Source organism: Felis catus, chromosome C1, assembly GCF_018350175.1.
Source record: "Felis catus isolate Fca126 chromosome C1, F.catus_Fca126_mat1.0, whole genome shotgun sequence".
NCBI lineage: Eukaryota > Metazoa > Chordata > Mammalia > Carnivora > Felidae > Felis > Felis catus.
Window position 1 is genome coordinate 27,250,318 of NC_058375.1, and position 69,683 is coordinate 27,320,000.

Below are 69,683 nucleotides of genomic sequence, written 5' to 3' on the forward strand. Positions count from 1 at the left end.
GCTCCCCGCGCCTCTTACCGCAGCGCTCGCCGTCGGGCGAGGGCTCCGCCGCCGCCACGCCTCGTGTCCCGCGCTGCCCACCCCATGCTGGTGCACACTTACCCCGCCATGGTGAGTAGTCTCGGGGCCCGGGATCCGAGACCCCGAGTGCTGGACCTGCCGGACCTCCACCTCCAACGAAACCTCGGAGGGAGGGGGCCACAGGGACTCGGCCAGCGGCGGACCGTGCGGGTGCGCGCGCGAGAGACCGCTGTCCCAGCCCGAGGCTCCGGCGGCCGCGGGCCACCCTGGGACAGACCTCAGGCCCCCGGACGCGGGCAGGACGGCAGCCGGATCCCCGCGAGCTGAGGAGGGTCCTCTAGGGCCGAGGTCCTTTCAGCTGCCAGCGGGCCGCCTAACGCGCCCCTCTCCTTCCCCAGGAGCGCCCCGACGGGCTGGGCGCAGCGACTGGCGGGGCCCGCCTGTCGTCCCTGCCCCAGGCGGCCTACGGGCCGGCGCCGCCACTCTGCCACACGCCGGCCGCCGCCGCCGTTGACTTCCAGCCGCCCTACTTCCCGCCGCCCTACCCGCAGCCGCCACTGCCCTACGGCCAGGCGCCCGACGCCGCTGCCGCCTTTCCCCACCTGGCCGGGGACCCGTACGGCGGCCTGGCACCCCTGGCACAGCCGCAGCCTCCCCAGGCCGCCTGGGCCGCGCCCCGCGCCGCCGCCCGCGCCCACGAGGAGCCGCCCGGCCTGCTGGCGCCGCCCGCCCGCGCTCTGGGCCTCGACCCGCGCCGCGACTACGCCACCGCCGTGCCCCGGCTCCTGCAAGGCCTGGCCGACGGGGCGCACGGCCTGGCCGACGCGCCCCTCGGCCTCCCAGGGCTGGCGGCGCCGCCCGGCCTAGAGGACCTGCAGGTGAGGCCCGAACGGTCCGGGATGGGCCAGGACCGGCCGCGGTGATTTAGGACTTTGGCTGGAGGCACGGTGATGAAGGCGGGCGCCCGACTTTTCTCTCAGCCTGCGACTTCTCACTCCGAGGATGAGTCCCACGTCTGGGTTAGATGCTGCCTGGCCATTAAGGCGTCCTGGCACCGACTCACTGCACGGTGCTGGGATGGCGGCAACTCTCGGTGGAGTAAATGGGCAGGGGTTTCGACCACTCCTCTCGTCCTCCGCTGGGCGGCGTGGGGCATCTGAGCCCCCGCTGGGGCAGCCTGTGCCCCCGGAGAGAAGCAGAGGATTTGCCTGTCCAAGGTTCAAAATTCCCCTTTCACATGGCATGGCGGGCGAGGTATCCAGGGCTCCAGCTGCACGGCAGTCCCGGTCCTGCGGGTCACCCCAAGCGTAGGTGGTGAGCAGAGGGCAGAGCAGACAGGACCAGGACCAGGGACTGCAGGAGCTTGGGAAGTGACAGGGGACTAGGTCCACAAGCACCCTTACCACTGCCTCTCCTATTTGCAGGCCATGGATGAGCCGGGAATGAGCCTTCTGGACCAGTCTGTGATCAAGAAAGGTAAGGAACAGCGTGCATCTGCCAGGGCAGAACTGGGCCCCCCACCCCATTCCGTGGGGTGGAGTTTGCCTCCTATGTGTCGCTGGGTTCAATGGCCAGCGGGACCCTCTTACTAGTCCATTAGGGGGGCAGCAAAGGCTGGGGTTCTGGCCAGAGCCTGGGCAGCTGGGCAGGTTGGCATGTTGGCCCCGGAGCCTGCAGCCTGGGGTGGGCTGGGCCTATCTTGCTCACTCAGCTCCCCGGGCCACCCATGCCCCACAAAGGGGCTTGGCCTCTTCCTATGAAGGGGAGGGCACTTTGGATCTGGAGTTAATTTGCAGAACAAGTTAAACTACTTTCCTGTTTCCTAAGAGGTGGGAATGGGAATGCCATTCCCATGGATTTCATCAAATTATTTCCTCATTACAGAGCCTTACCATTTCCCAGCCTGGCAAGCTTTCCTGTCCAGCAGGGCCTTGGGGTCGATTAGGGGGTGGGAGAAACTCGAGTTTCCCTGAAGAGTCTTCTCTTCTTTCAGGAGCCTCTTTACACATTTAGAGTTCCATGAGTTGGTGTGTGAATATCGTCAGTTAGTCTGAGTGCAGGAGGGCCAAGGCCTGCCTGCTCCTGGATGTGAGTTCAGGGTCCTGTACATGTCTATATGTTTCTTTCCTAGGTGTCTTTCTGGTATTTCTTGGTGTGTAAGTGTGTCTGTTGCTAAGTGTGTGATGTGTGCCTACTAGGTTAGTGTATATTTCTGAGTGTTTGGGGGGTCTCTATGTGTGTATCAAGGTCTTTGTTGTGTCCTGGAATTTGTTTGTTTGTTTGTTTGTTTGTCTGTTTTTGGAGCTGAGGATCTCTAAGCGTGTGAGGATCACTCCCTGTGTGTTTTGGTGGGTGTTTGTGTCTCTGCACTGGTAAAAGTCAGGGGGTTGAGACATGCCCTCCAGTGGATTTTCCGGCTTGGGGGACCGGGTTCTGGACGTGCCAGGAAAAGGTGAGAAAGAGAGAGAAAGAGACAGAGAGTCAGAGGGGTACAGGCTTTGGGTGGGCTCCTTAGATTTGGGGCGGGTGTCCTGGGAGGAATTCTATGAAGCCTGCAGAGCCTGGGGCAGGTGCTGCTCCTGTGGGATTTGGCTCCAGTTGTTTTTCAAAAGAAAGAATTCAAGCCCAGGCTTTGTTTGCCCTCCCGTGTTGGGGGCTGGAGTGGGATTGGGGGCTGGGGGCTGGACTTCCAGGAGTTGGGGCTGGGTTACCAGGGGCTGGGAGTTAGTTGGACAACCTAGAGTATGGAGGGGGGGGGGTGGGGGAGGGAAGATGAAGGGACAGGCTTCCTGGAACTTAGGTGGAGAGGACGCCAGGAACCCCTGCTTCCTGGAGCAGGAGATGAGGTCGCAGGCGCTGCGTTGGTTTAGTGGACTTTTTGGAACCCGTCGGAAGTAAGAGCTCGGTCTGCAGTTGGCAAGAAGAGCCTGTCGCTGGGCCCCCGGTTCCCGACTTCTGCCCAGGCTGGAGAGCCTGGGGGGATGGGGCTAGGCACACTGACTCCCTCGGGGAGGCCAGCCCCCCGCGTTTTGGGAAGGAACTCGGGATCCTCTGCCCTGGGGAAGGGTAGAAGGATCAGCTGGGGCTCTGAGTACCTTAAACCCCAATCCACAAGCAGGTCAAAGAAACTGGCTGCAAGGAGAAACTGGAATTGCCCCGAGTTGGTTTCTCTCAAAGGACATCAGCTGCCATAAATCGCGGGTCGTTGGAGTGCGCCGGAATCCCCGACGGCGGTCCTAAGACCGCAGTGAGTGCGCCGGATTGTCCAGAGGGGCTGCCCGCTGGGCCTCGCGGGGAAGATGTGGGCGCTGGTGCCGCGTCAGACGTCGGGGCCGGGGGCGCGCACACCCGCCGCACCGCAGTGCCAGCCTGTCGGTGGGAGAGCGCAGCGAGGTGGAGCGCGGCGACCTGAGCGCCCCACCCCGGACGACGGGTCACACGGCCGGGAGCGCTGCAGCATAGGGAGAGGGGTGAGAGCCGGGGACCCTGCGGAGGGGAGGGCCGGGTTCCGTAGCCTCGAGCTTGGCCCGCGCGCCGCGCCTTTGGGGAGGAGAGAAGGTCAGTGCCGGCGCTTTCGAGCTTTGCAAAAGCCGAGGCAGAGCTGGTCCCGGAGGTCCTGACCTAAGCGGCTGCCTAGGCAGGTGACGGCGCGGAGCCCCTGTGGCTAAGCAGGCGGCCGGGCTTAGAGCCCTGCGCGCAGCGGGCACTTTTCGCCAGGGACTTCCGCTGTCGCTGCGGGACTCCGGGGGGGGGGGGGCGTGGATTTGCGCCCTTCTTCGCCCTGAGGCCCTACCGATGACATCGGGAGCCCTTGTAATATCTTGAAGACCTCTGACACCCGCCGCGGGTGGTGGGGGCCCCACTGGCCTGCCTGGGCTCTGGAATTACAGAAAGTCATTCTTGGCTGGCTGACGCATCAGATTCCTCCAGCTCCTCCCGGCCCTGGAGGGAGCGGCAGCTGTGTCGCGGGGCAGTTGAGATCCTGGGTGCGAAACGGAGGCAACCCCAGCCCTACCCCAGAAGCAGCCTTCCAACCACAGGGTATCGCCGTGGAGGGGAGCCTGGAAGCTCTCGAGAGCCCAGACCCTGGTTGTAAAACTTTTCGCTACTCTAGGCACTTGTCCTGGAGGGGAGGGAAGCGAAGCCTCCGCCCCCATCACACACTTCCCGGTCTGCTGCCCCTTGCAGCCAGGGTGTGGGTCCGGGGGTGGCAGACGGAGCCGAGGCCGACCCAAGGAGAAGAGAAGAGCCCTCCATTTTCTGCCCACGTTTGTCACCTACAGTTTTGCAATCTTTCCTAGGGGCACAGAAAGCAGGCGGGACTGGTGGGGGAGACAGATCTGGATGGGAACATTCTCTAGCGGAGAAAGGTAGTGAGGGGGATCTCTACTGGTGGCTTGGGAGCTTAGAGGAGGAGCACTGAGTGTCTGAGGCTGGGGGGCTTCCTACAGGAGAGGTTAGGATGGGTCTCCCTAGGCGCATGCGTGTTTGTTGAATGAATGAGCGATGGGTTTTGAAGTCTGAGTGCACTGGGAGAGAGGGTGTACAAAGGGCTACGATATTTTCACCACACTAGGCACAGCATGTGCAAATGCCCTCCACTGTGGAAAAAGCCAGACAGGTTAAAAAGGTTGAAATCTGCGGGGTTTCTACAGCCACAGCTGGAGGGGAGTGGTTAAAATGAGAATTAAGATAAATACCTCCTCCCCACCAGGAGAGTGGGTGGTTGCCTAGTTGAGGGTGGGCTCTGTGGTCCAATCTCTCTCAGGGTCTCCAGGGCAGGGGCTGAGGTAAATAGCCACCCTCTCCTCTGCTCTCCTTGGCTCTTGGGAAGGAAAGGGAGGGGGAGGGCCTGGACTTCCAAGTGCATCTCTACAGGGCCAGGCCTAGGGTGAGGTAAGTGAACTACTCACCTCTGAGGCAAGGTTTAGATAAATAATATATCTCAATGCAATAATTTAAAATAAGAGGTATTGCCAAAAATCCATGATAAACAAAAATCCGAGTTTTGCATAAAGACAGGATCTGATCTGGCACTTCTGCATTCCTGCCTCACTCGCCTTCCAGGCCTCTGCCCCAGAAAGACACTGAAAAACCAGTGCCCATGCAGACAGAGTTTGGATGGTAGCTGAGGGCCACATGGGACAGGGGAGTGAAGGTTAGCCTGAAGGAAACAGCCACCCAGGGGAGATGAGGAGGCTCCGGTGGGCTGGCAGGGGTGTCGATACCCCTCCTGTCTACCTTTCTCCAGCTGCACCCCACTGCCATGGGGACCAGTGTACCCTAAGTGTGGGCTAAGGAGCCACATACATCAGAATCTCTTGGAGATGCTTATTTAAAAATGCAGATTTCCGGGGCGGCTGGGTGGCTCCGTGGGTTAAGCAGTTAAGCATCCATCTTTGGCTCAGGTCATGATCTCACAGTTTGTGAGTTCAAGCCCCCGCATCGGGCTCTGTGCCGACAGCTCGGAGCCTGGAGCCTGCTTCAGATTCTGTGTCTCCCTCTCTCCCTGCCCCTCCCCCGCTTGCAGTCTGTCTCTCTCAAAAATAAACAAACATTAAAAAAAATTTTTAAATGCAGATTTCCTGGGCGCCACTCCACACCTATTGAGTGAGAGTCTGTGGAAGTGTGGCCCTGGAACTTGCATTTTTTAACAGATTTGTTGAAGTAAAACTTACATACCTAAAATTCACCCATTTAAGAGTAAAATTTGATGATTTTTAGTAAATTTATGGACTTGTGTAGCCATTATCACAATCTGCCTTTTTTTTTAAGTTCATTTATTTTTGAGAGAGAGAGAGAGAGAGAGAGAGAGAGAGAATGCTAGTGGGGAAGGGGCAGAGAGAGGGGGACAGAGAAGATCTGAAGTGGACTCTGCACTGACAGCAAGCAGCCTGATGTGGGGCTTGAACTCACCATCCAAACTGTAAGATCATCTTGACTTGAGTCCAAGTCAAGAGTCAGAGGCTCAACAAACTTAGCTACCCAGGTGGCCCCACAATCCATCTTAAGACATTTCCATCACCCTCCCCCAAATTCCCTCATTCCCGTTTGTAGTTAATTCTTATTCTCACCTCAAGCCTTAGGCAACCACTAATCTTTCTTTCTATAAATTTGCCTATCCTGGACATGTTATATCAAAGGAATATATAAATATGCAAACGGTGCATCAAGCTTCTTTTACTAAACATAATGTTTTTGAGGTTCATCCGTGTCATAGCAGGTGAGAGTAGTTGAGAGTAGTTGGTTTCTTCTCGCGTTGCTGAGCTGTACTCCATTGCACGGAGGAAACACATTTCATGTATCCATTCATCAGTTGACACTTGGATTGTTTCCACTTTTTGGCTACTATGAATAATGCTGCTGTGATCATTCATATGCATGTCTTTGTGTGGACATATGTTTTCATCCCTCTTAGGTAAATTCCTAGGAATGAAATTGCTGGATGTTATGGTAAGTTTGTATTTCATTTTCTAAGAGACTGGCATGCCATTTTCTAAGGGGGCTCTTCTGTTCTACATTTCCACTAGCAGCGTGGGAGGGTTTCAGTTTCTCCACATCTTCACCTACACCTGATTGATTTATAATAGCCATCCTAGTGTACTTCAGTATAGTTTTAATTTGCATTTCCCTAATGACTAACGATGTTGAGCACTTTTTCACGTGCTTACTAGCCATTCATGTATCATTTTTAGTGATATCTATTCACATATTGTGACCATTTTCCAGTTGGGTTGTTTATCTTATTGTGGAGTTACAAGGCTTCTTTACATATTTTGGATTGTCATCCTTGATCAGATATGTGATTTGCAAATATTTTCTTCAAGTTTATGGCTTGTCTTTTAATTTTCCTAATAGTGTCTTTTTTTTAATTTTTAAAAAATGTTTTATTAATTTTTGAGCGAGAGAAACAGAGTCCAAGTTGGGGGTGGGCAGAGAGAGAGACACACACACAGAATCCAAAGCAGGCTCCAGGCTCTGAGCTGTCAGCACAGAGCCTGACATGGGGCTTGAACCCACGAGCTGCGAGATCATGACCTGTGCTGAAGTTGGACACTTAACCAACTGAGCCACCCAGGTGCTCCCTTAATAATGTCTTTTTTTTTTTTAATTTTTTTTTCAACGTTTATTTATTTTTGGGACAGAGAGAGACAGAGCATGAACGGGGGAGGGGCAGAGAGAGAGGGAGACACAGAATCGGAAACAGGCTCCAGGCTCTGAGCCATCAGCCCAGAGCCTGACGCGGGGCTCGAACTCATGGACCGCGAGATCGTGACCTGGCTGAAGTCGGACGCTTAACCGACTGCGCCACCCAGGCGCCCCAATAATGTCTTTTGAGGTGCAAAAATTTTTAATTTTACTGAGTCCACTTTATTTTCTTTTATGGATCATGCTTTTTAGGGTTGTATCCAGGAACTCGTCTCCCAGCAAAAAGATTTTTCTCCTATGTTTTCTTCTAGACGGAATTGAAATTTTAACCAGCCTTCTGGGAGAATCTGTTGCACACTCCCCACATTCAGTGGTCAGACAGTATCTACCACCTGTGGATGGAGTGTGTAGACAGGTGTGAGTCTTGTCTGACACGTTGAACAACTAGGTGCTCTTGTGTCTGTAGTAGGAGTGTGTGTGTGTAAATGGCTTCTGCTTGTGTGATGGGGGTGGGTGTGGGGTGGGACACCATGAATATACCACTTCAGCCTCAGGAGTCACTGCGGTGCGGGAGGCAAACACCCGTGTCCCTGCTTTGCAGTCTGTGCTAGTTTAATTCTTACCTCCATGACTGTCCCTTTCTCATGCCACCCCCTTCCTAACCTTGGGTTCCGTCCTTCTTGCCATTTTTGAGGGAAGAAGCTCTGAGGACAAGTGGGGGGAAGCAGCAAAGTCTGTCATTCGCATACACAAACACACGTCCACCGGTCATGCACCTACACTTAGCAGCACCGGTATTTGCATAAATCCAGCATACACTCTGTTTAACTGTATCGACAGGAGCAAAAGCACTCGCAGATATCCATATGCATGCTGCCACATTCCTACAACACTCAGGAGGGCAGAAACTACGTCTGTGTGTACAGCTGGGGATCAGCGCTCCTTCAGTGAGTAGGTGCACACATGCACAATCTTGCTCCTTGCTCTGTCCGTGACAGGCATCATGGTTTGTGTAGAGTCACTTGTGACACACACACATGGTTTGTGTAGAGTCACATGCTCACATATGTCCCTGTTTGCACATGCACAAACAGCCCCACACAGCCTCGGTCTCCCTCCTGTCTTATGGGGCCTGGCCTCAGGGAGCCCCTCGTTTGAATAGAAGTTGGGATGGAGGAGGTTGCTGGAGGAGAGAATTTTCTGTTCCTTCTGACTACACCCTCTGGCTAGGGGTCATGGGAGGGAGGATAGTCATTCTGTCCTTCTTTTTATTTTTAACTTATTAATTTGTAGGGGTTTTTTTTTAAGTCAAGCTTGAGGTATAAGTAACCTTATGTGTACATTTCTCTGAATTTCAACAAATATAAACATATACTCATATAACTACCACAATATGATATAGAATAGTTCCATCACCCCCAAAAAAGTCCCCTCAAGGCAGAGGGACAGAGGTGAAGAGGGAGCCTGTGCACAGGCCTGGGAGACACTGGGGCGGGAGGTGGGGATGGCTGTGGTTGCCTGTCCCGTGTCCATGTGTCTGTTGAGTTAGGACATCTTTGCTCCGCACTCTGGGAGGGGACTCGGCTTAGGAAAAGGTCAGCGAGGCAGGATCAGAGGCTGTTTCTAATTAAAATGTTGATATTTTGTCACCAGGGCTTTTTTACATTAATTCACATTTTTTAAAAGATTGGATTAAAGTACCGTTTATCACGCTTGCTGAGTTTTTGGTGCCCCCTTAAATTTTGCTCCCAAGGCGAGTGCCTTACTTGCCTCACCCTAGTTGGTCCTGCTCTGGGGACAGGGAACTTGCCTGGGGTAGAGTGTGTGCTGTTCATTCTCCCTACATTCCACCACCACCACCACCCCAACCCCCGCCCTTTTCCACCTCTCCCTCATCTCTTGGCCCCTCCTTGGTGCCTGAGTGGGGACCCCAGGAGGAAGGGCACTTTTACTACCAATCACTAACAAAGAGATAAGGCTCTCCCAGCGCCCACCCTCTCCCCCAATCTGGGCTGTGGGCCATCACTCTTTTTCCCATTTCAGGTTTCAAGGGCCCTTGCTCCACTCATTTATCCCACATTCACTGATGCCCATTTATGCCAAGACCCTGCCCTCAAGGCACTGCTGGCTGGGAGGGAAGACAGCTGTGGAAGCAGACACGAAGGTTCAGTGTGGTAAGGTCAGGGCTGGAGGGAGACAGGGGGCTGGGGTCGTGGGGCCAGGAAGCTATGCCCTGGGGATGGTGCCCACACTGACACTTGGGAAGGAGGAGGCCTGCTGGGGGTGGGGGTGGGGATGGACAGGGAGCAGTTCTGTGGGGCTCAAAGAGCTCACACGCTGATGGTCCCCCATCCCAGGTGGCACTTCACTGTGTTCCATGCAGCTTGTGCTGGGTTTTTACATTTTTGAATTGGTCATCAGGGTCCAAAGGCCCAGAGATTCCACATAGAAATCCAGAATCCTGGTTTCATCAGCAAACCAACCAACCCGGAGTTCTGGCACTGTTGGTGTGTCCTGAGGGGTAACCCTCAGCCAAGTAGCGGCTTTCCACAGGGCGCCCCGGTCCCCCACACCTTGCTTCCTTGTTACCTGTTGTGCTCCCTCTCTGAAGTCTAGAGCTGCGCTGTCCACTGTGGGAGCCACCAGGCACATGTGGCTATTGGGCACCTGAAATGTGGCTAGTCCATATTAAGATGGTCTATAAATGCAAAACACGCATTGAATTTTGAAGACTAAGTACAAGGAAAGAAGGTAAAATGGCTCATTAATAATTTTCAAATAGTGATTACGTGTTTCCGTGCTAGTATTTTTGACACATGGGGGAAAATAAAATATATTAAAATTGACCTCACATGTTTTCTTTTTACTTAAAAACATTTTTTTAGAGATAAGAGTGTGAGCGGGGGAGGGGCAAAGAGAGAGGGAGACACAGAATCCAAAGCAGCTCCAGGCTCTGAGCTGTCAGCACAGAGCCCACACGGGGCTCCAACCCACGAACTGTGAGATCATGACCTGAGCTGAAGTCAGAGCCTAACTGACTGAGCCACCCAGGCACCTCTCTTTTCACTTTTTTAAAAATGAGTACTAGGAAACTTGAATTTATATATGTGGCTCACAGTATATTTCTGTTGATCAGTGTGGGTTAAGAGCCTAGAGCACAACTGTGGAACCAGGCAAGAGAGGCAGGCAGCAGCCAGAACACAAAGAGGGTGTTATATGGAAGGCACCATGATTAAGGATGTGAACTTTGGAGTCTGTGATCAGAGTTCAAGACCCATTTCTGCTCCCTACTTGCTGTACCATCCATTCGAACCTCCTGAACTCTTAGTTTCTTCAGTTTGGAATGGGGATGGGTAATAGTATCTACCTCACAGAGCTGTCCACTTGGTATACAGTTGGCACTCATGATAGGCGACATCATTCTGCCTGCTATGACGCTGGCATTTGATTCACAGGGAAGTGATGGGCACTGATGGGTTTTAGTCTGGAGGTCAATGTGTTTCGGAAAGATCCCTCTGAAGCAGGGCAGGGAGACCAGAACAGAGCTGTGCCAAATTTGGGGCAGGAAGTGAGTGAGCGTCTGTGCACCTGTGGAGAAGTGACTGCATCCAGGGCCCAGTGGGAAAATGAGAGCCTCAGGGCAAAGTGACGGACAGAATGTGGTGGGAGAGGGCAGTGTGGAGGGCACCACTGAGGCTTCTGGCTGGGGGGTCTGGTGGAAGGTGGGAATGCACATCCAGAGACAGAAAGGCTGGAGGGGCTCTGCCAGGCCAGGAACCGGTCAGCCTTGCTTACCTCTGGGTTCCCTGGCACACAGTGCTCGGCAAATATTTGGTGAATGGCTGAGGGCTAAGAGTGCTGCCTTTGAGACCACAGTCCAGGGCTTGCTACTGGTTCTCAGTCTAGCAGCTGTGTGATCTCAGGCACACTGCTTCACCTCTCTGGGCTCCAGTCTCCTCATCTATAAAATGGGAATAGTAAACATAGCCCCCCTCATGGATTGTTCTGAGGATTCAGTGAAGTTATCCATGTGAGCACATAGCATAGTGAGTGTTCAGTTAACTGTTGGCCCCAGGCTTCCCACTAATCCACACACACCCCAAACCCACACACAAGGACCACCATCTCTCCCAAGGTTCTCACTTCCTTGGAGGAAGAGAAGCCCAAGTGGAAGCAAGTACTTCGATTATTTTCTCTTCCACTTGAGGCTAAGCAAGAGCATGGAGGAAGAACTTTCTTTCTGAGCCAAGAGCATCTAAGTGGGTTTGAGAAAAGAGTCCCTTCTCTGTCCTACATAGATTAGTAGATAGTTTTTGGGAAAGGGGCTGTGGAGTGTATCTCTTTATTCTTGTCTCCTTGAGCATCCCATAGTGACTTGGTAGGTAGGGGGGCAGCGTCAGAGGCCTAATGGGGGCATAACCTTCCTGCCCCTGGCATGTGGGAGTCCAAAGTCTCCAGGCCTTCACTGGTCTGAGGGTGGAATGTGGGGATCACAAGCAGGCCGGGGAAGCTGGGGACTCCTTTCGTTTGTGCAGACCTAGCTGGGCCCTGCTGCAGTGACTCAGGGAGACTGTCTCTGTATTTCCAACCTTCTCTTTGGTTGCACCTGCCCAGACTCCAGGACGCTGCAGAAGCTTTTTGAGTTTTAATAAGGAACCAGCCTCGCTCAGCAAAGGAACACAGGTCCAGGACCCAGGCAATTCCAGGTTCAATTTCCACCACCCACTAGCTGAGTGGACTCGAGTGAATCACGTTAACCTCAGTGTGCCCCAGTCTCTTCTTTTGGGAAGCAGGGACAGTAGGATAGCCCTCAAGCGCTGCGATGTTTAGACTCAGCTGTGTGCCTGCATGTGGCATGGTGCCCAGCACACAGTCAGTGCTTCCTCGACTCTCCCACTGCACAGCTGGCTAGAGCCGGTGCCCTGTGGTCCCTGGCTCAGTGTTTCTCTCTCCCTTGCTCTTGCTTCTGTTCTGCAGTTCCCATCCCCTCCAAAGCCAGCAGCCTCTCGGCCCTCTCACTGGCCAAAGACAGCCTGGTTGGTGGCATCACGAACCCCAGTGAGGTCTTCTGCTCCGTGCCAGGCCGGCTCTCTCTGCTCAGCTCGACGTCCAAGTACAAGGTGACGGTGGGGGAGGTCCAGCGGCGACTCTCACCTCCCGAGTGCCTCAATGCCTCCCTCCTGGGTGGTGTCCTTCGCAGGTAGGACAGTCAGCCCACAGTTGCCTGCCCAAATCCGAGGTCATTTCACACCTCCTTAGGGGAGCAGAGAGGGGCCAGTCTCACCCCAGGCCACAGCCTCATCTCCATTTCTGCCTCCTTGGGGGAATTGTGCCTGTTCTGGGGGGCAGGCCCAGGTCCCCAGCAGCTCCTACAGGTCTGTGGGCTTGGGGGTGGAGGTGGGGAAAGATGCCTGGTCACAGAGAAGGGATGGAGAGCTTAACCATTTGGGGCAGAACAGACAAGGCTGGGTCTGGAGAAGAGAAAATGCTGTCTTCATCCCCTGCCCCAAGGAAGGGACGCCCCATTCCCTGTGGAGCATGGACCTCTCTGGTGTGTTTGTGTTTTGAAGTCCATGGTCTGTCTTCATAGTTTGGTGTCTGTCCCTCTCTGTGCACATCCTTGTGCCTGGGTAGAGTATCTGTGCTTCAGGGCTGGGAGTTTTGATGTGTCTGAGGACAGTGTGTGTGTGTGTGTGTGTGTGTGTGTGTGTGTGTGTGTGTGTATATGGGGGACAGCCAGAAGTATATGTTCTCATGAGTGTGGGTTTCCTGTGTTACTTCTAGTGGGGTGTGTTGGCTGGAGTGTGTCCTGCTCTGTGTGTGATTGCACGTGTTTCTGGAGGTAGACATATGTGTGTTTACAGGTCTGTAGCTCTGCGTGGAGGCTGCATTTGTGCACATGTGGGCGTATCTCTATTCTTGGTCTCTTTGAGCACCCCAGAGAGGCTTGTATGAGTCCATGACTGTCAGTACATATGTCCCTGGGATCCTGGCTTGGTGTGAACATGTGTTTCTGTGTCCCTGAGTGTCTAAGTCTGCGTGTGTCTGCATATGCCTGACTCTGTGGGTATGTGTGTGTGTCGTTATTGCCCTGGGTGTGTGTTCATTTGTGTGTGTTTATATATGTGTCCCTGGGTGACTGTGTGTCCCTATGTCTGTGTGTACTGCACATGGGTCTGTGTGTCCCTGGGTATCTGTGTATGGCTCAGCTTGTATGCTAAAGTGGGGAAAAAGGACCCCAAGATTCTGGCCTACCCTTCCCTGCCCCAGGCCATCCCTGCTGTTGACAGGATTGGAGAGATATGAGTGGCTCTTACATCAGGGTGCTAGACCCCCCCACCCCCATCTTGGCTGCAAAGCCAGTGAGGTTAGGAAGATATTGGGAAGAGGCTGAGAGAGGCCCCTGAACATCCCCAGGGCCAGACCCAAGCCTTGGCACAGGCTGTTGGAGGCAGAAAGGGCCTGTTGGGATCACTTAGACATACGCTTCTTTCTTGTCTTCATAGTGTCTGTTTGTCTCTCTCCCCTGTGCATGTCAAGGGCCAAGTCCAAGAATGGGGGCCGCTGCCTGCGCGAACGGCTAGAGAAGATTGGGCTCAATTTGCCAGCTGGCCGTCGCAAGGCCGCCAATGTGACACTTCTGACTTCACTGGTGGAGGGTGAGTGAGGCCTGAGGATGGGTGTCAGTGTGAGCATGAGGGGAAATATGTCACCCAGTGTGACAGCGTGTAGCTGTCCCTGAGACAAGAGGGTGTGTCATGTATGAGTAAGGGGTGTGTGTGATACATGTGTATAGTCTTTATGTGCATGGGCATGCATACACATGCAGGTGCATGGGGGTGAGGTGGGGGTAGGGGAGGCGTGGCCAGTGTTTGGAGGTGGTAAAGGGATGAGGGGATAAGAGTCCCTTCCCTGGACGTTGACAACTCTGGGCTCGATCATCTCGAGCCCAGGCTCTGGGATACATGGTGGCCTCAGCTGCCACCCCTGAGCTCAGAGCCCATCCTCCGCGGCCCCAAGAGCAACGGGATTAGGTCTGAGGCTGCTCTGGGAGGGAAACCATAGGAAGTATCTATAGAAGCAGGATGGGGCAGAATAGCCCCTGGCCAGGGGGTCTGAGGTCCAAGGCTGTGCTCCAGGCTCAGAGGTACACCTGGCTGTAGTGACAGCTCATTGCTCTGCCTCTCCTCCCCGCAGGAGAGGCCGTGCACCTGGCCCGAGACTTTGGCTACGTCTGTGAGACTGAGTTCCCAGCCAAGGCAGCTGCCGAGTACCTGTGCCGACAGCACGCTGACCCCGGGGAACTGCACAGCCGCAAGAGCATGCTGCTGGCCGCCAAGTGAGTGAGGGCGCCACGCATGGGTGCTTTGGGGCACCATGCACAGGCTGTCATGGGCGCCATGCATAGGCACGTGTAGGTGCAATGCAGACACAAACACCAAGCATGGGTGCACTGGACACCACTCACATGTACACATGATGTGCAAGTGGCCCCACAGGGACACACATGGACACGTGAACATTTCTGGGTTCTATGCATCAGCAAAAATGGTGTCACAGACAGGCTTACATAGGCCCATGTGTGCGTCCCACACGTCCATACACTGTCCCATGGCATCACCAGCCCCAGTCCCAACATGGTGGTCTTGCTTCCCCTGCCTGAGCCTTGCCCATAGGCCCTTTTGTTCCAGTGACTTCCCTCAGGGCACCAAGACATACCGAGCTGCAAGTTGACCCTCTCTTGTCCTTGCTTCACACCTGGCCCCTCTGCAAATCCCCTTGGTGGCTCCCTCACCACCACTCACATGCTACAACCTCAACTCTGGTCTCCTAATCTCACTCCTAGACCTCATCCCAGTGCCCAACCATTCCCTCAGATTTCCTGCACGTGCACTGCTCCTCTGCCCGAGAACCTTCAATGCCCACCCCACCCCCCACCCCCCAGCTACTGCATTGATTTTCAAACTAGGTTCTGTGCGATGCCTTAGGGCCTATTTAATGAACTGGTATTCCATTTAGATTTCATTTTTAGAAGGGTCCCATTGCAAGAAGAGGCAGAAAGAGGTAAGAAGGGTTAAGTCCAGACTCCTTTGAGGACCCTACAATCTGGCCAGCCCAAACCCACCCACCGCAACTGACTTTCTGGCTGTATCCTGCCCTCACACCTGCTGCTTAGAACAACATCCAGTCCCCCAACTCCACTCTCCCCCCTTCAGGGTTTCTAAGGCAGAAATGGAGTCACAGACTCAAAGAACTGCTGTGTCTCCTGGGACGTTTGAGTTCATATCGTAGCTGGAGAAACATATCCAGGACAGGGCTCTCCTCGCTCATTCATCAATGAACTCATCAACTCTGGGGCCTGGTCATGTGTAAAATGCTGACTGGCTTCCATGGTGATGCAGAGGTGAGACAGGAGTTATGTTCTCCTGCCTGAGCCACATGCAGGATGCAAAGAAATGAATAGTGGCCATGAACTGGAGCTAGACTCAAATCCCAGCTTAGTCACTTGGGCAGGTCACCAAACCTATCTGAAACCAGTTTTCTTACGTGGTGAGAATGGTTAATAACAGTATGTATCTGTTGTGAGGATTAAGTGAGATGACGCATACAGTGTTCTTGGCACAGCATCTAGGCCTCAATTCATATTCACCACTAACTATTATTTTAGTTCTTCAAGGCAGATTCTGGATTGTTCCCTAATTATTTCAAAGAAAAAGCTCTGTGAAGCACTGGGTGTTTGGGATGGGAGTGGGGAAGGGATCAAGGAAAGCTTCCTGGATAAGGTAGTAGAGCTGGATTGTGAATGTGGGCAGGACATCCACAGGCAGAGATTGTAGGGTATTGGCATATGCCATTTACTAGCTGTGTGACACTGGGCAAGTCAGTTAATGTCTCCAAACCAGTTTCCTTTTCTGTAAAATGGGTATGACCATCACTTGCAGACTATTGACAGTGTCAGCAATCATAAATATATAAAAATTGCCCTGCACACAGCAATCATAAATATATAAAAATTGCCCTGCTCAGACCTTTGTCCTCTAACCTCTACCCCTGCTTCCTCCCTCCACCAGGCAGATCTGCAAGGAGTTTGCAGATTTGATGGCTCAGGACCGCTCACCACTGGGCAACAGCCGCCCAGCGCTCATCCTGGAGCCCGGAGTACAGAGTTGCCTGACACACTTTAGCCTTATCACCCATGGCTTTGGTGGGCCCGCCATCTGTGCTGCCCTTTCTGCCTTCCAGAACTACTTGCTGGAGTCACTCAAGGGGCTGGACAAGATGTTTCTAAGTGGTGCGGGCAGTGGGCATGGTGACACCAAGGCTTCAGAGAAGGATGCCAAGCACAGGAAATAAATGCTTCTTCCACTGCCTCATCCCAGAGCATTCCCCAAGGCCTGAAATGAGGCCTTAGTTCCTGGGGGTGGGCCCGAAAGGATTAAAAGGTGGAGCTTGAGTCAGGCCAGAAAGAGAACATTCATCCAGAGACCATGGGTGAGAGGGAGAAGGGGAGGTGGCCTCTCTGTGATGGTTTGTTGGTAAGTTAAGGGCCCAGATGTCTGTCGCATGGGTGCAATTTTCTGACCCTTGATTGCTGAGAAGTGCTTGGACAGGGAATTGGCATGGAGAAGCCTGGTTTTGTGGCTGAGCCCTGTGCCTCAGAGCACCTGGGCAGCGGTGGATTCTCCTAGAGGCCAAAACCTTGCTGTTTTTACTGATGGCAGGAGGGATATTAACAAACCAGAGGTGCTGAGGAGTTGGTGCCCTCATCCCAGAATCTCCTACCCCCAGAAAAGGGGTGCTGGCAGGGGGCCCCCGTGGGTTTCTTGGAACCATCCCACTCTTGGAAAGAAGTGGGCAGGAGGAAACCCCAAGGAGCAAAGATAAAGCACAAATTACAGAACTTGAATCCAGGCTGCACTTCACAGTCCTGTTGCTGTTTGTCCTATTTATTTATGTATGTTGTAATTAAATTTGAAAGTTTAAAAATGTCGAGTGCAACTTATTTATCCCAATGAGTGGAGGACTCATTTCACTGTTTTCTGCTTCCGCACCAAGACGTCCGGCTGGACCAGGATGGAGAGGGAGTTTTTGCTCGCAAAGGGCTGTGGGTGGGCCGGGAAGGAAGAAAGATTGTATCAGGGACCCTGAAGTTGTCATGGGGATTTTGTACTTGCTGTTGTTTCTCTTGACCCTGCAGTCGATGTACCTCTTTGACTCTCCGATGGCTTTCTCATTCTTAATAAAACCTATTCATTGGATATGAAACCTCCCTGTCCTTCTTCAGCCCAGGCCTGGATTGCCTCTCAAGAGAGCAAGGGGCCTCTAAGGAGGAATCACTGGAAGGGGCTGTGGGTACCTCTGTGTGAGGGGGTACAGAGAGTGGGTCTATTTGCTTTGTCAGCGTCTGTTACTTCTGTGTGTGTGCGTGTGTGTGTGTGTGTGTGTGTGTGAATCCCAGGGCTGTACATGTACTCTTGTAACTTCGTGGGCCTGTGTGTAAATGTGTCAGTCTGGCTGTTAGGTCTGTGTGATATGTTACCACGACCATTGGTGGTGGGTCTGTATGTGTCAGCATGAATGCTCGTGACTGTGTGTGTGTGTGTGTGTGTGTGTGTGTGTCCCCGATGCTAATTTGGCTCTTTTTGAGGATTTCATTCACTAGGCATCTTTTCTTTCCTGTATCCATCAGTCTCTCCATCTACACAATCATCTACTACATCACTCCCCAAAGCACTCACGTTCTAGGGTCTCTTCCCCATTTATTTCTCTTGCAGTTAAAAGTTTTTGAAAGATTGCTATACCTCTATCTCCACTTCCTCACCCCCAATTCACTCTTTAACCCACTTCAATCTGGCTTTTACCCCCACCAGTCTACTGAAATCCACTCAGCAAGGTGATCAACAGCCACAATGTCAAATCCAAAGGCCTTTTTCTCTGGACTTAGCAGCACTTGATAGGCTGACCACTTTCTCTTTTTTGAAACACTCTTCTCTGTGGCTCCCAAATTCTGGCTTTCTCCGACTTCCGTGGTTCCAACTCTGGCTCATTCTCTACTTGACCTCTGTTGGTGTTCCCTGGGGACTTCTGCCTTGCATGTGAATCAGGATGTCTGATGTCTCCACTGGATTGTCTACCAGGCATCTCAAATTTATGTCCAAAATGGAGCACGTGACCAGATTCTCAAATCTTGACCTCCTCCACAGTTTCCCTCTCAGTAAATGGTACCACTCCCCACCCAGCTGCTCAAGCTGGAAATGGAGGAGTCCTATTTCTTTCTCTACACCCAATGCATCAGAAGGTCCATCCTCTTTTATCTCCTCTGCCACTACCCTCGTCCTCAGGACTACTGAAGTAACTTTCAACTGGTCTATTTTTACTGGTACACCTTCATACTAAGCCCTGCAATGACCTGGACTTTGTCTACCTCCAACCTTCAACTATTCTCTTCATCATTCCCTTTGCTCTAGCCACACTAGTTTCCTTTTTGTTGCTGCAATTACCACTTAGTTTTGTGCCTCAGGGTCATTGCACTCACTGTTCTCTTTGCCTGGAATGCTCTTCCCCAGTTCTTTGCAGGTGTGTCATCAGACAAAGATGCTGGGAGTTAAGGGAACATGAAGTCCAGGAAGCATCTCCTAGGGAAAGGTCCAACGATGTGATTTCTTTTCCCAAGAAGGTTCACTGATTCATCCCACCCATATGAAAGGAGGAATGGAGGAAAGGCTGGAAGTATGTATGCTCTGCTTTAACCAAAGCCCTGGGCCTGGCAGGAGACACTCAACCACTAAAGATGTTTGAGACTACAGGAAGTTGAGGGGATTACATGAAATAACAGACATATAGCACTTAAACAATGCTCAGCACGTGGTAATAAATCAATAAAAGGCTGTAAATATCTCTAAGGTGAACATGGAGGGAACCAGTTTATCATCAACCATTCAGTGCTGGACAACTCTCCCTAAGTTAACCATGTAGTCCTCACCAAGTTCTATTTTAGAGATAAAATTCTAGCTCTGAGCAACTTGACCAAGGTCAGAGAGCAAGTAAGAGGGGCTCATACAGGTCTGTCTCTTCCACCCCTCCATTCCCACTGCTCCACATGCCCTCTGCAAAGGTGCTGTCAGGTCTGAGTCAAACAAAAGTAGGTTCTCCAGCCCTACGGGCCCTAAGGCTCTTGTCCTCCAGTATATGGTCAAGATGGTAACAGTACAGAGGCAGGAGTATACTGTGGAGAACATAAGTGGCATAAGCTTCTAATGAGGTCTCAGAATTTGACTCTTCCCAGTTAAGTTCTGTTTGTTGGTGATTCCACAGCAAAATATATTGTGTTTTATCCCCTGACAAACTGGGTTTACCCCTAAGGAAAAGTAGATGATGATTAAAGAAAAAGTATATACAGATTACATGACTTCTTTCTCACAAAGCAAGTAGCTGTGAATTAAATGGAGTATTTAGACTAGGTAAGCATCAGTGTTTTGAGTTCATATTCATTTCTTTAAACCTTTTTTAAAATGTTTTATTTATTTTTGAGAGTGCACAAGTGGGGGAGGGGCAGAGAGACAGAAGGACAGAGGATCCGAAGCGGGCTCCACACTGATAGCAGTGAGCCCAATATGGGGTTTGAACTCAGTGAACTGCGAGATCATGACCTGAGCCAAAGTCAGATCCTCAACCAACTGAGCCACCCTAAGTGCCCCATATTCATTTGTCTTAAAGGATCATGGTGCTCCTGAAGGAATGAGTAGCCTTTGACCACCTTCCCTCTTTCAAACCTCATGAAGTTAGGTGAGTGAGGCTGAGCAGCAGGCCTTTCTCCTGTCAAACACAACCTCCTAACACACAGAGGAGCTAAGTGAGCAGCAATTAGAATACTGAGAACTTTTGCCTGCGTCGAGCAAAGGGCCCAGACAAAGAACAGTGAAAGGACTCTGGGCTTCAGGCAGAGCGGGCTCAGCCATTGTTGCTGAGCTGGGAAGCCAAGCATTTCTCAAGCTCTCTCAGCACCCTCCTCCACCACTCAGAGGTTCCTTGTCCGCTTCTCCAAACTCTTTACTAGTCAGGGCTCAGCTTCCCTACCCTGAGGCAAACCAGCTGTTCTCTTCTCCAACCTATCTCCTCTACCCCACGAAGGAATAGATTGCTTTCTGTGTATTAATCACCTGAAAGCAGATGGGAACCAATCGGAAGACCATTCTGAGCAGTTCGGGCATGAGTGTTAAACAATCAGTGAATTTTTTCAAACTCCAGGAAATCAATTTAGAGGGATACAGCTGGCATTAAAAAAATTAACTCTGGTGGAAGAAAACAGATGAGAAAACAGCGTATTGCATTATGACTCAATCACACACATATACACTATCTGTAAGAAAAATTTCAAGAAGCAATGCTTACCCTTCCAGTGGGCATATACAGGTGTGAAGTCATAAATGTATGTTGAGGCCATGGAAATTCAGTGGATCACGGGCTTTATGAAGTATGAAAGAGGGAAAAGAAACTGGGGAGCTAGCATGGGAGAGGATTATGAAATGCCTCACATGTCAAACTAAAGAACTGGGTTTTATTCTAGAAACAGTGGAAAACCATCAAAGTTTTAAGTGAAAAGATGTATGGATGGTCAAATTTGTAGAGTACAGAGAAAGAACTAGAGAGGAGAAAAGATTAAAAGTAGAGAAGGTAGGAGGCTGTTAAAATAGTCCAGGAAAGAAAGTGAATGATAAACCAGAATACTTGGGAGTTTTACTAAAAGAGATTTAGGAAGTGAAACTGCTACAACTCAGTGACTATGTGAAGGAAGGAGAAAAAGGCACCAAAAATGGTGCCTAGCTAAGTGCATTGTGGCATCCTGAACTGTACTCCAGAACAGAAAAAGGACATTCATGGGAAAATGGGTAAAATCTGAATAAAAGTCGGAGCTAATACTAATGTACTAATCAACAATTGGTTTTAGTTTTTGACAAATGCACAGTGGCTATGTAAGATGTTAACCTAAGGGGGAGCCAGGGGAGAGGTATAAGGAAACATTGCATTATCTTGTGCAATTTTGTATAACACCAAATTTGTCCTAAATTAAGTTTCTTAAAAATAAATGATGCCAGGGTGCCTGGCTGGCTCAGTCGGTAGAGCATCTGATGCTGGAGGTGAGATGCTTAGGAATAAGTTGATCTGGGGCTCAGAAAAGAGATATAGATTGGAGAAAGGAGACTGGGAGTTAGGGTAGGCTGGTGGACTTACCCAGCTTGCCCTGGGGACACTTCAAAGACAGAGAACCATTTCATTCCTGGTGACGCATGGATGCAGAATAACAAGTTTATTCCTGCTGAGCAGTGGATGCAGTATCACAATGATTATACACTTACCGCATACCAGGCCCTGTTCAAAACGCTTCACATTACCTCATGGAATCCTCCTAACTATCCCCCATGGAATAGGTACAATTTTGACCATTTCACAGATGGGAAAACCATGAAGCAGGACTCCTAAATTTTAGTACGGATACTCAACTGGGGCAAGCATCAGAATCACCTGTGGAGCTCTAAAAATAGATGCCTTAGAAAAAGACCCAGAAATCCAGCCATAAGCCAAAACCTATGCATATTCATAGTGGTAGTAGAGGTTGAACCAGCTGTGGTGATATGAATTTCTTTTCCCCCATTTACCCAATGATTAAATTTCTTCTTATGGTTTAAACATCTACCACAGGTGTCTCACAAAGTATATGACATTCTAATCTGATGTTAACACAATAGTTAGTACAAAGATTCTGAATGTAGGTAGTATCTTAGAGAGATGGTATTTTACTTCAGATAAACAAAAAAATTATCTGTATATGGTATTAAGAGTAGCACAGAACTGGATAAAGTAGGACTCATCTTAGTTTAAGACCAAGTGGGGTTTAGGGGTACCTGGGTGGCTCAGCTGGTTAAGCATCCCACCGGCTCAGGTCATGATCTCCCGGTTTGTGAGTTCGAGCCCTGTGTCAGGTTCTGTGCTGACAGCTCAGAGCCTGGAGACTGCTTTGGATTCTGTGTCTCCCTCTCTCTCTCTGCCCCTGCCCCACTCGCACTCTGTCTCTCTCTCTCAAAAGTAAAACGAGGGGCGCCTGGGTGGCGCAGTCGGTTAAGTGTCCGACTTCAGCCAGGTCACGATCTCACGGTCCGTGAGTTCGAGCCCCGCGTCGGGCTCTGGGCTGATGGCTCAGAGCCTGGAGCCTGTTTCCGATTCTGTGTCTCCCTCTCTCTCTGCCCCTCCCCCGTTCATGCTCTGTCTCTCTCTGTCCCAAAAATAAATAAACGTTGAAAAAAAAAATTAAAAAAAAAAAAAAAAAAAAGTAAAACGAGACATTAAAAAAAAAAAAAAAAAAAGACTAAGTGTGTTAACTGGACCAGCAGCAGCAGCATCAATTGGAAATGTTAGAATGCAGAATCTCAGGCCATACCCCAAACATGTAGAAGCTACAGGGGTAACACCCAGCAAGCTGTGTATCAATAAGCCCTCCAGGGAATTGAGATTCATGCTTAAGCTTGAGGACCACGCTCTAAAGAAACTTCCATCCAACCATTCTCTATCATGGTTGAAGACACAAATTACTTAGGAAGCTTTGAAAATATTCCTATGTCTAGGCCCCAAACCTGCTTAGTTAGAATCTGGGAGTGAGTGCAGCCTAATCATGTATAAAAAGGAAAACTCCCCGGGATGATTCTGATACATACATCCAGTTAAGAACCATCATTTTAGTGGCACTAATCAAAAAACATTTACATTATTCATTCCCAAAATGCTAGATTAGGAAGTAATACAGGTATTTGGTTAATTAACTACAGCACATCAATTTAATAGAACATTGCCCAACTGTCAACAAGAATAAAATAGGTATATGTATACTGATATAGAACAATCTAGTATATGTTAAAAAGCAGTGGGGTGCCTGGGTGGCTCAGTCGGTTAGGCGTCCGACTTCAGCTCAGGTCACAATCTCACAGTCTGTGAGTTCGAGCCCCGCGTCGGGCTCTGGGCTGATGGCTCAGAGCCTGGAGCCTGCTTCCGATTCTGTGTCTCCCTCTCTCTCTGTCCCTCCCCCGTTCATGCTCTGTCTCTGTCTCAAAAATAAATAAACGTTAAAAAATTAATTAATTAATTAAAAAGCAGTATGCAGACCATTTACAAATACTTTTAAGAGGGGTTATGCGTGTATGCGTGTGCGTGCATACATGTGTGTTCGTGCTTTATACAGGAACAACTTCTATCTTAAAGGCTAGGTAAGAAATTAGTATCTGAAGTTTCCTCTGGGAAGGGAAGCAGGTGATCAAATTATAGGGACAGCAGAAACATTTTTTACTGTGTGTCTTTGTATCACTTGCATTTTTTACTAAGTGTACGTATTATGTATTCAAACTAATTTTTATTTTTTAATGTTTATTTATTTTTGAGAGAGAGAGACAGAGTGTGAGCGGAGAAGACATAGAATCTGAAACAGGCTCCAGGCTCTGAGCAGTCAGCACATAGCCCAATGCGGGGCTCGAACCCACGAACAGTGAGATCATGACCTGAGCTGAAGTCGGATGCTCAACCAACTGAGCCACCCAGTCGCCCCTCAAACTAATTTTTAAAACGTTAAGCTTAGGGGTAAAAAGAACCACTGCTTTAGGGAAATGAGACATTAGCAAGCAAGATATATGAAAGAGCTAGACTTTGGAAGCTAGGCAGTGAAACAGAATGCAGGGCTATCAGCTAAAAGGACAATTAGAGCATTAATGAAGGGAAAGGGGCAGAAGGAAAGACAGTCCCAGCAAAAAGTCCAATGCAGATAATCCTTTCTCCATGTCTGTCCTGAAGTGATGATAGGTAAATGGAGATTCAAAACAGACAGCTCAATGTATCCAGATTCAGCTTTATTCTGAATTAACCATCTATCAAGGATGCACGTCAAAAGAGTAGAAAAAGACGAAGGAGCCCATCAAAAAAAGTTCCCTGGCAAGTTGGAGGGAAGGCATGAGGTTAGGAGCCCTGTTTAGGGAAGGAAATGTTGTCCAGGTCATGGATGCCATTTTTGTCAATGATTCGAACACTGAAGGTTGGCAGATTCAGGATGAAGCGTTTCTGGAGCTGCAGACAGAGATGAAGAAAATCAGTCAAAAAGTATTTACTGACCACTAACTATGGGCCAGGCTCTCTTCGAGGGCACTGGGCATACAAGCAGATAAAAAATCCTTGCTTTTGTGGAGCTTATATTGTACTGGTCAGTACTCAGACACTGAAGAAACCCCAAACTGCAGCTGGAGGCTGGAAGGTGGTGAGGGAGGGCTGGGAGATGCAGCTGGGAGCTTGTCTCTGGTCAGTCAGCTGATGAAAGAGTAAGAAAATCCAAAGCTCTATTCCCCACAGTCTGCTACCAATCAGTTTGGTAAACACAGACTTCTTTCTAAAAATGTCTCAAGGTAATCAGCCTACAAAGAGTGATTGCTCTAGGAATAAGCTTTGGACCAAAGCAATGTATTCCTATGTCCCAAGAATTTACTCCAGGCACCATAGCCCCACCCACTGACATTATAAGGACTGACTGTGTGACTCCATCTGTGTGTGTGTGTGTGTGTGTGTGTGTGTGTGTCTGTGTCTGTGTGTGTGTAGCCACAGGAATGGTGGAAGGGTGTTGGAAGAACTGCTCTTGGAACAACCCCTACTTCCAACTCCTGCAGTCCAAGCTGACCTGTGATTAAAATAACACCTCCGCACTCTCATTAAGACTCTCTGCTTGAGAGGCTGTTCCAAACAAGCAGTGCTCTATTGTGCATGGAAGCAGACAGCCCCACTAACCTGGCTGGTGATTATAGAGGAAGACGGCTGGAGGAAATCTTGGCTTCTGTGGCCACCCTTCCCGGACACCTCACTTAGTCTCCAGAGGGAAGGCACAAAGCTCTCTACTTGCTCCCTTAGAAGCATATCCCAGAAATGTCCACCTCCCCAGGCCCAAGCCCTCCCTCCTGTGATATTTCCCATCTCCTTTACAGCTGAGGACTGGGCATCAAAAACCCATTCCATTTCCAGAGTCTCCTCTGGCTGATGACTCCTACATCCAAAAACAAGCTCTAAAATCAAGAAAAGGTGACAAGAAATATGGGTTTCTAAAATGATCATGTTTAGGGTCCATAGTGAATAAAGTCTCAAAGCCCTTGATATGCCAGTGGCTTCTCCCTGACACCCCCTGTAACACTTAGGACTGCTGGACTAATATGGTCTCTTAGCTGGATGGCTAAGGAAAGTACATGAGTTTGTCCTCAGTTTCTGCTTTGTAAAGGGGATTTGCAAACATGAGGAAGAAGGGGGACACTGTGGACTGAAGAAGACAGGGTTGTATAAGAGGCAAATTGACATTATGCTCAGTGCTCCCACCTGCTCTCACCCACCTGCTCTCTCCTAGACCACAAATTCAAGTTCATCCTTAGGCCACAAGAACAGTAAAAGAATTTAAAAGCCTAAGGGGGCTGCTTTCTCTTCCTCCTCATCCTCCATACATAACCCAAAGCCTTAGACTCTTAGCAGCAGTATTAATGGGCAGGGTCCACGTTCCTGGCCTCATAAACTAAAGGCTACTCTCTTCTTCTGCTTAAAGCTTCCCAGTTGCTTTCTATGGCCTCCTGAATTCTCAGGGAAGCCTTTCTCTCCAGGACTAATGGACTGTTAAGACAGCAGACACAGGGCACCTGGGTGGCTCAGTTGCTTAAGTGTCTGACTTCGGCTCAGGTCATGATCTCACGGTTTGTGGGTTAGAGCCCCACATCAGGTTCTGTACTGACAGCTCAGAGCCTGGAGCCTGTTTCAGATTCTGTGTCTCCCTCTCTCTCTGCCCCTCCCCCACTTGGCACTGTCTCAAAAATAAACATTAAAAATAAAAAATTTTTTAAAAAGAAAGCAGACACCTGGGGTATGGCAACCCCAGGTGACACAAATACAGCAGGTATTAAGTCTAAGATAGTTCTTTTATTTTTTTAAATTTTTATTATTTATGTTTAAGAGAGAGAGAAACAGACACAGCAGGAGCAGGGGAGGGGCAGAGAGAGAGACACACACAGAATCCAAAGCAGGCTCCAGGCTCTGAGCTGTCAGGACAGAGCCCAACACAGAGCTCGAACCCATGAACCGTGAGATCATGATCTGAGCTGAAGTCGGACACTTAACCAACTGAAGCGTCCCTAAGGTAGTAGTTCTTAAAATATGACCCAGTTACCGCCTGCAGCAAAATCACCTGGGACTGCTAATCAAATACTCAGACTCTACACCAGGACAACTGAATCAGAATCAGTGGTGGGAATGGGAGTAGGGTAGTCACGAATCTGCTTAAAAACAAAAATAAAAACAAAACAAACAATCAAAAAAACAGTTCCCAAGATGATTCTTATACATGCCAAATTCTGAGAATCACTAGGTTGGATGAGCCAAAAAAAGATAACTAAATTGTAAAATTGACATTGATGGGAGGTAACCCATGAGAGTTTGTTACCCACCAAACTCTATCCCTGGTAGCAACTTCACATCTGGTTAGTGTGTATTTATTACACCTTCTGGCAAAGATCAGGGAAAAACTGCAACCAAGGAATGAACAATATTGGCAAACAGAGATAAACATTCCTTTCAGGGTCCTGTGGGAACTACTCACCTCCTCTAGACATTTCCTAAGAAGCTCCACTGCCCTCTCACGAGAGATAGCTGAAAGAGAACACAGAGGCCACGTATTCAAGGAGTTGCCATCAAGTCCAACTCTCTGCCACAACTTTTAAGTTTCAAATTTCTTCAGGTCAGCATGCCACACAAACGGAAAAGGCAAAAAAATACCTAGCCTTCTAGCTTGCAACAAACTTATTCCATATGCAGTGGAGGATGCCCCAGACCCAGTGCTCCGGCAGCCACAAGCCATTGCAAATTGATTTGCTACAGAGAAGGGTAAGCATGACGGAATTCTGCCTCCCATGGCCAGGGCCTGCCTCTAGAGAAGTCCAGCGGCTTGCCTCTTTTTTATCGCCCATCCCCCTCACCCCTACCCACCCCACCCTTTTAGACTAGGGCTTAAATCGGTTCCATCTGCCCTAGCCAGCTGCAAATCAGGGCAAGGGAGGACAGGCCAGAGTTTTAGCCTCACTTTCCCAGCTGGGTCTCAGTTTAACAATGGAAAGAGAATTCATGGGATAGGGCTGAGACTCTCATAAAACAGGAGCCAAAGGAACTGTTCACAGGCATGGCAAACTGGGATGACATATTATGCAGTTAGGCTTCAAGGGTGGTTAGTGGTGATTTTGGTGGGCAAGTCAGCTGTATTACTGACAGATGCCAAATCAAGAAACAGTCATTAGGAGGCCAGGCCAATGCTTTTCAGGATGTGGCCTGGAGCTCTGGCATGGCTAAGGTTGAGTGAGAGGGCAGCACCAAAAAAAAGAGTAAAGAAGCCAGATTTTTACTGTACTGATAGGGAAGAATGGAATTTAAGGAGAGGAATGGCTATCTGGGCTGCATCTATAGCCTAGAAAAGTGAAGAATCCCAAGTGCCTATTGCTCACAGTGGCTAAAGTCAAGGTTGGGATTGGAGTCAGAAGATAGAATGTAGCACAAAAGCACCCCTGTGCTGGAAGCTTTGCCAAGCTAACAGTTTACTGACAAGTAGAGAGCCAGCTCTTTCTCACAGGAGGGGCAGCCAGCAGCTGATAAAGAACCAAGCGAAGGGCCAAGGCTTGTGGCCTTAAAAGCTTTGATGTTTAAGCAAAGAAATCTTCCATTGTCATTCTGGGGACCTGTTCATCCTCACAAACTCAAACATGCAAACCACTTCGCTTATTTGCTCATTCTTTATAGCTGAGATGCTAATAAGCATCTAGGCTGGGCAAAATGAATTAAAAAACGGAACTTTTGTAACTGAAAAATTAATTTTACTCACTACTGTAGCACCCTTTTAAACAAAACAAAACCCAGCTGTGGACATATGCAGTATCTCCTTCTGTCTGGTAAAGAAGGACTTTTATTAGCTTTTCAAGAACCCTACTGACCTGGAGGGGAGAGCAGCTTCCAGAAGGTACCTGGATGTGCTTCCTAGGATCCATCCTCTATTCAAGCCCCGACCACCCAACTCCAGGAGTAGTGTACAAAACCAGAAGGCAGCTCAGGACGGGACTGTATTCCCTACCTAGAGTGCTAGAACTTACTTGGAGTGTAGTATCGATCCAGGATACTAAGAGTCAGGAAGGCACCATAGCCATGGGCTGCAAAAGGGGCCTTGGCCAAGGCTGCCAGGTAGTCCATGTAGTAAAGCGCTGGACCCTCATGCTCGTCATAGCCAGCCAGGAGGAGGTTGACATGATACGGGGTCTGCAGAAGAAAGACATGGTCAAAGCAGTAGCACCAACATCTCTTTCCATGACAAATGGGATCATTCCAATTCCTGATGAATAAGAAAATAACAGCAGCTAAGTAAATCATGATGAAAGTAAAAACTGAGAGAAATCTAAAGGCCTAAGAGTGTGGTAAGAGTTTGTAAAGGGAAGTTAGCTTGTTTGAATGTAAGGGCATTGGGAGCACTTACCGGTATTCAAAAAAGCTGCTTTCTTCGTAAAGCCTGTGGACAAGAACTTGTTACGAAAGCAAAACATAGGTGCTCTTACGTCTTTTCTAACTGCTGAAACCAAAAAACACAGTTCTGAGAGTGTCAGGCCACAGACTAAAGAAAGCGGCAGCTCCAACCACATCTTCCAAAATAAACAGATTCCATCTGGGCACCTGGACCAAAATTTCAGATGGTAGACTGTATGCCATAGTATTAAAGAAACAACTTGGGGGTGCAGAAGGATAGTAGGTCCCAAAAATTTAAATCAAACCACTAAACATTTAAAATTTTTTTAAATTTTAAGTAGGCTCCACACCCACCATGGGGCTTGAACTCAAGAGTTACATGCTCTAGGGGCGCCTGGGTGGCTCAGTTGGTCAAGCGGCCGACTTGAGCTTGGTTCATGATCTCACTGTTCATGAGTTTGAGCCCCGCATCAGGCTCTGTGCTGACAGCTCAGAGCCTGGAGCCTGCTTCGGATTCTGTCTCCCTCTCTCTGTGCCCATCTCCCTCTTTCACTGTGTCTGTCTCTCAAAAATAAAATAAATGTTAAAAAAATTAAAAAAAAAAAAAAGAGTTACATGCTCTACTGACTAAGCCAGCCAGGTGCCCCTCAAATCACTAAACTTTAATGCAGACAGTAATAATGAAGTCCATAAATGCTCTAGAAGAACTGTGGAAACATAGCAACACTGGAAGAACTGTAGATTTAGGTGAAACGCTAACATTTTTTCTCATATAAGAAGGCTCTCCTAAGGTAACTAAAAAGTAATTTTTATCAATGAAACAAACAAAAAGTAATTAACTGGTGTTCTTTCTTTGTATTACTGGCAAATCTAAACATGCAAGTTTCTACAAAGAACCTTTAGTAAGTCGGCCTTGATCTTCATCTCCAAATGGAAGATTATTTTTTTCTACACTAGCTGGGCCATTTACCATGTTAAATTCCTTTTTCTCTGGAAAATGTGTTTTCCACCTTGCATTGGCCTCAGAGGGTAGTGAGCAGGCCTTGCTCAGGTTATGTGCCCATCCTTAAATTTACATATTCAATTAAATGCACATTAAATGAAACTGAATACATTTATGCACCCTTTTAAAGTAATAAAGCGAGTGTATAAAGCATAAAGTAATAACAGCTAGTGGTCCTAAAAGTGACACCTTATGTTCTTTGGACAATGATTAACATGGACACCTGGAAGCTTGAAGAAGTTCATGTTAGAAGAACACATGAAAATATTATATACTAACTTAGAATTCTAAGCCAGTTGTCCTAAGTAACATTTCCTAAAGATTACAGTGTAGCCCTAAACTGCAAACAAGTTTCTGCCTTGGGTGGATGGTGGATAGTCTGAAAGGAGTAAGAACTGACCAGCAGTAGTCAAGTCTTCTGAGAAAATAATTACGTGCTTGTCACATTTCCCAGTGGGTAGTGTGCTACACTCTGCCAGGCTCTGCAACTCTCTGCCACATTCTGCAACTACATTCTTAGTAAGTCTGACCTTAGGCAAGACACTTAACCCCTATGAGTTTCTGTTTCCTTATGTGTAAAACTGGGTCAACTGGGTCAACTAATCCTTCCCTTTTCTATCTTCTGGGGAGTATGGTGAGAAAAAATAATAGAGGTGAGGCATCCCAAACTCTGGAAGAAAAGATGCTGCCTACATTTCGTAGCATATTAGCTATACCCCAATCTCCTTTCAATAGCATGCCACTTTAAACAACAAAAACTAAACTGTTTAAATTAGCTAAAGATAAAATATGTATATATACCTAATAGATTTTTTCTAGTAAAAATTTTTTTAAGTGTGAAAAACATACTGTAAAATCAGGCAGACACAGAATACCTTCATGTTCTTATGGTTAGAATTAGAATCTCAAAGAGGAAGCAGAGGGGCGCCTGGGTGGCTCAGTTGGTTAAGCGTCTGACTTCAGCTCAGGTCATGATCTCACAGTCCGTGAGTTCGAGCACCACGTCGGCCTCTGTGCTGACAGCTCAGAGCCTGGAGCCTGCTTCAAATTCTGTGTCTCCCTCTCTTTCTGCCCCTCCCCTGCTCATGCTCTGTCTCTCTCTCTCTGTCTCAAAAATAAATAAAAATATTTAAAAAAAAAAAAAAAAAAAGAGGAAGCAGAGAGAAGAATGGGGGAGAGAGGAGAGAAACAGAGAGATGGCAAGGGAATTCTAACTGGTTTTCCTCCCCTAAGAGATTTCACAGTATAGTTTCTTATCTACCACAAAAAAAAAGTTCACCCTTTTGCTAAGAGGATAACTCTACAATTCTTCGTTCACTAGCTAAAACAACCACTGTATGGTTAATCAGAACAATTTTATCAAGTTGTAATGGCAAATTAAGGATCCACTCAGATACCCAAAGAGGTCTAAGCAACAGAACCTAGATATGTTCTGTCTCTAATGAGGATCTTGCTATACTATGAGATTACATTGTGTTTAAAACAATGTGATTTTAAAAGCCACCACCAAAAGATTTTACATGAAACTATGTCAACAAAACTTCAAAAGCAAATGGTATTGCTTAATTGGTCTATATAATATCATTTATTCATGCTTAAGCATCTGATACACACACTCATCAAAGTTGGTATTCAGAAGCTACAACACGTGGTAGAGAAGATAACTCACAAATTATTGTGTGACTTCGAATTACCAACTTCTGCAAGTGTGAGATGCTTAAGCATAAATAAATGGTGTTAGCTAGACTAATTAAATCAATACATCTGTGTAACAACTTGCAGTTTCTGAAATTCTTCCTACAATACTCCATCAAAGATCTCTGGCTTACACTAGTCTTTTTTTTGTTTTGTTTTTTTAAGTTTATTTATTTATTTTGAGAGAGACAGAGAAAGAGAGAACAAATGGGGGTGGGGAGGGGAGGGAGAGGGGGAGAGGGGGAGAGGGGGAGAGAGAAGGAGAGAGAATCCCAAGTAGGCCTTCCACTGTCAGCTCAGAGCCAAACACGAAGCTCAAACCCACGAACTGTGAGATCATGACCTGAGTTGAAACCAAGAGTCAGAAGCTTAACCGACTGAGCCACCCAGATGCCCCTTACACTAGTGTTTTAAAATTTCAAATTAAGTCTTATTTATTGTCACTCTTGTGCCTCTAAGAATCAGTGTTCAATTCAAAGTGACAAAGCCATAGTTATGAGTTTCTTGACTGTTATTGTCCCTCATATTCTTGATTCCTTACTGTATTCCTGAAATGAGACAAATTCCAAGCCCCTCAATTTTGTGTTATTCTGACAGTATACACATGTGTGACTGCTGGTAGTATGCTTAGAAAAATACTTATGTGTAAGCTACAGCCTACCTATTCAAATATTTATGCCAATTATAAGCTCCATGAAGGCAGGATTATGTCTGGTTTGTTCAATGATATACAAGCATATAGTATATGCTCAATAAATATGTGCTGAATGAGTAGTAATCATACCAGAAGGCATTATATGTTTTAATTTATATGTGGCTAATGCCTAGTATGACAAGGAGATGAGGAAAATGACTAAACAAATGTCAGAAAGCGATAGGTCCTACTTCCAAAAATTCACTCAAGTTTAAATCAACTGCCAGCATCTCTCTGAATGCACATATATTGTTGCCTTTTACTAGACTCCTGGGTCCTTCTTTCCATTCCCCTGTATTATATTTCTCAATGTTTATTTCTGAGAGGGCACAAGCAGGGGAGGGGTAGAGAGAGAGGGACAGAGGATCTGAGGTGGGCTCCACACTGACTGCAGTGAGCCTGATGTGGGGCTTAAATTCAAGAACTGTGAGATCATGACCTGAGCCAAAGTCAGACGCTCAACCGAGCCACCCAGGCACCCCTCTAACCCCCTTTAGACATAGGTTGCTAAGTAAAGGAAAATTTAGGGTACAGGTCATGCATCTAGAATTGAACAAAGGGGAGAACAACTGCACAAATAAGTATTTTAGGAAGAAATGTCTGGAAAAATGTCTGTTCGTGTCTTCTGCCCATTTCTTAACTGGATTATTTTGGGGGTGTTTAGTTTGATAAATTCTTTATAGATTTTGGATACTAACCTTTTATCAGATATGTCATTTGCAAATATCTTCTCCGACATACAGATGACTAACAGACACATGAAAAGATGCTCACCATCACTCATCATCAGGGAAATACTAATCAAAATCACAAGGAGATACCACCTCATTCCTATCAGAGTGGCTAAAATTAACATAGGAAACAATAGATGTTTGGCCAGGATGTGGACAAAAGGGATCCCTCTTACGATGTTGGTGGGAATACAAACTGGTGTAGCCACTCTGGAAAACAGTATGGAGGTTGCTCAAAAGTTAAAAACAGAACTACCCTTGGAGCGCCTGGGTGGTTCAGTTGGTTAAGTGTCTGACTTTGGCTCAGGTCACGATCTCACGATTCATGGGTTCGAGCCCCGTGTTGGGCTCTGTGCTGACAGGTCAGAGCCTGGAGCCTGCTTCAGATTCTGTGTTTCCCTCTCTCTCTGCCCCTCCCCCACTCTTGCTCTGTCTCTCTCTCTTTCAAAAATAAATAAACATTAATTTAAAGAAAAAAGAAAAAAACGAAAAAACAGAACATTGCTACAACCCAGTATTTGCACTACTAGGTATTTACCCAAAGGATACAAAAATATACAGATTCAAAGGGGCACATGCACCCTGATGTTTATAGCAGCATTATCAACAATAGCCAAACTATGGAAAGAGCCCAAATGTCCAAACTGATGAATGGATATGGGGCGCCTGGGTGGCTCAGTTGGTTAAGCATCTGACTTCAGCTCAGGTCATTATCTCACAGTTTGTGGGTTTGAGCCCCACATCAGGCTCTGTGCTGACAGCTCAGAGCCTGGAGCCTGCTTCAGATTCTCATTCTCTTTCTCTCTCCCACTCCCCTGCTTGCTCTCCCTCTCAAAAATAAACATTTAAAAAAAAAAAAAACCTAAAAAGATTAAATTAAAAACTAAAAAAAAGAACTGATGAATGGATAAAGAGGATGTGCTGTGTGTGTGTATACACATACATACGATGGAATATTACTCAGCCATCAAAAAGAATGAAATCTTGTCGTTTGCAACCATGTGGATGGAGCTAGAATGTATTATGCTAAGTGAAATAAATCAGAGAAAGACAAATATATGATTTCACTCATATGTGGAATTTAAGAAATAAAACAAATGAACATAGGGGAAGGAAAAAAAAGAGACGGAAGAAAACCATAAGAGATTCTTAACTATAGAGAACAAAGTGAGGATTCATGGAGGGAGTAGGTGGGGGATGGGCTAAATGGGTGATGGGTATTAAGGAGGGTAGTTGCTGGGATGAGCACTGGGTGTTATATGTAAGTGACAAATCACTAAATTCTACTAATTTTGTAGAATTAATTTTGTCATATATATTTGTATATTGTACAAAAATTTGTAGAAACTAATTTTGTCATATATGTTAACTAATCAGAATTTAAATAAAAACTTAGAAGAAAGAAATAGCTTTGGTAAACTGTATAGTTAGACCTGAGTTCAAAACCTGTCTTATCAATGTGTGGCTTTAGAAAAGTTAGTCACTTAACTTCTCTCAATTTTAGTGTTCTTATTGAAAACACGGGCTAATACCTACACAAAAGGGATACGGTGAAGATTCAAAGAGACAATGCAGGGGCGCCTGGGTGGCGCAGTCGGTTAAGCGTCCGACTTCAGCCAGGTCACGATCTCGCGGTCTGTGAGTTCGAGCCCCGCGTCAGGCTCTGGGCTGATGGCTCAGAGCCTGGAGCCTGTTTCCGATTCTGTGTCTCCCTCTCTGTCTGCCCCTCCTCCGTTCATGCTTTGTCTCTCTGTGTCCCAAAAAAAATAAATAAACGTTGAAAAAAAAAATTAATTAAAAAAAAAAGAGACAATGCATATGAACAATAAGCAGAGTGCCTAAAACACAGTAAAGCCTCAATAAATACTAAAATTACTACTAGAGGGGCGCCTGGGTGGCTCAGTCGGTTGAGCGCCGGACTTCGGCTCAGGTCATGATCTCGCGGTCCGTGAATTCGAGCCCCGCGTCGGGCTCTGTGCTGACAGCTCAGAGCCTGGAGCCTGTTTCAGATTCTGTGTCTCCCTCTCTCTGACCCTCCCCTGTTCATGCTCTGTCTCTCCCTGTCTCAAAAATAAATAAAACGTTAAAAAAATTTTTTTAAATAAATAAATAAATAAATAAACAAACAAACAAACAAATAAATAAATAAATAAAATTACTACTAGAGACACACAATCATCTATGAAGTTCACAGTGCCTATGAAATAGACACTGCAAGTACTCAGGAGAAGCCCACCTACTCCTAGCACTGAAATACAAGTCCTCATAATGTCTTCATAAAGGGACATGGAAGGATGTTAATAAAAAGTGCCTAGCACACTGGCTAACACACAGAAATGCGGTAAATGACAGTTTCCTCCTCTCCTCTTCCCAGACTCTTTCAGAAGCCCCAAGTCAGAAGGTGATAATGATTGTATTCACTCTCAAAGACATTCATAAGCATCTTCACTTCAAGCATATCCACTTCGCATTCAACCTACCCTCACCTATCTTGAGACTGACACAGGCCTGGAGACATAGACATATATAGATTTTCTGGAAGCCTGAAAAAACAAAAACAAAAACAAACCCTACACCCACTCTTGAAGAGTAAGTACCGTTTAATAATTTATTAAGTACTTTCGTGCTGTTTCTGCCACTACAGATATGTCCACTTGAGTGCCAAGTCTCACTTTCTAGCTACTTTTTCATCAGTTCCCTTCTATCCTATGAGCAGCATTACATGTGAGGATCTGTCAATTATTCCAGGGAAATGGGAACACTAATCAATCATGACAGATTTGCCAGGAAACCTCTATGCTTTACAAAGTAATCCTTGTTCTGTGCATGATATAATCTAGTCTTTGGTTGTCTCCACTATTCTAATTATTTAGATACCAAATCTAGGTAATAAAACAAAGTTATGAGGTCCCCAAGGAACTGGCATCCTTCACAACAAAGGATAGGATTGAATATTATATACATTTTGAACCTAAACATCCAGATGACCAATAAATGATCCAAACATTTAGATGAGACACTCCCTGCACAATAATAGCCTTGAGGATCACCATCAACGGTTTACAGTACAAACACCAAAATACTTTAAAGTTGTATTTAATTGATAGACAAAGAAAAAATTTTAAGTGAACCATCCTGGGAACTCAAAATGAATTTTAGCTTCTAAAAAAAGGTACCACTGGGGCGCCTGGGTGGCTTAGTCTGTTAAGCATCAGACTTCGGCTTGGGTCATGATCTCATGGTTCGTGGGTTCGAGACCCACATCTGGCTCTGTGCTGACAGCTCAGAGCCTGGAGCCTGCTTCTGATTCTGTCTCCCTCTGTCTCTACCCCTCCCCAGCTCACACTCTGTCTCTCTCTCTCAAAAATAAATAAATGTTAATAAAAAAAAATTTTTTTTTAACTAAAAAAAGGTACCACCAAAATTTTGCCTCTTTTTACAAGTGGGAAAAAAAACACCACCACACAAATGTGGTATCTTTTCTTCCCTTAAAAATACGTGATACAAGCTTATTTTATTTTTTAATGTTTATTTACTTCTGAGAGACAGAGACAGAGACAGAGACAGAGAGAGAGAGAGAGAGAGAGAGAGAATATGAGCAGGGGAGGGGCAGAGAACAAGAAAGACACAGAATCCTAAGCAGGCTCCAGGCTCCACACTGTCAGCGCAGAGCCTGATGCAAGGCTTGAACCCATGAACCACGAGATCATGACCTGAGCCAAAGTCAGACACTTAACTGACTGAGCCACCCAGATGCCCGGATATAAGTTTATTTAAAAATTTTTTTTAATGTTTTTATTTATTTTTGAGACAGAGAGAGACAGAGCATGAGCAGGGGAGGGGCAGAGAGAAAGAGAGACACAGAATCCAAAGCAGGCTCCAGGCTCTGAGCTGTCAGCACAGAGCCTGACACGGGGCTCAAACTCACGGACTGTGAGATCATGACCTGAGCTGAAGTCAGACACTCAACCGACTGAGCCACCCAGGTGCCCCTATAAGTTTATTTTAAAGTGGAGAAAAAAAAAAAAAAATGGAGAGCTTTAGGAGTGTCTGGGTGGCTCAGCCCATGGAGCGTCTGACTCTAGACTTCGGCCCAGGTCATGATCATGGTTTGTGGGATAGAGCCTCAAGTCAGGCTCTGTGCTGGCAGCGTGGGGCCTGCTTGGGATTCTCTCTCACTCTCTCTGCTGCTCCCCTGTTCATGCTCACTCACTCTCTCTCTCAAAATAAATAAATAAACTTTAAAAATAAAGTGGAAAGCTCTCAGTCATTTTGAAATTTCTTCATCTATACAACAGGGATAATAACAGCATCCATCATTACAGGGTTATAGAAGGTTTAAATAAATAAATGTAAAGTGCTTAATGCAAATACCTGTTAATAATAGTAATACAGATTAGTTATTATCATCACCACCACCACTGTCACTTTTATGATCTGACCGCATTAACAGATCTGACCAGATGATATCAAGATGTCCCACAAAGAGCCAATCAAATCATCCCTCTTTTTTTTTTTTTTTATAGTCAAAAGGGATAAAATTTAAGCAAGGAAATTAGCCAATAACCACACCTCTTATACACTTCTCCCTGAGATTGAAATGGACTTCCTAAGTACCTGAGCCCTGCAGAACTGAGCTGTTTCACTTTGTGCATTTGGGAGTGGGGGGTGTGCATGGTACACACAGGCAAACTTTCCTCAAGTTAGGTGGAATATTTCCCTCCCTCCAACTCTTGTGCATACAACTCCTTGTATATTCTCTCTCTCATGAAAAAGAAACACTGTAGTGATTACGAAGAGTGTGAAATTCCATAAATTTTACAGCTAAAGAGAACAGTTGTGATAAATACACTGAAACAACAAAATCAGCGACGAAGAGTCTGGGCGGTGACAAGCAGCGGTGTGACATCTGGCGGAAACCAAAGTCACAGCAAGGGGGAGAGAGGTGGGCGTGAGGAAGCATCCTGCCGAGCGTGGACACAGAAAAAGAGAGGAATTGACAGTCTTCCTTTGGAGCCAGGCCAGCCTTTGCCACCTCTAATTGAATAGGACAATGTCGATAGGAGTGAGGTGCTTTGGAGGTGGGGTTTCTTTTGCGTTGTGCTGTACCTTGGAACTTTAAGCAGTGTGTGAAGCATACTTCCATTCCTGGATTAATCTGGAAGGAGATATAGAACCACCAATGGGACAAAGGAGTCTGTTTAGTGATGACAGTGTTTTAATAAATAGACTTCTAAATACACTAAACAGAGACTGGGCTTTGAAGGGACAGTGCATGCTATTTCTTTTAGCCCAGTTGATTGTCAAAGCTCCCTAAAATCCCATCTTTGGCACTGAGAGTACAGTTTATAGACTTAGAAGAAAAGTTCAACTAGCTTGTCTAACATCCCTTTTACAAATGTGGGGACTCAAGTTCAAAGAAGGGGCAGTGATGTGCCCCTAAGTCACATGGCTAATTAGTGTCAGGACCAGAATTTAGACTTCTGATTCCATTGTGTGTTTTTCTAGGAAACCATGCTGCCTCCACAAAATGGAAATTAGTGTGAAAATATAATTCAATATGTAAATGTCAGTTTCACACTCAAATATTTCAGATTATACTATTTTGCATACCAGTATCTATTGTTCTCTATTTCATGTATCACATCTTACATAACCTATAATACTTTAAGTTTTAAAAGGGCAAATTCAATGTCAGACCATATGACTCCTCTAAACCATCTACAAATATATAAAACATGTGGTAAGTACTCAATAAATAGCAGTTATGGTATTGGTATCTGTTTATCTGACAAACACATACCAATATCATAACTGCTTTGCCAATGCCCAATTTTGCAAATTCGTTAATAAACACAATGGATCAGTTTATTATTTTCTTATATTGGTACTCTGAACACTGAATCAGAAGTTTATTTCCAATAATCAACAGAATTCACTAGCTACCTGCTTTGCATGGTTTGATGGTATAATTTTAAAATTTCAATGTCACTTTTGCCATTTTAATTAAAGAAGGACTTGGTAGGGGAACCTGGGTGGCCCAGTTCATTGAGCGTCCGACTTCGGCTCAGGTCATGATCTCTCGGTTCATGGGTTTGAGCCCTGCGTCGGGCTCTGTGCTGACAGCTCAGAGCCTGGAGCCTGCTTTGGATTCTGTCCCCTTCTCTCTCTCTGCCCCTCCCCCACTCTGTCTCTCAAAAATAAAACAAACATTAAAATTTAAAAAAGAAGAAAAGGAAGAAGAAGGACTTTGTACCTATAATGGAATTGCAATGTTTGCTATATTGAACACTTCAGAAAAAACCTCTAAGATTTCAACAACTTCCAATAGTCTTCACAACCTATGTAACTTTTCTAGCTCTAGAAGATTGTGACTCTATGGATAGGGCTGGAGAAGAATATCTATCCCTAGTACCTAAACAATATAGGACATATGTACTCTGGTTTTAATCCTCTCCAATACAGTCCTTCTTAAGGAAACCCATCAATCTCTCTTTCTAATAACAACAGTGATTATACCTGAAGTATAAATGTACACAATTTATAAAAGGCTTCAACCAAATCCTGCAAGAACTAGACTAGACACACAGGATAGTTATGAAATGGGCAGATACCCCAACCAACTTCACTTTTGCATTTGACATGTGACTTTATTTATTTATTTATTTTTAAAGTTTCATTTATTTATTTTTGAGGGAGGGAGAGAGAATCCCAAGCAGGCTCTGCACTGTGAGCCCCAAGCCCGATGTGGCGCTCAAACCCATACACTGCGAGATCGTGGCCTGAGCCAAAATCAACAGTCAGACACTTAACGGACTGAGTCACTCAGGTGTCCCTACTTTAACTCCAAAGTTACTCAGCATTTACTGTGTGAGAAGCTTTATGCCAGGTGATGAAGATGGAAGCCTAGGTCTGGAAGGAGCTCACAAGATAGAGGAGTAGGAGGATTCCAGATTGAGGAAACAGCATATGTGAAGGTAAAGAAACATGGAGGAATGTGGAATATTTGGGTACTGGTGAATATGGGACATGTATACCTAGTGAATTAGGTCATTTCAGCAGGAAGCAGAGGAACTGGAATGATACTGTCACTGGCTTCCTAAAGAATACAAACTTTAGCCTGTAAACCAAAGAGGAGCCAGTGAAAACCACTCCTGTTCCTCTGCTGCTCCAAGCCTTTTTCATGTCACAGGACACTGCAGAAGCAGTAGGGATGGAGAGGGAGGTATGCAACATGAAATATATTTAGAAGGGAGAAATGACAGGAATAACTAGTGGAATAGAAGGTATGGGAGAAAGAGGAGTTAAGAAAGCTCTCAATAAGGGGAAAGATGATAGAGCAGATGTAAAAAAACTCAATTTAGATCCCAAGCAATGAAGACCCGAGACAGTCCTTTGGCCCTGGAGCTCCAAGTGCCCCATCTGAATATGGGGATAGTACTGTTCACCCAGCAGATGTCAGGAATGAAAAGTGCTCATCTGTGTTAAAGTTCCTGAAAGACCTAGTGGGGCACCTGGACAGCTCAGTCGGTTAAGCGTGACTCTTGATGTTGGCTCAGGACGTGATCGCACGGTTTGTGAGATCCGGCAACGTGTTGGGCTGCATGCTGTCAGTGCGGAGCCTGCTTAGGATTCTCTCTTTCCCTCTCTCTCTGCCCCTTCCCCTACCCATGCGCATGTACACTCTCTCAAAATAAATAAATGAACATTGTTTTAAAAAAGCCTAGTAAGTAGTAGGTGCTCAATAAATGTCAACTGAATCTGAATTCTAGGAGCAAAAAAAGTTAAATATTGTGCATATTTCAATTTTTAGCAAAACTAGATTTTAAAGTTCCCCTTCAATAATTCCAATATTTCTGTACATTTTACTTCCCTAAAGCCATTATTAACCCCAAGTTTGAACCATTCTCCTATTAAAGTTGTAATCTTACCGTAATTAGAAGTTTAGAAATTTAATGAGTTGAAATGCAGCATGGCACAGATGCCTTATTATACCAACTAGTTAACACAGTATTTGTTTTCTACATTAATTTTACTTGCTAATCAAAAATACTGCTTTCTCCCAAATAACATCAAAATAAAATTGCTGATTGTGCAATGGGAAAACCAACGCCACCACATCTGCAACAAGGCCACTTGAACTGTTTTTCATGAGCTGGCAGTTCCCAGGGAAAACTGAAGATTCCATATACCTTTAAGTCAGTTCTCAAAAATTTAAGTGCAGAAGCCAGGCTTTGTATACTACTAGGCAAATATTAAGGTGGACATGCTAAGCATGCCCATGAATATCTATGAATGTTGAACATCATAGGTGATTCACCTTCCTGAGTTAATAAACCAATCCGTTGGAAAAGACTATTTAGGACTATATACGACTGTGTATGTTTCTGGATGTCCACAGCCACCAGATACAGAACACTGAGGAAATCCTGGGGAAAACGGTGTTTCAGAGCCCTTCTATTAGAACAGCCTAGGTTCAACGTAAGTTACTCTTAACTCTTCAACTGACATGAAAGATCCTCACTGGTCTCCCTGCTTCTCTCTTCTTTCCGCAAACAGGAGCCAATGGTTTAACCAAATCTCATCTGCTTGTGCTAACCCTCTCTTAGCCAACAAGCTTCCAGAGAGCCCCAGTGCTTTTAGCATAAAGCTTTTTCATCAAAATCTTCATAACAGGGACTCTCTGGTTTCAATCTTTTACCATTCCCCTAAAAACCTCAGCCATATTTAACAAACTATTTAGATTACAGATTTTATAATATATGTACATATGTAGTAAAAACTATATAAAGGTATTTATTTATATATCTTTTCAATCAATAGAGCCCTAATTTGTATATAGTATTCCACTAGTTAAAACAGGTAAAAAATTAGGAGTAGGAGGCTCAGAGTCTAAAAATCATTAGAAAACCCCTGTCTGACTTAACACATTCTCTCACACTTGTCTCTTGGTTTGTGCTTTTGGTTTTCGTTTTGGCTTCACCTTTGCCTTTAATGACAGCCAGTCCTTTCAGGCTCAGGTTAGGTCCTGTTCCCAGAGCACCTATCTATCTGTATGGCGACTGTGGCACTTGTCACCCTGCAGTGCAAGTTCTCCATCTAAAGGCACACACCGAGCTTTGCGTCTGTTTCCCTGGCCCCAAGGACAATGCAGGCTACAGATGTGCTGAATGACTATCAGCACTTATGGAACTTCTCAGCTACAGAATGCACACTTTAGGAGGCATCAAAAAGGCAGCGTAGAGTTTTGGCAAGTTACTTTATAAAGATTCAGAGATTATTTCCTCTCCCTTCCTTTCTTCTTTTCAATCTAATTAATCCTATTTACTCTGCTGTCCCCACTCAAAAGCAATGATAAATCTGAACTTACTCTCTTCAATTTTTTAAAAAAATGTGTTATACTTTCTTGCCCTTTTACCCTTCTTATTTCCTTAAGCTTTTTTTGGTAAAATAACACATACCTATAAAGGTACACAAAATATACACATACAGCTTAATGAATAAAATGAATACATGTGTAACTAGCTCCCAGGTCGAGAAACAGAACAGTCAACTCCTCCCTTCAAAGACTTCCTTCCCACTCTCCTTCATTTTAGATGACTGTTATTGGGGAGAGTACAGGAAAACCTCACAGAGTTTTTGGGATCAGCCCCTGAATTAATATCCCTGAATGATCGTGGGCCAGGGCAAAAAAGAGGCATCAAGTTGAATCACTATATTGTACATCTGAAACTAATATAACACTGTATGTTAACTATACTGGAATTAAAATTTAAAAAATAAGTTAAAATAAAGACATTAGGGGCTGTGTGGGGGGCGGGGGGAATAAAAGAGGCATTAAGATGTCAGAGTGTATGTGTATTTGTATCTGTGAGTGTTGAGGGAATGCTCACACAGGTCAGGGCACTGGTTTAAAACAATCCTAAAAGGCAGGGTAAACCCGCACTTCTAATGGTAAACATTTTCAAAGTAAAAGCATGTTTTTACTAAGCAGACACAGTACTTTGCTGCTCCTGGCTTACACCAAACCTTAATAGGAAACCACATAATTCTCAGGACATAAGTTTCAAAACAGTATGAATTTAGACCAGTTACCATCAACCCCATTGTGGGTAGGAAAGATGCTCTAAGTGAAAAATTGGCATTATGGGGTTGCACAATCCCAGCCACCCAATAAGCTCACTCCATTCAACCAGAACAGGGGTTCTCTCTGCTCACAGCAGGCATCCAACAGGGTAGCACATATATGCTCTCTGAGTGAGAAAGCAACACCTTCTCACATACAACCCCCTGGAGAGAGATGGGAAGGGGGAGAGGGGAGGACTTTACACCTGCAAACTCCTAACTCTATCAGCACTAGGGCTGGGAAAAACAGCACATATTAAAAAAGGGGGTAGGAGGGGTGGGAAGGATTCCTGATAAAGCCAGTAATTTTCGAAAAAGGATATTCTTAAGCCATTTTTTCTTAGAAGATGAGTAAGTTTAATGATTCAACATCCAAGTCTTTGTCTTCCTCATGGACTTTAGTCAAGCCCTAATGACTATAAGCAAACTGCTTCAAAGTGCAGCTGTCAGAACTCTTATTCTTCTTGGTAGAAAAACACTATATGCACAAAATATATGTCATATTAATTAAGGCATCTCAACTTCAAGTATCTGTCCCTGGGCCTTTAGATAATCAATATGACCACTAAAAATAGAACAGTGGCATCTCAGATGGGGCAGACATGAGCCACGCCCAATCCTAAGAGACTCCTGTGAGATGTGAGCTGGGATGCACATGTGTTTTGCAGTACCACTGAATATCCATCTAAATGTAGCCATATGTTTTCAGTTTTTCTGTATGTCCTATTCAGCCTAGGAAACAAAATAACTAACAGACCTATAACTCTTGGCTCAGCTCATCTTGAAAATCCAGTTAACTGCCTAGCTGACTGAGGTCTGGTGGGAAAGAACTGTTCTCCAGGTCTAAAAGAACGGCTGTTTGCACCGAAATTCCATGAGTTTCATGATGAACATCTTGATTTTTTTTTCAGTTTCTCCCTCACCAAAAGTAAGCCAGCTCTGTCTGTCAAGATGCCCAGGCTGTGTGGCAGCGGTGTCAAAGGCTGCCATTTGCTTGAAGGCACTGCCATCTGCAGCAGTAAAACATTTTGTCTCCGGAAAATAAACACATCTGCCTTTGCCAGTGTCCTCCCACTGTGCCGCCCATCTGGAGCAGGTGAGCTGGAAGGCAAGCCTGGGCATGGTGAGACCGGGGTGAACAGAGGAGGCAAGGCCTCCAGGGAGATGGCACTTGGAGGAAGAAGGTAGTGCTGTGTCATGTCACATCCTGCTAACCACATTCGCCAAAAAGCATGCGAAATTACCCTTGTTAGTGACATTTTAATCATGTGCAGCAAATGGCTGGTTGTGTTACAGGACAAGACCTGTAAAGTCAAGGTTTCACCAAGGCCATCTGCTCTCCAGGTCACATGACCTCACTGATACCAATAAACACATGACATCTTTGTGCCAGCCACCAAAGGCAAGATGACAATAACTCTAGTGGTCAGACAGAGGCTCAAAGCAACAGGATTCTTCTAGGACAAGACCACACTATACGTACCTACTATAAAGCAGACTAAACACACTCAAATTGAGGCCAAGTACTGGGACAAGTCATGGTCACTTTTAGAAATGACTAATATCTGAAATTCTTTCCTACATACTCTTTATCTTTCCCTGAAAAAATAAATTCAAGTCTGCTTATGGTCTTGACATTAGATCTTTAAATTACACTATTTGGGGGCTAGAAGAAACCATACAAAATTATCCAAGTTCCCTCTTTCTCCCAAGGTATTTTAACTAGCTCACAAGAGAGCTAGTGCTAAACCTCCTGAGGCAGGGCTCTTTCAGTTATACCACGGGTTTTCAAACTTTGGTGGGAAGGGGACAGTGAAATCTTTTCGTTTGTTTGTTTTCAAATAAAATTGTACATGGAATCCCAACATATAAAATAGATGAAAGTTACGTGACCTATATGAAACACAGCTAACATTTCACTATACCGCTCTTCTTTGTGACTTTTCTAAGGCAACTTCATGAAATAGTTTGAAAACCACTACACCAGGCTGGCTGATATTTTCCCAACTCATTATTTCCATTTTTTAGGTGTATAGTCCTATAAAAAAATAAATTACCAAAAGCTCACCAAGTACTTGGCAGAAAGGTTCTATGAAAACACTTTGGCCAGTGAGTAGCAGTAGTAAAGCCCTGAAGACTACATACCATGGAGGGCAGCATTCTACTCTAAACCTTGCCATGAAACTCCACATTCCCCAAGGATATCAGATTTGGCTGGTTCATACCTAGGCCTCCCCATATGTAAAATGGAGATCAGGGTGGATAATAACAGATAATTTTAGGGCATTCAAATAGGCTACACCAAATGTGCCATTTCAAGCAAGAAACAGCCCCATTACTTATCACTCTCCCTTCTATAGCCCATTAATCAAATCATAAGGAGAATTTAAATAAGCATTGTGCAAACTACACCTAAAAGTCATTACAAAATTTTCAAAATAATCCTATTAAAATCCAAATAGCATTTTCTTTTATTTTTTAATGTTTATGTTATTTTTGAGAGAGAGAGACACACACACAGAGAGTGTTATAGAGAGAATGAGGGAGACACAGAATCTGAAGCAGACTCCAGGATCTGAGCTATCAGCACAGTGCCCAATGCGGGGCTCGAACTCACACACTGTGAGATCATGACCTGAGCTGAAGATGGACGCTTAACCAACCGAACTACCCAGGCACCCCTCCAAATAGCATTTTCTTAATGAAGACGTCAGTTATTAAATACTATTTTCCAGAAGATATCATTCACTCATTCAAAATATATTTTATTAAACTAATGGCGAAGTCTCAGTTCTTGTAATCTGCCACATTTGATTGTTCCTTCCTTCTAAACAGATGAAAGTGAGACTCAGCAAACATAAGGGACTTAGTCAAGATCACACAAACTAGTACATACCAGAGAACCCATCAGAACTCTGTGATTCCAAAACCTATGCTCAAAGAAGCCTCTTAAGTATTTGAAAGTGGGGAGTCAAACCCATAGCAAAAAGCCCAATAAGCCTTTTTCCTGCTCCCTGGTGTATATGAAGGAGAGCAGCTTAAATGTACACATGTATTTAAATAAAAAGCTAGAATGAATCCTCTAGATTCCCCTCTCCCCATCTGTGTGGAGTTTTTTTTCCATCTTTTCCTGCTAACCTCATCTTTAATTCTTACATGGTGAAGTAATATCCATTCAATAAAAATATTTTTTAAAGTTTATTATTTATTTTTTAGAGAGAGAGAGAGAGAGAGAGAGAGAGAGAGAGAGAGAAGGGGGAAGGGCAGAAAGAGAAGGAGAGAAAATCCTAAGCAGCATTTGCATGGTCAGCACAGAGCCTGACATGGGGCTTGATCTCAAAGTGTGAGATCATGACCTGAGCTGAAATCAAGAGTCAGACACTTAATCAACTGAACTACTCAGGCGCTCCTCATGAAAAATATTTTAATGCAATTCCCTTCCAGTATATAAATGTATAATAACATTTTCAGTGGTATCTGTGGATCAACTGGATGACATTTATTCAGCAAATACTTACTGAACACCTACAATGGCCACATATTTATATGTTATCTATATAATCCTATACAGAGATCTTGACACATTTAATAGAACTGGAAATTTTATGCTTCCCCAAATGCACAAACATACTTATATGTTAGTGCAGTAACTAATAAGGGAGACAGTATGAAAGAGCATGGTATTTGGAGTTAGAATCTTACCTCAGCCTTTTACAGGCTATATATGTGTCTCTGGTATACCTGGACACATGACAGACTCTTTAAACTCTTTATTAACCAGTCTTAATAGCCTTGTAAGTAAAATGGGGATAACATTCATCTTTATGGTGTCATAGTAAGCATTAAATAAGGTCACGTATACATCTAGAATAGCGCTGTCCAAGAGAACCTCCTATGATGACGCACATGTTCTATATTGGCAATGTCCAATATGGTAGCCACTAGCCACATGTGGCTATTGAGCACTTGAAAAGTGGCGACTGTGACTGAGGAACCAAATTCTTTTTATAGAAACAAAAGTTTAGGGGCGCCTGGGTGGCGCAGTCGGTTAAGCGTCCGACTTCAGCCAGGTCACGATCTCGCGGTCCGTGGGTTCAAGCCCCGCGTCAGGCTCTGGGCTGATGGCTCAGAGCCTGGAGTCGGTTTCCGATTCTGTGTCTCTGCCCCTCCCCCGTTCATGCTCTGTCTCTCTCTGTCCCAAAAATAAATAAACGTTGAAAAAAAAAATTTTTTTTAAGTTTATTTCTCATTCAAAGTCCAAGAAACTCTCACCTAGGAACTAAATTTTAAATTTTATTTAATTATTTATAATTGTAATTGCCATATATGACTAGTGGCTACCAAACTGGACTGTGTTGATCTAGACCAAAGCCCTGCACATATTAAATGATCAATGTTGGTTTATTGCTATTTTTCCTATCCATATCAATAATTTTTTATATCCTCCTCTTTACCAGCAAATCAGTTCAACTAAAAAAGCACAACAAAGAATCTCATAAGAAATTTATACCTATTAAATTGCTTCTTCAACCAAGCAGCAATAGCAGCATAGAAACAAGTGATTTATTAGTCATACGCGCCACACACTGTGCTAACAGCTTTGCATGATTACTTCATTTAATCTTTATAATAATTCTGTGAAGTAGGTGCTATTATCTGTAAACAGAGAAATTAAGCTTAGAATCTGTCCAAAGACACAGCTAGTAGTAAGTCAGTGAGCACAGATTTAAACTGAAGCAGTCTAATTCCAGAGATGGTGCTTAACCACAATGCTAAACCTGCCTGCATCTTGAAGAACAAGTTTATTTAAAATTCATTATGTACTCTGCAATAAATAAATGTCCTCCCAACCAAATACCACCCCCAGACACACACACACGGAGCAACTTAGAAATCAAACAATCTGAGCTACAGACACAAAGTTATACACATGGTAACTGGCTGACCCAAAATAAGTCTCATGTGTGAGTGTACACATGTACTAAATCTAGTGACTTTGCACTTATTAGGAAGACTAAAAAAAAATATCATCTTTCTCCCCAGAATAAAATGACTAAAACATAAACTTGTATTTTGGAACAATCTAACTTGATAGAAGGGTGGCGAGCAGAGACTGGACTCAGAACCACAGGCAGAGTCTGTCAATACTTACTAGAGCCCTATACCATTGTCTACAAGGGATATTTATTTGTTAAGACATCAAATGTGTCCGCTAGGAGATTAACCAGATCCAATGCATTTGCATGAAGCGCATTGCCACTCTTATCTCAGTTCTAAAAGGAGCTTAATTTACTTAATGTCTGCTATACTTATGACAAAGTATTTATTGTGCCCAAAGCTGGAATTCTTATCCCAGTTCTGCCTGACAAGTCACAGGAATATTTCACACAGCAAGCCACAGTATGCTGTGGTATTACCATATACCACAGGAATTTCTGAGTGGCGGGAAAGCTCGTATCTGACCCATTTTCCTCTCTCACAGAGCAGTGAGCAAGAAAAGGCCAATGACCTTTTACCCCGATCAAAACAATGTAGGTAAATTTGTCTCCTTCCCACCATCGTATCTCTAGCTTCTCTTCAAATCTCACAATCCTTATATTGCACAAGCCCCTAGGCCAAAGGTAACACTGAGAAAAAGAGGCTCTATTTATTAAGAAGTTCTCAATCCAGGGTTATTAGGCACTAGAAAATAAACTCCTTTAAAGACCTGTAATAAGTAACTTAAAAAAAATAACACCTGTATTGTTTAGACTCCTGTCATAACTCAGCTTAAGCAAGTGCCAATGAAACTAAAACCATAATAAAAACATGAATAGTGCTGATGTTCTAGAAACACTACCAAAAAACCAAGGAGCTGATGTAAGGCAGAACAGTCAAGTAATTATGGCACCATTAGCGTAGCTCTGCTGACCTGCTGGGTGACCTGTAACTAGTCCCTTTGCCACTTTATGCCATTCATTCTGTATCAGTGACAGAGAATTAACTACTATGTATCTCAGTGGAATAGTGAGTAGATTAAATTATTAAGCAAAATGCTTCAGGCAAAAGTCATATGAATGTTAAATATTATGATTTACAAGCATTCATTTTCCTAGCACTCCTGTGGGGTTAGGAAGTTATCTCGATTTCATAGATGAGTACACAGGCACAGGGGGTAAGGTCACATGATAAGTCTCCATTTACTTAGTCCCCGTGGGAAGGGAATAATACACACCTTTAGCAATCACATGAAGTTTCTTGGCACATCCTACACAATCTTTAATACATTCAATCCTTAACTTAATGTTGCCATCTTTTAACATGCTGTTGCTAGAACCAAAACAGCTCTAAGATAGCAACAAGGCCAAAGTAAGTGAAGATGAATAATTCTGTGTGCTATGGCAAGAATAATCACAGAAAGACAGATAATCTCAAGGTGAAATGTGCATTGTTATTTTCAAGATCTCACCTCCACTACCACGTAAGAACTTTTAGCTGTAGGAATTAAGAATCATGGTTTGCTATGAAAACACTGACGAAAATTTTTAAAGGCTATCTCAGGCCTTCATGTTGGTGTGACCCATCCAAATTCTCTGTGAATGTATTTTCCCCTCAGGCTTTAATTAGCGAATATGCAGAAAAAGAAAACAAATCCAAACAGCCTGAAGAGTGAATAAGTACCAATAATGAGAAGGGCTCAGGAGGTCCAAAAAAGGGCAAAATTACTACTATATGATAGGAATATAGAAGAAGCACAGAAGATTTTTCTGCTCTCATGTAAGCCTACTTGCTATACTGCTTACCCGACTCCGAAGACAGTCAGCCAGGTTTCGGCGTGTGAAATTAGCTGCTGCTGTGGGAGACAATTCATAACCTGGATAGAGATAAACAGTCATAAGCAGAAGAAATAACAGCACCCCAAATCATCCCACTACTCCTGTTCTTACATCCTTCCACCCTCTGTACACCCAGAGTACATAAAGTACACAGAACGAAGAGTATAATCCTACTTCTTGTCCGTTTCCCCACACGACAGTTGTGAAATAGCTGCTTAGTACTGACAGTGATTCCTGGCCACAACACAGAACCAAGGCAACTATTCTATGGTGAGATCAAATGCACAGCCTTGCTTAAGCTGATCATTCATCAATAGACTGTGGTTTCCTCTATAGAGAGGGGTACAAATACACAAGTATTAGGAAAGAAAAGAACGAGGTCTCAAGATGCTGATTTTTAAAGTTTATTTAAAAAGGATATTGGGAAAAGAGAGGCTGGAAGTTAGGACTGCCTCAGTCATATTTCATAAGATTTTCTTTAAAAAAAAAATAAGTAACTTTATTAAATGATTTTCAAAAGTACAGGCCACAGAAAAACACATTTCCATCACTATCTACAACATTTTTAAAAAACAGAGTATCTCAAGCATAAAACCTCTAAAAAGAAAGTCGTAATGACAACAAAACTACAGCCCAGAGAAATGCCATCAGGTATGTGTTTAATAATGCACTCACTTTGGAACTTAACCCCCCAGTAAAAAGGGACTAGTGCCAAAACCCAAGAATGACCCAAAACTGAGCAGCCCCACGCAGGAAATGCCAGTTTGGAAAGACAGACAGCATGTGGTTAAATTATTCCCTACAACAATTCAAACACCAGTGTTACAGCAGGTAAGATTTAGATTAAAATTCTAACAAATATTTATTGAACAGCAATTATGTTTCAAGATCTATGCTACGTGCTTTCATACGTTATTGAATTTCATGCTCACAACAAGCCTATCAGTACCTATTAAATTACAAGGGGAGCAACTCTGAACAAGCAGGAATACTTTGCAATTCTCCACCTAATCCCCTAAACACCACTAAGGATTTTACAGTTATTTTAAAGGCAGAAAGGTCCGATTCCTATTTATACATAGATTTTTCTTCCTTTCCCTTATCTTATCTCAGTTCTCAAACTTTAATATGCATTAAGAATTACTGTGCAGGGTTATATACACAAAACTGCATCTGACAGGTAATTTAAGATTTTAAAGGCAATTTTAACCATACACAACTTTTGTTTTCTGCACTGATTTTCAACTCCAAAACCCATGTAACAAGCAACTCTCTCAACTGGTTTACTCTTCCTCCCCCTCCAATCATGAAATATTGCTGCAGCTACCGTACTTGAGAGACATAATTGGCTTCCCTCGCCTGCCATGTAGGCAGAAAGTAGAGCCACTAGAAAAAAAAAAAAATTCTTGAAATACTCTCAACTTGCCTAAACCTAAGTGCCATGTGCTTCAGGTTCCTTTTTCATCTTTGAATTCTCTGTGGTACTAGCCAGAGTGCTTAAGACAGAGGAGGCCCTCAAAAGTATTCATGGAACTGAATGTATGATGCTAAATTTACTACCTAAAAAACTACATAATTGGGTCATATGCAGCCATTTTATACAATGATATTCAAATTAAGTTCTTTCACAGCTCCATATTATACCAGTGCTGTGTCTAAGTGTATTAAACTGTAAAGTAACTGAAGGTCTTTCCTGCTAGTGACACTATGAACTCTCCTGGATAATAGGGCTAGTGGCAGTATTATTTCATAATAATGCTTGCCTAATGAGGAAACCCTACTGAGGAATCCTCTAACAAGGATTAGAGCTCATTAGCCCCAGAGGAAACTCACAAAAATCCTAATTATCTTCCTAGACACGAATCTGCCAGAAAGGCAAGGCAGAACTCTTTTTGATAGTAAATCTCCCACAATTACACAGAGCTTTAAGTTCACAAGCATTTTACATATTATTAATTATTATTATTATTATTATTTATTATTATTATTATTATTATCATCATCATCCCATTTTAGAGATGAGGAAAATAAAGGCCCAGAGAGGATAAGTAACTTGTCACATTAAAAAAAAGAATAGTAAAACCAAGTTCAACTGAGGTCTTTTAGCTTTGAGGTTCAGCCATACCTTAGCTCAAATAACATCCTCTGAAATACCTAACACTTAAAAAGACTGATACTACCATGTTCATCTCCAAGGTGGCCCTCGAGTATCAGTGGTATAATGGTTCTCTTTTCTGCTCCAGGATTTTTACAGAAAATCTTCAGGATCAGAAGGAGAGTCTAGTTAAGGTTTTAAAAGTAGGAAGATTCAAATAAAAACATGGCCACATTGGTCTGCTCATATGTAGAATTGCCAGTAGAGAGTATTTGTTTTTAGTTCAGATTTAAAGACAAATCAACCAAAGTTACATTCCAAGTATTACCCACCATTTCTCATCTTATAAAGTTGCACATTTTTCTGAATATATTCTGCAAACTGTACAGTGTCTCCAGCCTCTCCAACACAGAGAAGTAAGATTTTTTCACTCATCTTAAACATCTTGTCATGATCTGCTCAAAGAAAAAAATAGTGTTAAAAATTACCTCATCAGAAATTTACTGCTATCACACAGGAAGCCATAAATATAGTTTATCAATCACTATACTGAATAATTTTGCTAATCACTGTTTTTAGAAGACTTTAAACATTTTTAAAGTTTATTTATTTATTTTGATAGAGAGAAAAAGTACGTGTGAGCAGGGGAGGGGCAGAGAGAGGGAGAAAGAGAATCCCAAGCAGAGCCAGACACGGGACCATGAACTGCAAGGTCATGAGCCAAAATCAAGAGCAGACATGCAACCGACTGAGCCACCCAGGCAGCTCTGTTTTTAAAAGACTTTAATGGGCAACTATATTAATTACTCTCTTTCACTCTCCATGCTAAACCCATTGGTGTATTTTATTAAGGTCAATCTCAGTTGAAGAATGTATTTGAAGGCCGACCATTGAAAATACAGTTAAATACATTTAAAGGCATTTGAAATGCAAAAAAACAGAACCTTCAAAGAAATTGAAGGAACCAAGCCAATGGCCATTATCTTTAGGCTCATGATTACAAAGCCCTGCAATGTCTCTACAAATACAAATGTTAGTTATTTTGTTTATACACACACAAAAGCAGAGATGAAGAACCAGTGCTACAATGAAAATTAAGGAGCCCTCTTGAGAAAGAACAAAAAAAAAAAAAAATCAACTGAGAATATAAATCACCTTAAAAAGTAAATCAACACCATTTCCAAAGCAAAGAGAAAATTAAAATGACTGCCAGAGCAAAAATACTAATGAATATTTTAACACTAAGCTATTTAAAAATAACCTCAAAAATCCCCAAAGTCTAATCTTACCTAGTTGAACCACATCCATTCAGATTACACAGATAAACAAATACTCATATAGCAATTAGTGCCTGAGGAAGAAAACCCCATGTTCGGCATGTAGCTTCAGAAAAGGCCCAAATGTCCCTATCCCACTCTCACTTTCACTTTCCATTTTTCAAATAGTGCTGAATAATCTTCCCTGGGAGTCAGGTTTGAAAGCCATTTGAAAGCTTCTGAAATGCCAAAATACCTTAATAAGATTTAATGAACAAAATGCTACAGTCAAGTTATTTTACAAATGTTTGAGTTGTAGAACCATAAGACTTCTTAGACTGAAAAAAAAAAAATCACACAAACTGTACCTGCAGATAGTATCAAACTGCCTTGAAACTCCTACACACACTTTTATTCATTTATTATAGGCTACAGAAGAGACTCAAAGACTGTTAGTTTGCAAACTTGGTCATAAAAACAAAAAACAAACATATATGGATATATTACCTTTCCAAAGAAAAAGGACCAGAAGAGTATTAGATGCCACTGGCATCTAGGTTCTTGCCAGTGGCAAGAGTATGCACAATTTTTATTTCTTTCTTCGTGCTTGTTACCATTTCTTAAAATGCCTATACTGGGGCGCCTGGGTGGCACAGTAGGTTAAGTGTCCAACTTCGGCTCAGGTCATGATCTCTCAGTTTGTGAGTTCGAGCCTCACGTCAGGCTCTGTGCTGACAGCTTGGAGCCTGCTTCGGATTCTGGGTCTCCCTGTCTCTCTCTGCCCCTCCCCTGTTCACACTCTGTCTCTCTCTCTCTCTTAAAAATAAATAAATATTAAAAATGATTGGGGCGCCTGGGTGGCGCAGTCGGTTAAGTGTCCGACTTCAGCCAGGTCACGATCTCGCGGTCCGGGAGTTCGAGCCCCGCGTCAGGCTCTGGGCTGATGGCTCAGAGCCTGGAGCCTGTTTCCGATTCTGTGTGTCCCTCTCTCTCTGCCCCTCCCCTGTTCATGCTCTGTCTCTCTCTGTCCCAAAAATAAATAAACGTTGAAAAAAAAAATTAAAAAAAAAAAAAAGAAATAAAATGCCTATACTAAACCTGCATCATTTTTATCAGAAAACATTAATAAGTTTGCATTATTTTCACAATGAGAAAAAAAGGTGTTCTTATTTTGGAAAGAGAAAAGCTTGTTTACAAAGAATTAATGTCACATTTAGGAGAAATGCTAAAATTCTGGGCAGTAAACTGTTCAATTTTTAAATGAACTTAATTTAATATAAGGCCAAAAGTGTTTTTTAAGCATCTATTGTGTGTCCAGTGAACAGCAAAGGGAGATGTTATAGATGCTAATAGCTCCCTGAGGAAACAGCCTATGTAGCACTAGGGAATTTCTAATCCTTGACAAAGAACTTACAAGATCCACATACATGAAACAAATGAGACAACAAAATGAAGAATACCAGTATACAATACTGAGAAAAGCCAACTGTACTAGAACCCAAAATCTTGGATTGATTGATTGATTGATTGATTGATTTTAAGTAGGCTCCATGCCCAACATGGGGCTTGAACTCATGAATGACTGACTGACTGACTGACTGACTGATTGTTTGTTTGTTTGTTTATTTTAAGTAGGCTCCATGCCCAACGTGGGGCGTGAATTCATGACTCATGACCCAGAGATCAAGAGTTGCACGCTCCCCCAACTGAGCCAGCCAGGTGCCCCAGTAGACCCTGGTTATAATCTGGGCTCAGCACTCTGAACTTGGGCCCTAGTTTTCAAGTGTACAAAATGGTTATACTATCACTTACCCCTACCTAACTCATAGGTAGGGAAAACTGTACATGCACAATATTATTATACTCAGTATTAGACAATGTAGTTCAGATTACACATGCTTTATGAATTCAGGGGAAAAAAGCACTCTGTGTGGGCTGAAGTGCTCTGAGTAATTTAAAAGTAATTCTATACAGACCAGGAGACAAGAGACATGAAATGTGGCATATAACCAAACCGAAGACTTGGGGCATTTTCATAAGCAAGCAATCTCTGGGAAACATCTTCTCTCTATCAAAATATCACAAAGTGACAAACCAAAGAAACAAAAACAAAAACAAATAACTGATTGGAAGTATCATTCTTACTTTATACTTGGAGAAAATAAATCCCAAAAGGTTACTCATTTGCAGCATTCTTGCTTACTCTACATAAGTTCCTTCATGAAAGATAGGGAAAAGTCCTCATAGAATTCCAAAGCTCCTATCATAAAACATTTTATACCTAGAAAAGACTATAGGAAAATTAGAATTAAGTGCAATTATTTCCAACTATTTTTCAAGAACTAACTCAAACTCATCTTTCCTCCATGCCACAGTGACCTTTCTTTTTTCTGAATACCCTCAGGCTTCACTCCTGAAATCATTAAAAACTAACCTAATATTGACTACCTATCCTTCTTTTATCCTACAAAATCATCTTGTAGTACCTATTTTCTTATTTTCTTAATGTCTTAGACCCCTGTGAGGATTATACAGAATACCTGTAAAGGTACTGACTTCATTACTGTTCTACCTAGACAATACTTCCTGCTAAAATCACCTGTATATCAAAGGTCTTAGTATTCAAAATAATGGACAGATTTACTCTCAAAACAAGCTGACTCTTTTGGAAAGCATGATTTACAAATAAAACTTCTATAAACTGATCATGGAATTTCAAGTCATCTGACTTGAGGAATAATCCAATTCATACCATAGATGTCTAACAGGTCACTTGTAGGTCTCTCTTCTTCAAAAAGAACAGAATTCAAGCAAAGTCCCTCAGAGTTTTTTCCATCTCCCCAAGTGGTGACAGCCTGACAATCAGAAGCCTGTCACCTCTAAAAGCAGTGATGGGCACATACTTCCCGATTTAATTATTTTTCTTTCCTTAAACCAAAGATTAACTATAGCCTGCCTTCAAAGCTTTACCTAATCTCCACAACCTGAAAGAATCTCTTCTTCTGAACTACCTAAAAACAATTTCTTCGTCCTCTGCGCTACAGGACAAGTTTGCATTTTTATATACACAGCATAACTTTCCAGCTTATACTAGAATTATTTGTACACACATCTGAGTCCCTTATTAAATTGTAACTTCTTTTAAGATACAGGCCACATCTTATTCTTCTTCACATCCCTTCAACACCCAGCACTGTAATGGGCAACACAGGTACCCAAAACCTATTTGTCAAATAAACATTAAGCCATCTGAGCCGAAGCATAATACTCTTTCAACAGTAGCATGTCTATGATCAGTCATGAAAAGACACTCTTAGATTCAGCAGATCAACAACCCAAATCTTTAAAAAATTATTAAGTACCGACTATGGGGAGACAGTATAGTACAATACTTGTGGGCAAAAGATCTGAGTCAAACTGCCCTAGTTTCAACCCGGGTTCTGCCTCTTGTGGCCTTAGGCAAGTTTCTTAACCTCTAGGCCTCAGCACAAACAGCTGTTAAATGACGATATACTAATGTCTATCTTAAAAGTTTAAATGAATTCATGTAAATCATTACTTAAGTACTTAGTATTATCACTACTACCTATTTGTCATTGCACTAAGCATTTGCACCAAACTTTTTCACTCAATTCTCCCAACAAGCTTGTGAGGTTGGTATTACTAACCTGACTGAACAGATGAAGAAATCTGGGCACTGCGAAATAACTTGTACAAGGTCACAGAGCAAATTAAGTCAAAAGGCTCCAAACCCCGAACTCCACTAACTACTTAATACTTAAATACAAAGAAAACTTGGCCGCCAGTGCCCTGGAAAACCGGAAAAGGAGGATCAGGGCTGAGAAATGGGAAGAAACAGGCAGCGGGAGGGAAATGCCAAGTTTCTAGTCCCACACACAGTCTCAGTCTCCCCAGGATCTCACCTTATACCACCAGGAAACTAACCTCATTAGTAGCGACAACAGGAAAACTTTATCAAAGATTCGGGGGTCTAGGGACCCTGGTGCCCGGCAGGTACTTGAACACATAAAAACTGAATTCCCACAGGCAACTCACCCAGCAAACATCTAACGAAGGCCAGAGCAGAGCACTGACCTAGGAGCCTTAGGAGGAGCGAATGCCAAGGCCCTAGGCCAGTCTGCCCGTCTCCTCGTTCCAAAAACTAAGCAAGTGCAGAGCAGGGCACGCGGGATTCCACCTCCCAGTCGTCCCTGGTGCTCACCCAACCCCCTACGAACTCCGTCCGACTGCCCCCAAACCCAGGCCGGCCAGGCCTCCCCTGTTTCTTCTCACCGTCCTTCATCTGGACAATGCTGCTAGCGGCCACTTGGTCGGAAGCGACAAGGACATAGTCGGGGCCCTGGATACCGATGAGGTACTCCATAGTGGCGGGAGGCCGAGAGGACAGAGCGTGGGACTCGCCGGCTTCCCGGCCTCACCGGTGAGACAGCACGGCCGAGCGAAGATTTCGCGTGACACTAACCGCGCGACCGCCCGGGCCTCCGGCGCGTTCGGATGACGCCCAATTGTCGCGAGAGGTTGTAAAGTGGGCGAGGCTTTGGGCGTCTTACTGCGTTCGCTTTTGGCCTGGGTCTCACGCAAATCTGGTGTACGGGCTGCTTGCTTTATGTAACGTCCAGTTTCTTTATTTATAAACTGAGTTTAAAACTCGCTTGGGAGTGAGATCATGCGCTATATGTAAAGCTCGGAGCACGTGTGGGGGCTGAAATGGCATGCGTCCCTCGATGGCTCTTTCCCTTCGCTCGGTAAAATATCTCCAGAAACTCCTTTCTCTGAAAGCCAGGTTACAGAAAAATGAACTTGACGAGAGCCCTATTTATGTGTTTTACAAAAATAAGATATGGTTGAGTTAAAGCTCTAAGCATGAAGAGTAATTATCAAAGATCTATTTACAGATATTCCAACTTCAAATTACATGCAATTGTTACTTCTGGCAACAGCGGCTTGAAGGGAGGAATTTCACTTTTAACTTTAATCACATCTGTATTGTTTGAATGTTTTGCACTGCTCATGTATTATCCATTTCTTTTGAATATGGAACAAGCATGGCCATGTCTTTATATCTTGAAGTCATTCTGGGAAAAGCTGAAATATTTTATGATTAGTTTCTGACATTCACAATTTGGTCTTCATGCCAGCCCTACTAGCTTCCCAAGAAATGACAAAACGATTCCAATTCTATTTCCAAGACAACTGTGCAATTCATTTGCTTCTGCAGAAATCTGTAGTCCTTACTCTCTTCAGAATGTTTCTTCCAGCTCTCTGCCTGTGAAGGAATATAAAGCCTGAGGAGTTAGGGGCAGCCCATCTATCATGAGATGGATGCCAGGGGCAAGTGAGGTCATTAAGTCAACTGTACTGCTGAGAACACAGATGCATCCATCATCCTAGAAAGATTCTTTTCTTAAACACCACTGTGGGGAGTCTCCCTCCCAACCCCCTCTCTCTTTGTGTGTTTGTGTGCTTTTTAACTGCAAAGAGTACACAGTTGTACTATATACAGAAATCACACAAGAAATGAAGAGTTAAATATCTCTCTTCCCACCAGGGATAACTACCCACTAGATGTCTGTATCCTTCCAGACCTTTTTTCCTTTGCACATACCAATATTCATTCATTCATTCACAAAAACTGCAGCATTCTGAATTGGAAAATCCGATTTTTAAAATGGACCCCCTCCTCGCAAAAAGCTCCAAGGATCTTTTAAGTTGTATCTTCATTCTTCCTCCCAGGATATCTCCTCTAGTTAAGTCACACTAGAGATTCTCTAACTTCTTGTTGGTATGAAAGAAAAAAGATTTTCAAGACCCAACTTGTGCTATCTCACCAAGAATCAGGGAGGAAACTTTCTTCACTTAAAGCCTTAGAATAACTGAGTCTCAAAATTAGAGAAAGTGTCTGTAGAGGTTCCAGAAACAGCATGATGTAGCCAACTTTTTCGGTAAATAATTTCAAATATGTAGGTGAAACAGTATCTGTCACAAGTACTCAATGATGGTATTGTAGTGTGAAAGCCGCCATAGCCAATACATAAATGAGCAAACATGGCTATAATCCAATAAAACTTTATTCACAAAAATAAAAGGTGAGGGGGAAGAGGAGAGGTGAATTTGGCCCATGGGCTATAGTTTGCAGAACCCTCATATAGTGGGAGGCCTGTAAATCAACACCTAACTCTGGCCCCAGCTCTACCTCTTCCAACCTTGGTGCAAAATTTATTAAGCCTCAATTTCCCTACTTACAAGAGGGACATTTAGAAGAGAGATTTGCTTTGTATTTCTCTTGAGATGGAAGGAGATGCAGGTTTGGTTGGTTCTCTGAGTATAAGGAACCATATCTAGATCTAGCTCCTTTGTGAACCCTGAGGAGTCTGGCAGGATCTTAAAGAAGAATGACTGCAGTGTACCTAGAGAACATGACCATAATATGGGAGGCTACCAGTTTTGCAAGACTCCCAAGTCCAAGCTTGACATGGAAGCCCACAATCAGAAGACCCTATGAGCTTAGACAGTAGAGTGGGGACAATGATAGAGGGGATAGTAGAGGACTACTTCTAAATATTCAGGAATGTTAGTATATTTGATACTGTTGATGCCCTGTCAATATCCCCTTTTACCTACCCATGGTAGTTGCTACCCCCCAGCTGCTATAAATGTTGGTTGATAACAACTCACAACTGTCCCTATCTTCAGAGAATTTCCCTCAACCATATGGGAGGCATCCTTGCCTGGGAGGGTAGGCACACATACCCACCCCCTAGCCAATGACTGATGGACACAAGGATAAAAGGTCAATTCTCATAACTTAAAATGGGATATGATTTGTTCTCCAGAGTTTCCCCCATGGATCAGTCTAAAGCCAGTCTCCAGCCAAGACCACATTCTTGCTTTAGGTTCCCCACCCCTCTACCCCAGCCCTAGCTTGCTTCTGTTACTCCCTTTCTCCTGACAGCAGTTCCCCAATAAATGACTTGAAAAAAAAATCCTCATTCTGACTCTGCTTCTAGGAATTCAAGCTAAAATATTTGGTACCAAAAGTGATCCCAGAAAGCAGTCTCCAAGGGGTTCTGGAGTGAGAACCCTCACCAGGTAGATGACAATGAGGCCACCAACGCTGGAAGTAGAAGGAATATTCACAGTCCCAGACCTGCTGTAACACTGCAATTCCTAAGACTTTCACCTGCGTTGAACTAGGATGGGCTATGTCAAAGACATTTTCAGTCATAGACAAGCTGAAAAAATCCATCACTAGAAGACCTGCACTACAAGAAATATCAAAGGAAGTCCTTCAACTGGAAATGAAATTACACCAGAGGAAAGCCTAGATCTACACAAAGGAATGAAGAGCTCTGGAAATGGTAACTCTGTGGACAAATAAAAAAGCTTTGTTTCTTATGATTTAAATGTCTTTAAAGGAAATGTTTTAAAGGGAGAATAATAGCAATGTATTATGGGGTTTGTAACATATTTAGAAGTAAAATGTAGGGCAAAAAAGCACCAAGGCCAGGAGGGAAGAAGCTGGGATGTATTGCTCTAAGATTCTTATATTATACACAAGTATAGACAATAAGCAAAAGATGTATGCAATAAACCAGAAACAAACACTAAAATAACACAGGGTTATAGTTAATAAGCCAACAAAAGACATAAAATACTCAGTGAATAAAGGAGACAAAATAGGATAAGAAAAAAGAAACAAAAACACATGGGATAAATAGAAAATAAATAACAAGATGGTAGACTTAAATCCAATGATATAAATTATCACATAAATATAATGATCCAAACATTCTAATTCAAAGCTAGAAATTTTCAGATTAGATAAAAAAGCAAGACTCAACTATATGCTGTCTACAAAATACCCACTTAAAATTTTTTTTAAAGATTGTATTTTTGGGGCGCCTGGGTGGCTCAGTCAGTTGAGCATCTGACTCTTGATTTCGGCTCAGGTCATGATCTCACAGTTTGTGAGATCAAGCCCTACATTGGGCTCCATACTGAGTATGGAGCCTGCTTGAGAGTCTCTGTCTCTCCCTCTGCCTCCCCTCCCCCGTGCCCTCTTGCAAGCTTGCTCTCTCTCTCCCTCTCTCAAATAAAAAAAATTAAGTAAAAATAAAAAATAAAATAAGACAAAAATAAGCCAAGATTGGATTCATTCCAATGAACATACTTCTGAATGCCAATTAATGAACAGTTACACCCAAATAACCACACTTCTGAACATCCACCAGTCTCTGAATTCTATGCTTTTCCAAAACTCTAAAATCAGCAGTCCACTCTTCTTAGAGAAATTGTGCCTGGTCAGCCTGTGTTTAAGTAAGCAATTAATTAAGTTTTGTAGTTTTTGTTTTAGATATTGAGTGGTGGTCTCATCTATTGACATACGGAAGTTTTGAATGGACTCTGAAACAGCATCAGGCTACAATATATGCATCCCTGCCACATGAGCCATTTGACCCAGCTAACTGCATGTTACTAGAGGAGTCTTTGATAAAGGAATATGCCATATGGATCTGGTCATCCACAATGGGAGAGTTGTAACTCAGGCTTCTAGAAATCTAGAATAGGGGCATACCATCTTGGTAAAAACTGAGTGTCTGACCACAGGATATCAAATGACGATGTAACTTGAACTTCCCATTATGAGCTAGGTTCTGTCAAACCCACCAGGTTATAAAGTCATGTGGGCTCAGCAGTAATACATAATAAAATAAAAGTGGTACATTTGGGATCAAGTTTGAGCAAGTCCAGAGAGTACAACTAAACTGCACAGTCTGTCAGAGGTAATAAATCCTAACCATCACAAGGAGAGAGGACCGCTGCTACATAATGAGGATATAGAGGAATGTGTTTGGCACTCAGATGACCCACTGGGGCATCTTTTGGTACACCTATGCTCAGTTGAATTATAAATGTGCAATTATAGCCACCGTAGCCTGAAAAGTGTCTGGTGACCAGAAGAACTTAATCCTTAGAGACAAGAGTATAAATATATATCAAATAATCCCATTGTAGACCTTAAACTTACTCAATGCTATATGTTGATCATATCTCAATAAATCTGGGGGAAAAAAAGAAATGAAGGTATGGATCAACTCACCAAAGAGGATCAACTTTCCAAAGGGGAAAGAGATCTAAAATGGGTTGTTCCAGAGGAAGATGATGAGTGTGAGTCACAGCTCATGAACCAAATACAACAACAGAGGCCAAAGTTCACTCCACTAACCCTTCTCAGGGTTAGTTTTCTCAGAAAGTATGACCAGTCAGGATCCTGGAGCAGCCATGCCTAGATGGAGTGAATTTAATGAGAGCAGTAAGTGGAGATTATTGGTAAAAGGGATGGACTGCAGAGAAACTATCAGTGCACACACACCCCAGTCAAGTTGGTCGACAACAACTCACACCTGCTGTATTTGTCATCTTGGGCTACCACAAAAAAAAAAAAAAGATGCCATAGACTGGATGGCTTAAACAACAGAAATTTATCTTCTCTCAATTCTGCTGATTAGAAAGTCCAAGATCAAGGGACCAGCGAGATTCAGTTCCTAGTAAAAGCTTTATTCCAGGCTTCCAGATGGCTGACTTCTCACTATGTCCTCATATGGCCTTTCTTCAGTGCATGCGCACTGAGAGAGAGAGCACAAGAGAGAGCTTTCTTCCTTTTTAAAACTTGAGATATAATTGACATATACCATTGCATTTGTTTTAGGTGTACAACATAATGGTTTGATATATGTATACATTGTAAAATTATTGCCATAATAAGTTTAATTAACATCCATCACCACACATAAATTATAATTTTTTTCTTGTGATGAGAACTGTTAAGATCTACTCTCTTAGCAATTGTCAAATATACAATATGGTATTACCAACCACAGTCACCATGTTATACATTATATCCCCAGGACTTATTTATCTTATATCTCTTCCTATTCATACAAGGCCACTCATTCTATCCTGAGGGCCAAACCCTCATGACCTAATTAAATCCTAATTACATTTCCAAAACCCCATCTCTAAATACCATCAATTTGGGGGGGTAGGGTTTGAATATATTAATTTGGGGGGACACAAGCATTCATTCTGTAAATGCTACCCTTTCTTCTGGAGAACTGTCATATCCCTCAAGTGGGAGGCTGCACTCCACCTGAGTAATAACTAATTGACACAGGGATACAAAGGACTGTCTCTTGCTTCAGTAGGGAACTAATTCTGAGATCCAATTTATGCTCTAGAGCTTTCTTGCAGAATCAGCTGAAATCACATCCTTGCCAACTTTTTACTCCCTGTCTCATCCTGCTTCTCTCACCCTTCCTCCAGAAATGACTCCCCCAATAAACCACTTGAACAAGAATCCTTGTCTCAGACTCTGCTTCTCAGGAACCCAGAACTTTTATGTAACCTTAGGGAGAAGGAGAGTCTCCCAAACATTTCTGAAATAGAATTTGTTAACCAGAGTAAGCCAATGCTTAAATAATGTTTATCTAATGTAGGAAAATGTTCCACATCTTACATGTGAATGTTGTAAAATTCACACCCATTATGAGTGTATATCTTATTGTCATATGGTTTGTACCACACTTCTTCCAGTAAGTGGATTTACTTTGAAAAAGGTGCTTCTTCCATTGCCAGATGAAACTCATCATTTTTTACAGCATTCTTTATCTCACTTTTTAAAAAAATTCCAGTATAGTTAACATACAGGGTTATATTAGTTTCATATGCATAATATAGTGATTCAACAATTCCATACATCACCCAGCGCTTATCACAAGTGCACTCCTTAATTCCTATCACCTATTTCCCCCATCACTCCACCGACCTCCCCTCTGGTAACCATCCGTTTGTTCTCTATAGCTAAGAGTCTGTTTCTTGGTTTGTCTCTCTTTTTTTCCCTTTGCTCATTTCTTTTGTTTCTTAAAGTGAAACAAAACTTATGAGTGAAATCATATGGCATTTGTCTTTTTCTGACTGATTTATTCGGCTTAGCATTACACTTTTAGAACAGTCCACAATTTGACAGGAAGTAGTCTCATGCTAGCAAGGCACCATTTTCTGGAACCATGGTTAATTGAATGACGATTCGCTGACTCAAGATTCTAGGTCTCCTGTTTCATTTACTTCTGCCAGTCGTAGGCATTCAGTTGGCACATTCTGACTGAACCATCAGTGATGATAACTTCACCTTTGATTCTACCTTTGCCTCATAGAGTAGTCACGATGGCCAACCACTTACATTCATCAGTTGTTCTTGGCTTCACCTCTCAATGCTACCTTTGCTTTCTTGATTGCATCTGACATATGCCAGCTGCCCCTCTGGAACAGGTCCTGATACTCCCAAGGTTTTGGGTCTTCTTAGACCCTCTTTGTATAAAACACCCTCTTCTATAGGCAAGTCAGATGTCTCATTCTACTCAGCCTTGGTGGTACCTCTGAGGTTATCCACCCCGACTGGGTAAATATTTCAAGTTCACTTTTTTGTCATCCTATTCTATTGGGTATCAGACACCTGAAGTCATAAGCAGCATTTCTAAATCATCTTTATAAATATTTTTGTATGTGTATTACCAGCCTCTTATTTTTCTACAAAGTATCTTTCTATATCATATCGTTGGCCTTCATGGTATCTACTTTTATTTTAGTCTGGATTTTCATCTTTCCTCATCACATTTCTATCTAGCATTTTCTGCATCAGTTCAGGAAGATTCCTTCCAAACACATATTTCTTAAATGACTAGAAAGTGGTCTCTGCGCTTGCCAATGATGTTTATCATGTTCCAGAAAACCCCGTTCCTCCAACTTGGATAGGCAGTGCAACATGATGGTTAAGAGCTTGTATTTTGAAATAAAACAAGCCTGAGTTTGAATCCTGGCTCTACCACTCAGGAGCCAGGAGACCTTGACCAAGATGCTCAACTTTTTTGAGTCTGTCTCATTTTCTAGAAAATTGGCAATGAACATGATAGTACTTACCTCATAGAGTTGTTGTGAGGATGAAATGAGATCCAAGTGCTTATCCTAGAGCCTAGTGTGCAGTAAACATTTCATTTCATAAATGATATTATTGTTGTTATTTATTCACCATCTTCAAGAGCAGCTGTTCAATCCCAGAGCTGTTTGGCAGTTATGCAAAGGGCTAAGCAATGCCCAGTATGAACTGTCCATCAGAGCCATCACCACTGTGGGAGGTGGATGTACCAGCACTGTACCATAAGTTCATTACAGAAGAGGTTGGGCCAGATGGGAGCCAGGCCAGATGGAACACAAGGCACCAAACCAAAGAGAAAAGGGGGGGAAGGCCTGCCCATCAAAGCCTCAACCGGAGAGGGCAGGGGAAAGGCCAGGGGTGGATGAGGGTGTGTTTGGGGTACACAGAGGAAGGTTAAAATACAAATGGGTGAACTGTGCAGATTGGGAATGAATACCCTGAAAGGCAATACCCTCCCTGGCCCAAGACACCCTGAGGTAATAGAAGCAGAGCAGAGGAAAAGAGCCAAGACATATAAGGACCTTCTTAAATTTCAAATTTCCTCTCCTGCTTCCTGACTACAGACCTGGGAAAAAAGAAGTTTGGCTTTCAGTTAGAAGACTTTGGAATGAAGCCAGTCCTGAGGAAGAGGCTAAATTGAAAATCAGGGACCTAGAGATGGGCAAATTCTGTGACTGGGTCTCGCACTCCAGGCCTTAGTTTCTCCACCTGAAAAGGAAAACTTCTCCCTGGAAAATGCCCCAGTTGTCCCCTATCATCCCTGGGGTGTGTGATTGGCCTAAAATACAAACATCAGGGCTGGCTGGGGTTTTCAGCAGCAGGATCCAGCATCTCAGAGACTGTCAGACAAATGACACTTTCCTGCTCCCCTCTCATTACCCCCAGGGACCAGGATGGTCACACCTGCTGATGGCCCAAAACACAACTCTTCCTGTAGGTCCCACAGAAGCTGACACAGCCCCAGTAGATTTTAAGTGGTCCACGATCAGAGATCTGCTGCTGCCTTGTACCATCTGAATCTGACAGCACCATGCACATCACTGGTAAACGGTTGTTATTCACCACCTATAATTGTTTCGAACTCTTGCCCGGAGGCACAGGAATGGATCTAATGTCATTTAGAGAATCCCAGTGGCCCAAGACGCCTGTAATATTCAATGCAGTGATTCTGGGAAAAGTTATAGAGGACTTTCAAGGACTCTGCACAAACATTATGTGTGCCATTGAACTTCTGACCCCCAAGGAGATTCTACAGAACCAGGAAGTTCAGTGAGCCTCTTTCCAGGACTTGGAACTGTAAGGAATTAGGACCATGTTAAGCCCTGCCTTACCTGTCCCTTGCCCCCATTCTTTTTTTTTTTTTTAATTTATTCATTTTTGAGAGTGAGAGAGACAGAGCATGCGTGGGGTAGGGGCAGAGAGAGAGGGAGACACAGAATCCGAAGCAGGCTCCAGGCTCTGAGCTGTCAGCACAGGGCCTGACATGGGGGTTGAACTCACAGAGCGCAAGATCATGACCTGAGCTGAAGTCGGATGCTCAACCGACTGAGCCACCCAGACACCCCTCCCTTGCACACATTCTCACCCCAAATCCAACCTTCATGTGGAGCTCACCACTAACTACCCCAACACCCACCCATGATACAATGAAAGTTGATGAGCCCTCTTACTTAGGGCCTTTTCATCTGATGGTTTCTGCTCCATAGCACCTCTCCTCTACACACCTACTTCCTAATAGATCTAGGGCTTGGGACTGTGAAGACTAGAGTAAGATGAGAATGTGCCCTGACCCCCAGCCACCCAAAACTGATGTTTGGATTGCTAAGACTCTGGGCTGAAAGCCCATCCTGAGCCTGGTCCTCCTGGCTGCTTATTCTCTAAGAGCATTTGCTTCCCTGATGCTTCTCCTGCCATGAGGAAGTTTAGCAGGCCAGTTTGCTGCTGGCACCTGCCACACTCTAGCATAACACCAACACTAATGGCTGAAATAATCATAGTGACAACAACGGCTTGGTCTACATGCAGAAGGTACTTGTCATCTCCCCAGGAGCCTCCTGGCCTGGGGCTCATTTGTGACAATGTGCTTGGCCCCTGGCCCACACTGTCGCAATTGCACACCAGATTTATCCGAATGGTTGACATTATCATTACTGTCATCACCATTCTTGATCACTATTAATTTATTCCTGAAAAATACATTTACTGAGGACAAACTGCATGCCAGGTACTGTGCAAGATGCTCAAGGAGTTACAAAGATCAACATCTTGGAGAAGAAGTCCACAGGGAGTGGGAAAGATCAAAAAGAATTCCACTATAGGATTATACAGACTGTCGTATATGGATATATTCCCAGTGCTTAGAAGAATATTAGACCATCGTGAGTGCTCAATAAATATGTTTCAATGAATACTGAATGAAGAAGTGAGTGGACAAACGAATGAGCATGTTAAGGGCTACAGGATATGAGAGTGGAGAAAGAGTAACTTTGTTGGAAAGAAGTCAAGGAAAGATTCCAGAGGAGGTGACTTGAGCTGAACTCTGAAAGCTGAAAAGGCAATAAAGTATACTGGTCAAGAGCATGAAGTCTGGATCTAGAATGCCTGGGTTTGAACACCAACTCCATGTTTTGGGGCATGTTACTTAACTTGTCTGTGTCTCAGTTTTCCCATCTATAAAATGCATTAATAATAGTACTTCCCTTACGATAGTACTTCCTTTATGAGGTTGTTGTAAGGATTACGTGAGTTAGTATTTGTACAACGCTCAGACTATAACCATAAGTAGCACATAGTACTACTCAAGAGTTTGGTAAATAAAAACACTTGGCTAGGAGTTCATCAGACTGACAGGGTGGAAAGTTAAGGGTGTGAAGAAGAACATTCCAGACAGTGTAACGGTATTGAGGTTTCCAAAAGAATGTCATCCTTAAGAAATGGTGGGAAGGCTGTGGGGGGCAGGGGTTTGCCAGAAGATCTTAAATATCAGGGTAAGGGGTGTGGTGAGCCACGACTTTTTATTTTATTTTATTTTATTTTATTTTATTTTATTTTATTTTATAATGTTTATTTATTTTTGAGAGAGGGAGGGAGGGGCAGAGAGAGAAGGAGACACAGAATCGGAAGCAGGCTCCAGGCTCTGAGCTGTCAGCACAGAGCCCAATGTGGGGCTCGATCTCATGTGAGATTATGACCTGAGCCAAAATTGGATGCTTAACCAACTGAGCCACTCAGTTGCCCTGAGCCATGACTTTTTAAAATAAACTTCTCATTTTAGAATAATTCTAGATTTACAGAAAAGTTGCAAGGTAGTACTGAGAGTACCAGAATATCCTTTACTCAGTTTCCCCTAATGGTAATATCTTCAAGGGACCCACAGTTGCTAAAGCAAGAGTATAACAAAGTCAGACACACATTTCAGAAAAGTTGCTGTAGCGGTTGTGAGGAGGAGGAATTGGAGGGAGAGAGATTTGGGGCCAGCAGACTAATGAGGGGGATGTTAGAGCCATCCAGTGGGTTGTCATGCAGTCAGGACAAAGTGATAAGGAGGGCATGGATGTGAGAAAATTTCTTTGAATGCTCTAGAAGAGGAAAAACCAAGAGCACAGTCAGGAGCTGCAGGGCCTGGACTGGGCACCCCTCTGTCTGAGGCATTTGCCAAGAAGCTTTCCATGTTATTGGACTAGCATCTCTCACCAGGAATCTCCATGGAGAGCTCAACAGGCTGGCAGGTCTGGGGGGGGGGGGTCAGATGTACATGCAAAGCCCAGGGAGGACAGGCAGTGGCCAGAACTCCTTCCCACTACCCTGGGCTCAAGTTCTGTCCACTGTTCTAGCTCAAGAGGTGGCTGATAGGGCTATTTATTCTTAGTGACAGGTTAGATCTGCTCAGCTTCCTGGCCTCATTCAAGGAAATGGACACAGATGAGATGAGAGCAATTGATGCAGAGTCATCCCAAACCTAGGATGTTATTAATTTGTACCGAGTATGATATGATTGTTAAGTACACGGATCATGGCACCAAGTGGATTGGGTTCAAATCCCATCTTTACCACTTACCAACTGCATAACCTTAGGCAGGTTATTTAACTTCTCTATGCCTCAATTTTCCAATCTGTAAGACAGAGAAAATAATAGTATCTGCCTCATAAGGATGATGTAAGAATTAAATGAGATAATTAATATATGACAAGAGTATATAACAGCTCATAGGATATATTAGGTCTTATAGATTTAATTTGTTTGATTAATATGTTTAAATGTTTCAATTAATGATTAATAATACTGCTATTATTTCCATTTTTCCATTAGTATGAGCAGATACTAATTCAGAAGCACTTTGAAAAACCCTCTCCGTGACCAAACAGCTTCTGTATTTGGTAATTGTCCCACCTAATATGTCAATATTTACACTAAGTGGTTAAAAAAAAAGTTAAAGCAACGGTTGCACACAAGATTCGCTCTAGGTAGAGAGCTGTTTGGCAGCAAGAAACAGAAATTCACCCAAGCCAACTTAATAAATGGTTGTTTATATTGGAA

General features: G+C 44.1%; 2 protein-coding genes across 4 annotated transcripts; one reads left to right on the forward strand and one right to left on the reverse strand.

Annotated features, from left to right (window-relative positions):
• Positions 1-398: 398 nt before the first annotated feature.
• On the forward strand, positions 399-17,436 carry TFAP2E (transcription factor AP-2 epsilon; the record flags this gene model as incomplete). Its single annotated transcript, XM_019836641.3, has 6 exons — positions 399-899; positions 1,446-1,497; positions 12,148-12,370; positions 13,711-13,829; positions 14,368-14,509; positions 16,242-17,436. Coding segments are annotated over 6 exons (1,320 nt in total), but the record flags the coding sequence as incomplete, so codon positions are not given.
• Positions 17,437-24,038: 6,602 nt separating this feature from the next.
• PSMB2 (proteasome 20S subunit beta 2) lies at positions 24,039-57,642 on the reverse strand. Of its 3 annotated transcripts, none has more exons than XM_003989851.5 (6): positions 57,427-57,638; positions 52,210-52,332; positions 49,750-49,820; positions 28,356-28,518; positions 26,822-26,871; positions 24,039-24,273 (listed from the first exon to the last, which is right to left on the reverse strand). In XM_003989851.5, exons 1-6 carry the CDS (start codon positions 57,515-57,517, stop codon positions 24,166-24,168), a joined length of 606 nt encoding a protein of 201 aa, XP_003989900.1. In that variant the 5' UTR covers positions 57,518-57,638; the 3' UTR covers positions 24,039-24,165. The 3 variants fall into 3 exon arrangements, with proteins under 3 accessions (XP_003989900.1, XP_044891469.1, XP_044891470.1); XM_045035534.1 differs by lacking the exon at positions 57,427-57,638 and adding an exon at positions 53,167-53,200; XM_045035535.1 differs by lacking the exon at positions 52,210-52,332 and having other exon boundaries at positions 57,427-57,642.
• Positions 57,643-69,683: the final 12,041 nt, after the last annotated feature.

Coding starts and splice junctions, on each gene's coding strand:
- PSMB2 (XM_003989851.5), bottom strand. CDS start 57,517: ATGGAGTACCTCATCGGTATCCAGGGCCCCGACTATGTCCTTGTCGCT. Junction 49,821..52,209: donor ACTTTATAAGATGAGAAATG/GTGGGTAATACT, acceptor ATCTCTATCCAG/GTTATGAATTGTCTCCCACA. Junction 26,872..28,355: donor GGATCGATACTACACTCCAA/GTAAGTTCTAGC, acceptor GTTCTCTTTCAG/CTATCTCTCGTGAGAGGGCA.